Source organism: Nannobrachium achirus, assembly GCF_963921795.1.
Source record: "Nannobrachium achirus genome assembly, chromosome: 5".
Taxonomy (NCBI): Eukaryota; Metazoa; Chordata; class Actinopteri; order Myctophiformes; family Myctophidae; genus Nannobrachium; species Nannobrachium achirus.
Window position 1 is genome coordinate 56,786,559 of NC_137814.1, and position 72,089 is coordinate 56,858,647.

General features: G+C 43.3%; 2 protein-coding genes across 2 annotated transcripts; one reads left to right on the forward strand and one right to left on the reverse strand.

The window, feature by feature from the left end:
* Nucleotides 1–2,902: 2,902 nt before the first annotated feature.
* nol7 (nucleolar protein 7) lies at nucleotides 2,903–11,205 on the reverse strand. Its single transcript, XM_080725480.1, has 8 exons — nucleotides 10,982–11,205; nucleotides 10,384–10,444; nucleotides 9,782–9,837; nucleotides 9,528–9,553; nucleotides 9,055–9,175; nucleotides 8,464–8,588; nucleotides 4,967–5,044; nucleotides 2,903–4,316 (listed from the first exon to the last, which is right to left on the reverse strand). The coding sequence occupies exons 1-8, from the start codon at nucleotides 11,197–11,199 to the stop codon at nucleotides 4,243–4,245; spliced, it is 759 nt and encodes a 252-aa protein (XP_080581606.1). The 5' UTR covers nucleotides 11,200–11,205; the 3' UTR covers nucleotides 2,903–4,242.
* Nucleotides 11,206–12,294: 1,089 nt separating this feature from the next.
* Nucleotides 12,295–29,925, forward strand: epdr1 (ependymin related 1). The gene is made up of 3 exons (XM_080726975.1): nucleotides 12,295–12,617; nucleotides 16,981–17,189; nucleotides 27,272–29,925. The coding sequence occupies exons 1-3, from the start codon at nucleotides 12,382–12,384 to the stop codon at nucleotides 27,469–27,471; spliced, it is 645 nt and encodes a 214-aa protein (XP_080583101.1). The 5' UTR covers nucleotides 12,295–12,381; the 3' UTR covers nucleotides 27,472–29,925.
* Nucleotides 29,926–72,089: the final 42,164 nt, after the last annotated feature.

Genomic DNA, 72,089 nt, shown 5'->3' on the forward strand with positions numbered 1-72,089 from the left:
GCCTAAAATGTATGTTAACTAGCAGGGCCGGGTAGGGCCTCGGGCCCGGGCCTTAATTTTCAGGCCCGTTGAGAACTCCACTTGGAGGACCAAAAGTAAAAGTTCTCATTATGCAGAAAGTCCCATTTCAAGTTTTCAAATGTAATTTATAACATTTTGAAAATGGCAAATCTACAAGCTCACAATGCGTTGCATCGCCACACATTGTGAGCTTGTAGATCTGCTATTTTCAAATGTATAGGGCTGAAGTGGTTAATGTATGTTTCGTAATAATAATCAAAATCTACAAAGTAAAGCCCTTTGCACACAGGCGCGTTTAACCGCACGGATAAAACGGACAATATAATGTTTTGAAAAGAAAACAATGATTCTCTATGACCTCATGCACACCGGCTCCGAATTAGCCGTGCGACGAGTGCCTGCCGCCGTGCGTTTTTTTCTCGATCTAACCCAGTTCGATTCGTGCGTCTTGTCGCATGCGGTAAAAAACTCATCACTCCTTTTATGACTCCTTTTTGGATCCGCAGCGCCGATTCCGCACAGCCTTGCACACCAAATCCAATGCGTTTTATTCATGCCGCAAACGAAAAAAACGCAACTGTCCTGTGTGCAAAGGGCTTAACTCAGGTTTTCAAATAAAAAGCAGTGGGGTAAAAGTACAATGTTTGGATCCGAGATGTAGTGGAGTAGAAGTAAAAGAACTGGAAATGATGAAGTAAAGTACATATGCCTCAATTGTACTATTAACTGCAGTACTTAAAGGAGGACTTCACCACTTTTTAACCTATCTTCATATAATGGGTCCTCACTAATGTTCATGATAAAATGACACCATTTTTTTTCTACTCCGTCTGGGTCTCATAGGAGAGCTGTGGCGGGTCAAATCCATCCACCAGTGACATCATCAATGTGGAATCCAAGCTAATAGAAACTGTAGGCGTTCTATTCCTGAAAAGTTACAATGTTAAAGTGGAAGCTATTGTTCTCGCTATAATAAAAATCTAAATATTTGTTCAGAAATAGTTCAAGAAAAACTGTCAAACGATGATGTCACTGGTGGATGGATTTGACCCGCCCACAGCTCTCCTATGCGACCCAGACTGAGTAGAAAATAATGGTGCTATTTTATCATGAACATTATTTTATCATGAACATTAGTGAAGACCTATTATATTAAGACGGGTTGAAAATGGTGAAGTCCTATGTAAATTAGTTACTTTGCACCACTGTTTATGACAACCACCAAACCACAACGGTACCCTGTCACCAACATGCCTGCAACGTACCTGTCATTTGCGGCCTGAGAACGATTTATGAGTTCTACCTGTACACGAGTAGGTAAGGAAATACAGAAGATTCATGAAAGAAAGTAAGGACCTCACACTGGTGAGAATAAATTCCAATACGTGGCTTTGGTACAATGGAAAAACACACGGTCTCACACACACAAATACTGATATTTGACCTCCCACGTGACGTCATGTGGGTTTATCACCAGCCCCACGGGTCACTTCACACAGGGGTGATTATTTTTTTTATTGTAACGATTCAATCCAAAAGATCTTCAACAGGAATTCCTGATGCATTAAAGTCGAGCTTATTCTTACCAGTGTAATGCCTTCAAGAGCCAGCGTTTCTAAAGGTGTAAGAGATATTCTTTTGGTTAAAACAAAGTTGAAGCTGATGGTAACCTATAGTTTGTGCAGTGACTGGAGTCAGGCGGGACACCAGTTTCATCCAATCAGGAGAGAGAACACATTCAACAGTCAGGGTTCCCACGGTCATGAAATTCCTGGAAATATTTTGAAATTAGAAAAATATTTTTCCAGTACTGGAAAGGTTTTGGAATTGATCAAGGGTCCTGGAAGGTCCTGGAAAAAATAGCTATGCATTGTCTTTGGTTATTGATTTTGTTAATACCTCTGAAATGACAAACATTGGCCAAATTGTCAAATATTAGAGGCAGAAATTGTGAAAATAACACGAGGCGTTGTGAGCATGTAGATCGGCTATTTTCACAATAAAACCGTGTTATACAAAATTCCTCTACTCTTGGTGCTCGTCAGGGTGCCGGGTCCCCAGTTAAAATATGATTATTTCGGGGGTCACGGCCAGGAAAGGCTGAGAACCCGGCACTACCTGTCTTTGGGCATTGTGCATAGGAGTAAGTGACTCGTTATTGAGCTGAATTATTGTTATATAGTCCTGGAAATCGGATTAAATATTCTGGAAAAAATTTGGAAATTAATTGGTAAAGATGTGTGGGAACCCTGAACAGTGTTCCAGCGCCAATATTTTTCTGCACATATTTTACTTTCATCACTTCCAATTTCACTGTGTTCATCCTGTATGAGTTCTCTCTTCCTGATTGGATCAAATTGATACCCTGACCGGAATTTTTTCTTTCTTTTTTGGTTTACTAAAGAGCTTGAGTGACGGCTTATTACCCCCAGGGACATGGTTAATGCATGTTTTGTAATAATCAAAAAGTAACTAGTTACTGAAGTTTTCAAATGTGGAGTAAAAATACAATATTTGCCTGAATTGCCTCGGAGATGTAGTGGAGTAGAAGTGAAAGTACAGAAAATTGGACATACTCAAGAAAAAGTCAAAAGAATATATATTTCAAGATTGTTAGTCTGTTTGGGATGACCTGATTTATCAGTATCAACAAGCGCTTGATATTCAATACATTTATTTTTTCCCCCTGCATCCTGAAATGTTACAATTTTAGACAACGTTTTTGCCTGAAGATACATAGTATGTAGGCCTACTTGTATATAAAAAGACACACCTTAAGACACGTCATTTAAACAATATGCTGTATATAAAAAAACATGCCTTAAGACGAGTCATTTAAACATGTGTGGTGGCTTTACAGTAGAAAGGTTAATACACTGTTTTTTTCATAGTCACATTTTATTCCTCCACAATTCATTCCTCCACAAATACAAAGAACAAATAGATTCATAGCATTATTTATAAGTGAAGTGAAATAGTACAAATGGCCCTTTCTTGACAATGTTTTGTACGTTTTTAATTTCTTAGGATGTGTGTAATTACAACCCTAATTTGACGCTAGATTGACCAGTTTTGTGGTAAATAACAGCATGTGAATGAATATTATTGAAAAGCAGAATGGATTACAGCCAAGCTGCTTCCTCTGTGCAGTCTCTTACTAAACACCACAGCCACCCAGCTAAGACCCAAGTTTATCCCGAATTATTCTTAGTCGTAGTCGAACATTTCTCTTTTTATTTGACCAAAACAACACAACATGGGTGCACACACACGTCATAGTGTTTTAGCTCTACGGTTTGAAGTTGGTGAACTTTTTTACTCATATTTACAGTCCATGGAATATTGGATGTGGCTGACATTTTGGTCGCAGCAGTCATCAGTCCCATCTGAAGCGTGTGCCGTTTGAGCCGCACACTACTCTTTACAGATCTGATGGCGCTGCTTATGGTGGAATTGCAGACTGTGTCATGAACTGCTCTTTACAGATCTTGATAGCGCCATTGAAGATGGAACCCGTGATCATTTCAATCAGATTACGGTTCATCAAAAATATCCGTGCACGGACAAATGTGCCTGTGGCAAAGACTTGGTCTTGTCCGTGGCAAATTTGAGATTTTCCACCATAAGACCCAATTACTACTGAACGTCAGGTCTCCAGCTTTCTTCAGAATATGTATGACACTATGGCATATTACGGGAGCGCTCTCCATTCCGACATGTCGCCACTCCGACAGTGACTTCTTATTGTCAGAGTGGCAACACTTCCATAGAGGTTAAGTTTAGGGTTAGGGTAAGAGATAGCGTTAGTGTCGGAATGGAGAGATGCACTCGGCATATTATGAGTCCACCGGTAGTAGTGGTTCTCAATTAAAACACCATAACTTGAGTGTGCAAATGGAACCAAACTGACCCGTACAGGTCCATTTGGTTCCATTTGAACACCCTCCACCCTTCTCTCAAGCGGGAGAAGGGTGGCTCTTCAAGCTCACAGCTCTAGTAGATTTAAAAAAAGAAAATCAATAGGACCAGAAAGCAATTCAGGAGAGGAGGTTGAGCTTGACTAAACACACATGAGTTACAGACCAGTTATGGTCATTCATTCAAAGTATCTCTTTATGCGTTTCTGGTCATATTATTGTCCACTCAGTGTGTGTGTCTGTGGCAAACAAAATAAACGGACCAAAACGTCCACCACAAGCCAACATGGCAACGACCCCCGAATCAGCTGGATTGAAGCTTCTGTTTGTGGAGCCACCTTTTCTTGAACTTCTCTGCGTTGGCCTTGTGCTTGTAGCCTGGAAGAGTAGAGGTCATAGTGGACATTAGAAACCTTTTAAAGGTATTGTTTATTGTTAGTGTATGCCTTGGGTAACAGGTACATAAAGAGTAAAATATATTTTGTTCTGATCATTGTGGCAGCATCAATATATAAAATAAATAACGACCCCTTGTGCAATTTAGAAATAGTTGTATCAACTCTGAAAGAAAACACATGGAATCGGATTTGAACCACATTTTTAGTTGGTTTGAAATGTGATTCAAAAAGTCTGGACACTGAAGGCTGCTTTAAGGCCCATTCCCACTGGGCCAGATAACAGATAAAAATAATCTCTTTCTCCAGATAAAAAAATCTTTTTCTCCATTCAAGTGGATGGTAAGATACAGATAAAAAAAATCTGTCACAGATATTCTTTTTATCTGTTAGGAATGGGCCTTTATACTTAATTGCGCAACTGCGTCACACATTATAAATTCAGCATTACTCAATCACGCCTATGCTGTTACCCCAGTAAACAATGAGATATTTTGTATGAATACACGAATACCAAATCCAATCTCATAACTACAGGGAACAAGATCAAATGTGTCTGTTAGTGCATCCTAACTTCAGCCTAGCTAAAACATACAGATGTTTGACGCTGTGTGAGGGTGTGTGTGTTCTCACCCCAGTCCTTGTTGATGAACTCCATGGCGGTTACGTTACTCTCACCTCTCTTGATCCCAAGCGAGAGAAGCTCATTGGCTGTAATGACAGGGCGATGGAAATATGGCACAGTTTCAATATGAATGTAAATGAAAAATGCAATGGAAAACAATAACACAGAAGTGTACTGTGTTCTTTCATTATCGTCTCAGTCGGCTGGAAACCTCTTATGTCCAAACCTGTTCACTTTTCATGATTCAAATTCAAAAGCATCAAAAGTCTGCAAGCTCCTTTTGAGCTTGTAGATCTGCTACTTTTGGTGCTTTCGTGTGACGCTGTAGTATGATCGAGTAGGGGCGTTAATTTACGGGGGAGAAACAAAAAAACACAAAAAGTTAAAATGTGGTGATAAGAGGTTTCTGCCCGACAGCAACGATGTGGAACTGATCCTCTTTGTCAGTTCAGTGCAGTCAGTAAGTATGTATGATCAGCTGCTGTGTTGGTTCTGGCCCTAGATCAGTTCCATGCAGGGGTCAGCAATGATGTCCGTGACAAAGACATGGCCTCGTCCGCAGCAAATTCTGCTTTTACACACCGTTATAACGATCTTATTTTGATCATAAGACCCAATTACTGAATGTCAAGGTTACTGAAGGTCTCCAGATTTTCTTTAGAATACAGTCGTGGCTAAAAGTATTGGCACCCTTGCATTTGTTTAAAAAAACAACAACACACAATGGTCTAGATTGCACACAGTGAAGGAACATCAAGGTCTCTGGAGATGGACTTGGAGCCTTCAGATTGTCCATGTTTGGCTGCAATCTGACCTCTGAACTCCAATTCTCTCCTTTTTTATTTGGTCCATGCTCAGTGCGTGACACAAAACAGCAGAATGAGGGATTTACTCCATTTAAACTGGGTGGATTAGTGGTTACTAAAGATTTAAGTCAACTTGGACTCACCAGGTGAGTTCCAGGTGAATAGACTGCTTGAAATTCAAGTACAGCGTATTTAAGTACGTATGCAAGTTTCTGTGTAGAATGAGCTAGGATTCTGTATTTATTCTAGTTTTATGTTGTGTTCCTCTGCAAACCAAACACTGTATGTTGATGCAAAATATGTTTTAATTTGCCAAGCTTCTGGAAGATGTTTTCGTTTTTTTCTGTTTTACAAATGCAAGGGTGCTAATACTTTAGCCAAGACTGTATGTATGACACTGATTTACTATGACCCACGTATGGCACATTAGGAGTCCAACTAGTACAGCGGTTACTTAACGTTTTATTTTCAAGGACTTCCATAGCTCCTTGGTTCCATTTGTACACACTCAGAGTTACAGACAATCCTCATTCAGGGATCGCTCTTCATCTGTTTGTCAAATCATTTGGTATGTCGGTGGCAAAAAAGGAACTGACAAAAATGCCCACCACAAGCCAGCATGGCGATTCTGTGTGTGTACAGTAGGGGTGTGAAAGAATATTCAATATTCGAATATTCGTTCGAATGTTAACAATAAAAGAATATTCGAAAGTAAAAAATTGAGCTTCGAATTAATTTATATTTAATTAAAACAAATCTACCGCACTTCTCGCGAGATTCTGGGCGCATGGAACGTCAAAAGGTGGCTGGTCTCGCAAGGCAGAAGTCTCCATTCGCTGCTGCAAAAGTGGGCTGATCTACAAGTCCACAATACGTCGCTGATCCAATACGTTGTGGGCTTGTAAATTAAGGGTGCCTATTTAGCGACACCGTCATACAGCGAAGAATAAACCTCCAGCTGCTTAACTTTCCCTTCACACTGTCACTGGCCGTCACATGTCGGAGTGGAGAGATGCACTCGTCCGCCTCGCAGTGCACAGTGCACACACAGTGCTTTTAAACTTGCTCACGTTGATTCAGAATGATAAACGAGTCAAGCTGAAACGGGCGACTCATTTGGTAGTGACGGGAAGGCATACAACGAGACTTCTCCACCGAAAACACAATATAAAAAAGCATGGATTTCTTCTCTCACCGAGTCAGTCTCCCCGCACGCAGCCACGGTAACGGTAAAACTCCCTCTGTCACTCACGCTGCTCTTGTAGACTACCTAATTTGGTTCAAACCAAAACATAATCCATTGGTGTGATTATAATTGCTCGTTTCATGTCGTGGCTGTTCCAACTCAATCACAGCTGCTGTGACGCTTTGCAGCGACGATCCGATTCTGCTCTTGCTTTTACCAACGCAGGCACGTGCACACAGACATCAAACGGGGCTTGAGCCCCTGCCCTTTTAACAGAGAATTGTCCACCAAAAGGCCCTTTTAGAAATGTCAGCCCCTGCCTCTCTTAACATTCTTTGCACGTCCCTGACCAACGCGGACCTGCACACAGTAAAGCGATACAAGCGACTGTCTAGAATAAACAGCTTCAAAGTGCGAATGCTTCGAATTATTCGATATTTTCGAATATTCGAATTTATTCGAATCAACGGTGGATTTTGAAGGGAATATTCGAATGCCATTTTTGGCAAATTTTGACAGGCCTAGTGTACAGTATGGGCGCTTTTCGACCGGCAAGGAACCGGTTCGGGTTCTTTCTCCCGCCTATGGGATGAACCAAAGGTGAGCTTTTCGCTGAGAACCGAGTTGGTTTCCGAACCGTAAAAGTTGGTTCAGAACGGGAACCACAAAATCCTTGGTTCCTCTGGTTCAATCATGGTTCAATCTGGTGGAAACGCAAGCCGGTTCGCAAGGACGAACCAAGGTTCCAAGAAAGTTGAATGGCACTGGTTCTTGAACCAAGGTTCTTTTGGTGGAAAAGAGCCCACTGTGTGTTCTTACAGTTCTGTGCGGGCGTACAATATGTGAGTGTACAGAGTGTTCTTACATGTAGTTCTACTGCTCTTAGATCAGTTCAGTGTGTGTACAGTGTATTCTTACATGTAGTTCTACTGCTCTTAGATCAGTTCAGTGTGTGTACAGGCAGCGTTGATTTCGACTAAAACTATGATGAAAAATGTATGTCGACTGCATTTTTTTCACTGACGAAAACGAAATAAAAACGAAATAAAAACTAAGCTGTGATGGTTAAAACTAAGACTAAATATATTGACAATTTCGTCAACAAAATAAAAACTTAGACTAAAACGTTAGGGAGGGACTAGTGGAGAAGAGAGTAATTTTATGTTTGGTTGCTCTCAGGTGTTGCGTGCTGAAAATAGATCTACAAGGCGCGTTGTGAGCTTGTAGATCTGCTATTTTCAGCACCCAACCAAGTGTAAAATCAAGGCCTGCCAAAACGCATTTGTTGATTTAGTCACTAAAATCTTATGACATTTAGTCGACTAAAATTAGACTAAAACTAAAACTTTTCAGTTGACTAAATTATGACTAAAACTAAAATACATTTTATTCAAAAGACTAGGACTAAAACTAAATCAAAATTTGCTGTCAAAAACAACACTGGTACAGAGTGTTCTTACATGTGGTTCTACTGCTCTTAGATCAGTTCAGTGTGTGTACAGTGTATTCTTACATGTGGTTCTGCTGCTCTTGGATCCGTACATCCTGTTGTGCAGGAAGTCCATGGCGCTCTGCTGCTGGGAGGAGGACAGGGGCGGAGCCTTGGTCATGGCGGTCACCGTGTAGCTGCCCTTCACACTGGAGGGAAAACATGTCTGCAGGTCAAGCTCACGTAAAAGAACAAGATCCAATGAAAAGCCATTATCGGCCATTTTATCTTGAAGGTTCGGTCTCAAAAGATCTGCCGTTGTCACGAGAAACTTTCTGCCTAAACTTTCTGTACTAAACTAGTGCAGTATGTGCAGCCATCATTTTGGTCCCGTGTTTAGAGTTTGGAAGAGCTCGTAGAAAAACAGCATCTACAAGCTCGCATCGAGCTCGAGCTTGTAGATGTGCTACTTTTGAATTTGAACCGTGAAAGTAACAGTTTGACATAAAACGGTTTGTTTCCACTCGACAGAGACGATAGATGATTGTTTACAAACAAAGTCTCGACAGAGACAGGATAATCTATGCTGTCCGTACAGTTGCAATATTGGTGACTATCATCCTTTAATACAATCAGACATGAACGGGCTGTCATTGGAGGCTATACTGTACGTACGTGCGGCTGTACTTCTGTTTGGTTGTCTTTGTGTCCTCATCCTCTTCTTCCGCCATGTCGCCGCCCTCATCTTCATCATCCTCAGAGGAACCTCCCTCTTCACCTCTCTCCACGTCTTCAGCTGGGTGACAACAACAAACACAATGCTTTATAGAACTTCATTAACAAGATCTCTCTCTCACACACTACAGCATACATACATTATGAATAGTATAGGCATAGCGTGGCTGTCGTTGACGAAGAACAGATCTAACAAGCTTAACACGTCGCCTTACAATGCGTTGCTAGCTTGTAGATCAGTTCTTTCGCAAACACCACCCTTGTGCAATAGTCTAGCATTAATTAAAGTTTTTGTTGTTATCAATTATGAAAGGATAGACAAATGTATCACGAATAAAAATAAAAATGTGACAACAATAAGCAGGTAAATGTACAGCATTAATCAAAGTTAGGGGAAGGGTCTTCTTATTTACCTTTATCTTTTGACAGCTCCCGTTTCCTATATGAATGACAGCAGATGAGAAGGAGAAGAATTTGTATTTTAATGATGGAGCTTGAGAAAGGTCTGGTGACCGAAACGTTGCTACATTATTAATAAATTCTCTGAAACGGACAAGCGGCAGTGTGCGGGTCAGTCTGTCTTTGAGTCAGATCTCCTCCTAATGATGGAGAGAGACATAAAGATCGATAGATCCTCTAGTGAACGAGGCAGTCAGACTGAACGTACTTTGAAGGCGGCGCGCCGATCTCCTCTAGGACTTCAGCGGGGAGCAGTCTGCGTTTCTGTAGAGACCAGAAGAGAACACGTTAGGAATGGGACAATAACATTTCATATCACATTAATTGTGACCAAAGAAATTGTGATTTACAATATTATCGCGATAATCAAAACATCCCCCAACATCCATTATCCTGGGGGCGGAGCATTTGCCACCAAAAAAATAACAGATCTACAGGAACAGCGCGTTGTGAGCTTGTAGATCTGCTATTTTTTTGCAAAGAGATTTGGTAGAGAGTGGGGGAAAAAAAGACTGTATCAAGTACATTATTTCCAAGCCTGTTTTACCAATTATAAAGGGTTTAAGTGGTACCGGATATGCAGCTCGGCAAATAAAAGCTGAATTGATCCCAGTGCATGACGATTTCATAACAATAATTACAATAATCGTATCGTGGAGATTTCCTTTTTTTTTATCAGGACAAACGATAATAACGACCCATCCCTAGAACACATATGGATCAGTGCATCTCTCTCTCTCTAACACTGACACACAGTACCACACACACACACACACACCAGCACACACACACACACACACACTCCATTACCTTCTGTTCTTGAAACAACTCGTGTTTCTTCCTTCTCTTTTCTTTCAGTTGTTCTTTTTCTCTGTCAACACAAACAATGACATGTTTTTGTTTCATTCCTTGGCATCAAAAACATCACATACTGTAACATAACAATGTTCTGTTACTATGCTGCAAAACACGTTATATTACTAAGCTATATATTATGTTTATTGCATTGTGTCACCTGTTGCAGCATGCAGGGTGTCATCATTTATATAATATACTGTATGTTATTGTAGGTAATATTGTATATTGTAACATAGTGACCTGTTTGTTGGAGGCTTCCAGAGCTTGTTTCATATATATTAATGTATATTAAAGTGTAAATAACAAACAGTGACCTGTTAACAGCTTCCAGGGCTTGTCTCATGTATATTAATGTGTAAATAACAAACATAGTAAACCTGTTAACAGCTTCCAGAGCTAGTCTCATGTATATTAATGGGCAACAGTCCGCCATTCCGAAACACCGCTATTCCGAAGCAGGGTTAGGGTTAGGGTTAGGGGTAGGGTTAGGGGTAGGGTTAGGGTTAGGGTAAGGGTTAGGGTTAGGGTGTAAATAGTAAACATAGTAAACCTGTTCACAGCTTCCAGAGCTTGTCTCATGCTCTGCAGAGCCTTGGTCTTGGAGTCCTCAAACGTCACCTCGTCTGGAGCTCCGTCATCATCATCATCTTCATCGCTGGAGTCAAACATCAACATGTTGACAGCATCTGCCTTGTTTTGTTCCATTTCTGCTCTTAAAGATCCAGAAACTACACTCGTCTTCTTCTTCCCATGCTGTTTGGACGCCATGTTGGATTGAATGGTCTGATTGCGTCATCAATCCGCGCCGTGCGTGACGTCATTCCGCTTGTTGTCTATTCTGCATCTAGCTTAAGGCAATACCCATTTATTTTTATTTTTTTACATTTTTAACTCAAATATTTGCTTCTGTTCTGGGGGTCCCTGGAACAAAATATTTTGAGATATCATTTTGGGGGTCCTTGACATGACAAAGTTTGAGGACCATAACATCTCAATTAACAGAAGAAAAAAAACGTAGACCTATTGCTATATCAGTGGTTCTCAAACTTTGTACCCCAAAATGATATTTATTTGGCTGCAGGCCCCCATCTCAAAATATTTTGTTCTAGGGACCCCCCGAAGCAAAGATTTGGGTTAACAATGTTCACTCTGAATTTGGGTCTTGCCTCAAGCTAGATGCAGAATAGATTCACGCCGTCCTTCCATGGCGTCTTATTGCCTGCCCAGTGCCCTCTGGTGGTGGAGATGTGAAACACACGCACCTGTGCACAGATAACGGAACACTATAATAATAGGCCTATTATTTGGATTGGATATATGACATTAAAATAAATATTCGTATTAGGATATAGAAAATCCATATAAATATTTATTGAATGCAAGAGTGAGATACAGTACCAACACACCAGCATTTAAATGGTTTATCTTTAAACGTGTGTAGCCTATCTCTTTCATTTATTTTCAACATATTTTTCCTTGTCTTTTGTAAAACGTTTAAACCTTGTTTCGGAAACCAGGTTTATTTATTATCATGTATTAAAATGAAATATTTAATTCGAATGCAGGCAACAATGAACTAATCAAGTAAGTGGAAATTTAACTAAAGTGGAATTATGATTAGAACACCAAATATTTGCCATTTAAGATTGTATAGTCCGAATTGGAGGGGGAAGACCATAGAGTTATAATATAGGGGAAAGCCCATAGGGCCATATATATAATTGGGAACTTTGGGAAGCCTACCATCTGATTATTATGGAAGGATATTTATCATTGGACATCAGGCCAGTGACGCGACATGCGCGCGTTGCGCATTTTTACGCAAATTACGCAGCTTCTCTTTCCAAACAAAAGGGCCGTCAGTTCACTGTCTGGAACCCTGGGAACCAGGCAGCAGCGATACGCTACATTTATTTCATTTTCCAGCACGCGAATACATTATTACACATCATGCAGCTCCGGGTCGTGTCGTCGTTGCTGTGTCTGTTCTCCGCGGCGTGCGTGCTGCCCTCCCCCGGCTCCTCCGGGCCGGCAGGGCCGTGCGCGGCCCCCCTGCAGTGGGAGGGACGCTCGGTCCAGTACGACCACGGCACCGGGAGGAACACCCGCTCAGACCTCAGCTACGACGCCCAGAACCAGAGGCTGAGAGTGCTGCAGCAGCACAAGAAGCACACACCCTGCCAGAGGTAAACACATTCATAATAACTCTGCACTAATAATAATAACACAAGAAGAACAGCCACTGTGAGCCACACACCATGTCAGAGGTAAAGAATGATGATGATGATAATCTATCTATAAATGCGACAAATCTCTGTCTGTTTGTTTGTTTGTTTGTAATCCGCGTATCTCGAGAACCGTTCGTCCCACCGGCTTCAGATTCGGCACGCGCGTTCCCCGCCGCCGCGCGGAGTGCAGTGCCAGGCCTCGACCCGACCCGACTCGCGGTTTTCCGAAACCGGCGCGAAACGTTCGGAATCTCCTTATGCGGAGCTGATTGTTGACATCAGGCTGTTCCGGAGGAAATCGGCGCAAGCGCTGAGTCATTGTGACATCACTTCATAAAAGGCTCTGACATCACGTACGCCACATGAGTCAACACAAAATCTCTGTGAATGTGTATGTATGTATGTAATCCGCGTATCTCGAGAACCCTTCTTCCCACCGGCACGCGCGTTCTCCAGATATGGGCATAAAGTCTGACATCAGAGTTTTCCGCAACCGGTACTGTGTGTGCAGAGATCTTCATATATGGGCATAAGTGGACAAAGACAAACAGATGGTCAAAACGGGTCCTATGACAACAGGTATATTGGGGTTTGCATTAAAGGGTGGGGCATTCATGGGGTTTGCATTAAAGGGTGGGGCATTCATTCCCTATTTCAAATTCGGCACGTGCGTTCCCCACCGCAGCAGGTAGTGCAGTGCTCGGCCTCAACCCGACCCGACCCACGATTGTTTGAAAAAGCGACAGAAATCTCATATATGGGCATAAAATGGACGCAGATAAACAGATATCTCCATATATGGCATATATGGGCATACAATGGATGCAGAATCACAAAGATCTCCATATACGGGCATAAAAGGGACACAGACAGACAGATACAGAGATCTCCATATATGGGCATAAAATGGATGCAGATAGACAGATATCTCCATATATGGGCATATATGGGCATAAAATGGACCCAGAACTATAACTGCAGTGATCTCCATATATGGACATAAAATGGACACCGACAGACAGATACAGATATCTCCATATATGGGCAAAAATGGACACAGGCAGACAAATGGTCAAAACGGGTCCTATGAAAACAGGTATAATGGGGTTTGCATTAAAGGGCGGGGCATTCATTCCCTATTTACATTGTTCCGAGTTGGCCAGGTCGCCGACTAGACGCTGGGCCGCCCGAAGGGCGGCCCAGCTTCTAGTAATTATAATTAGATGACACTAATAATAGTCTAATAATATTATTATTATTATTATTACTAAACACACCCTGCCAATAGGCAAACACATATTAATAGGCTAATTATAACAATAGGCCTAATAATAACAACGATGATAATAGTCTAACAACAACAATACATTACTTTAAAGCTGCTGTAAGTTATGTATTTATTTATTTTGGCATTAAAATTAGTGCTAAAGCTCTATTCTGATAGCAATCCTTGATTGATTTATTGTTTGAATACTTTATTTGAAGTTTCCATAGGAAAAGCACAGTAGCCTACAGTACTATAGAGATACTAGATCTACTAATAGGATTTAAACCCAAGAAAGCACAATGGCTTGTTTACATTGTTGGGGTACTCAATTCATAGAGATTACTAGCCTATATAAAGTGTTTTTTCAGGGGTCTCTCCAGATACAGGATAGACAAAGTGGAACTGGAAATGATGATAACATCATTTATAATGAGCAGACAACATTAGAACCAGAACACAAGCTTATAAATGATCTTTGAGGGGGTTCTCTCTCCTCATTGGTTGACATTTGTAACCCACCTTGTACTAAAAAGCTGGTATTCACCTGGTAGACAGAGAGACGACTCTGTTACTGAACACACTATAGCAGTGGGTCTGGACCCATTTGTGGGGCACAGACCATTTTTTATGGGTCAAGAGTGAATGAATACCTCTTTATTATTTGTTTCCTACATTTTGTTCTTAATTATCATTTCATTTTTCATGGTATTTTGAAGAAATTCCATAAATTAGGAAAAAAACATGTTTAAGAAGGAGTGAAAATAGCAGGTCTACAAGCTCAGCACGAAGGGGCACGTTATGAGCGTGTCGGTCTGCTGTTTTCACTAGGTTTTTTTCATCAATTTCTTTTTTGGCGCTTGAGCTAAAAGGTTTTCGAACCACTGCTCTAATAGAGCTTTATGTTGAAAGAAAGAAATCAAGTAATCTGAGAGTTGCAGCTAGTGTTGTTCCATCTGTGTTTAAATGAACATTCGATATGTTCTAAATGCTGGGTCTTATTGCCCCCACTGGCTGATTCTACAAATGTCTTCTAAATCCTAACAGTTTTTTGAAAAACATATGTTTCTATATCGGTGGTGCGCAAACATTTTCATGTCAAGGACCCCCAGAATTAGGTCCCATCCTAATTTACAGTACACTTTAAGACAGAATAAGACATAATAAAGCCATAATAAGAAATAATGTGTTGGTAATTAGAACTAATATGTTTTATTAGACAGAAACAAAGACAGAATAGCAGAAAGACCGAAATACATTATCTGGTGCCGGGACCTGCTGACCGGCAGTTCGACCAGTTGTGCCTCATCGCCCGCGCTAGGACCGGCATCACTGGTAACTGCCGCGGCAGCCACCACCGCACGGACCAGCAGTTTACCGCGACGGGACCTGCCGGTCCGTGCGGCGGCCGCCGGTCCTACTGCCGGGACTGCTGGTCGAACTGCCAGTCCTATCGCCGGCGATGCAGTGCGACTGCCGTTCGAACTGCCAGTCGTGCGGCGGTACCTGCCACGGCAGTTCCACGGCAGGTGCCGGTGCCAGAGGAATGTATCCGCTCTTTCTGCTATTCTGTCTTTGTTTCTGTCTAATAAAACATATTAGTTCTAATTACCAACACATTATTTCTTATTATGGCTTTATTATGTCTTATTCTGTCTTAAAGTGTACTGTAAAATAGGACGGGATCCAGAATTATATGTATTTGACCACGGACACCCATCTCAAAATATTTTGTTCCAGAGACCCAGAGAAAGAAAGATTTAATATACAAATGTTCTCTTTAAAATATATATCTATATATCTTTCATAAATAGCAGATCTCACAAGCTCATAGCGCTATGAGCTTGTATATCTGCTAATTTTGAATAGCTAAAGTATAAAATAATGGTTAAAGTAGTTACAAGTGACACAGATGCTTTCTAAAGGTTTAAATGGGTTTAAAAGTTGCTGCCAACAACATTAGCATTTGTTGTTCAGTAGTCATGAGTCCATTACCAAAGGTTAATCCACTGTGACGGCTTGCTCTGAGCACATGATGGCTCTACTCTACTAGACACAGTATGATGACTTCATCCCTTTGTAATCGATCATTTCTGTCCCGGATAACCTGCTCACCTTAAATAAAATATAAACTCATTTGTGAGTATGAGATGTCATAACATGTATGTGTGACGGAGAGAGTCGCAGCCCCAGCCTTGAAGCCTCAAAAGTCTAGTATCTCCCCCAGATCAAAGAGATGTCTCTTTGGTCTAGTGGTTAAGATATTGGACTTTCGCGTGGGAGACCCGGGTACGAAGCCGGGTGGGGAGGTCCGGATCACCTCCGTTACATATGTATCATGATTGTTGTTTTCAGGCAGAAACCACTTATCTTAATATTTTTGTACTACAGAGGGTCACACAAAAGCGTTTCAAGTAGCAGATCCACAAGCTCAAAATGTGGGCACGAAAGCATGCATTTTGAGCTTGTAGATCTGTTCCTTTTGAGTTTGAATCCTGAAAAGTAACAGTTTTGTACACATGAGGTTTCCACCCTACACAGAGACGATATGTGCCAATATCACACGTTATTGTCACATCAAAGGTTTAAGGTAAAAAAGGGAAAACAATCCAAGTTATAAACATAGTAAGCATAAACAGTGGCAGAGGTTACACATGAGTTGCAGCAACAAGGTGAAGTTAAAATTAGTGTTGATAAGTGAGTCAGCATAATCGTGGCTCATGACTCTGATCAGTTTACATTGCAGATCATGAGACTGTCATAGCTACAAGTGATTGGCTGAATTCATAAGAATAATTAATTCATAATAATGTGGTGGGTAATTTGGAACACAGTCAAATTCTCACAGAACATTCAAAAAAAGTAAAGTCTTAACATTCATCTCCATGGGGAAAAAAAAATAAATGGTCAATCTTTATAGTGGCACTAGTAAACCACGTCCACTTGCTATGCCCTGGCTTATAGGGCTCAAGTGGAACCCCCTCACTTTGACTGGTCCCACTTTGACTGGTCTAAACATCCATCCATCCCATCTCAACTCTTGTCTTCTGGTTGCAGGTCCTTCGAGTACATCTACCTGTACCAGACTGGGGTGATGTTCCAGATCGACCAGAAGACCAAGGAGTGTTCTAAGCTGGCCCTGACGGAGGCCTGGGACCCCTTCGACATCCCAGACAACTCCACCTTCGAGGACCAGTACTTCATCGGCGGACCCGGGGACATGATCCAGGTGCAGGAGTGGTCTGACAGGAAACCAGCTCGTAAACGTAAGTGTCATCACGATCCATGGTCCAATCTTGACCACTGTAACTCCCTCCTTGTTGGCTTCCCAGCATCCTCGCTTAAAGGACAATTCCAGACTAAACTAGAAAGATGATATCATCTGTGGGACAGAAGTACTGCTTGTGTGGGACAATGTGGGATTATGCCTTAATGTCATATTCGACTATAGGCCTAATACTGCATATTGATATTTCTCATGTTATTTTAACAGGCCTAAAAACATATCTTTATTCCATTTCGCTTTTGTTTAGATCAACGATGCTGCAGCGGTTCCTTCTGAACATTAGCCTAGTTCCAGACCCTGAATCGCTAGCCACACCCCTTTAAATTTTTTGTTTTGGCGATTCAGGGGTCTAGAAGTGCTCTCATTGAAGAGTCCTCCCTCGGTTGAAAATCCGTACGGGGAATCAGCGTCGTGAATCAGTGTCTTGTGATCAGCGTGGGTGGGGGTTTCCCAGAACTCATGTGTGTTTCCAAGTACACCAGCGCCGCCGCCGTACCGTACCGTGCATCGCGTTGCGATAAAATGCGGTAAATTGCGGTAAAATGCGATCGTATCGATCTCGCTATGAAACACCAGTAGCAGGCATGTTATGTTGTGTTTGATTACTAGTTCGTAGTGCTCCTATTCTGACTGTTTCTTTGGTTAGCAAGTAGCACTAGCAAGCAACAGGCTAGCCACTAGCCAGCCACACATAACAACCATGATAACAGCACTATGTCATGTGTTGGTCGGTGAACCAATCGCTGAAGACTGCCTCTTTTTGGCAACGCCCATCCCTGCAATCGCCTTGGGGGAAAGCACTTTCAGACTGAATAATGAAGTGAAACGAAATGTCAATTCAGGCTGAGTGTCAGGCTATCTGAACATTGTCTCTCAACAAAATAAATGTGTCCATGTTCAATTAAAATAAAAGCATATCCTACCCTATAATGTATTCACGTGCCGCTAGAGCAGTGCTATGTCCAGTGTGGTGGTCCAGTCTAGCTTGCTGTGAGCTCACATTAAGAGCTTCAGGAACAATCAGCACACCTATCAACACCTGCACATTGATTTATTACTGGAGCCTGCATGCCAGTCACAATGTGGGACAGTGTTTCAATGTGTGGGACGTCTGAAAAGTCATGGTAATTTGGGATTGTCCCACACAAAGGGGGACATCTGGTCTCCCTATATTTGGCAAAACTGCCAATCAAAGTGACTGTACTGGCCAATCACAGCACGTCTTTTCCCGGGACTTGGCAAAACACAAAACAGCATGGATGTGTTTGTAATGACAACTAGTAACAGATTGATAAAAAAAAACAAGAAAATACAAAACTTTTGAGTGCAGCAAATAGTGTAAAAGCAATCGACTTATAGACGGGTTTCTTGTTTACAAACATTGAGACTAAATGCACAGGTGACTGTATCATGTAATCAGTCCGTCCAATCCCCAAACCTGTTGTTTTGGGGAGCGCTGGTTAAGCCTGGTTTCATTGGCTAATTTTGGTACCGAATCAAACGTGACGTGGACCAGAAACCCGTCTATGGGCTCCACTCTATGCTGTGAGGCCTGCTGGGTTCTGCTGGGGAAACTGGGCGACAGGGGCATTTCTGCCTAATAGACCCAGGGCTGTATTAACCATTGGGCCGGTGGGGCCGTTGCCAGGGGCCCTTGGCTCTCAGGGGCCCTAAGGGGAACTGGCCCGCGTAGTCATTGACAATTTACAAAAATTAAATGTAAATTTTAATCAAAAATCAAATGTGTGGGCCCCTCCTCTGTTGTCTACAGGTGCTTTATTGGTCCACAGATGATCATCATGGCTTAAAATCCAAGCTGGGTAGTGCGCGTCGGAAGGGAGGAGGGGTTCTGGTGGGGGGTAGGGGGGCCCTAAAAAATTATTGGCCAGGGGCCCTCGCGGGGGTTAATCCGTCCATGAATAGACCCCATGGACAGTAATTTGGGATCAATATACTGTAAGTAGGAAAATGAGCCTAGATTTTATTTAGTCTGGAGTTGTCCTCTCTTAAAAGAGTCAACCGACACCCTGCAAAACGCTCCACAGCACATCCCAGACTCTTCTCTCTCCTGGCTCACAAACTGTGGAACAAACTCTATTGCAGTCAGAAGTGCAGACTCATGAGTCACTCCCAATCTTCTGCCATAGTCTGAAGACTCATCTCTTCAGACTCCACCTCTTTTTTTCTTTCAGGAGGGGTAGTTCCAGACTCTATATAACACTCATCAGTGCGCCCTGTATATGGTGGGTTTTCTGTCATTTACTCGAAATGCACTCCTCTTGGGTTATCGCGCCTCCTAGCGTGCGATACAGAGCTACACATATGCTCCCGAATGACACAGTCGGAGGGTATGCCAGTCAAACGCCCCGCCCCACCCGTGGGCATAAGGCGCGAGACTGGCATGTGTACTTCCTCTTCCGTTCCTCTGCACGCATGAGATACGGACGTCTACACATGTTACTCTACGACAATTAATTAATTCTTCAAGTTACTCAGTATAAGACCAGTTCGAATTCAACTTTAGCCTTAGCGGTGAGTAGGACCATCACCCACGGGTTTCGTTCAACTTGGTCTGTTCTTCTCTGTTTTGTTCTTCGCTGTTTGCTGCTAACGATAACAAGCGGCTAGCCTAGGTTAGCTTAGCTTACCTTCGTCATGTCTAGCGAGGGTCTGTTTTCACCACCCCTCCCTCGACGCTGCGGGGATCCGGAGTGCAGCCGCTTTATCGCCGCTGAGGACCCGCATTCCATCTGCCTGGGCTGTCTGGAGCTACAACACGCTTGGCAAGGTTTCTACTTCCCAAACAGCTGCGTGTTCTGCGCGACGATGGACGCGGCCGTTCTTCACCAGCGTCTGCTGGTGGTCATGAACATGGACGCTGCAAGGCCCAAACAAAGCCACGTCGCTCGGGGAGCTCAGATGGAACACGGCGCTCAGATCCCCGCCACGCCAGGACAAAGAAGCGGGCCTGTTTCCAGCACCGCAGCAAGGTTTGTCCAGGCGGCTCCTAGTGTTTGCGAACCTATCCGCAGTAGCTTCTCTCCGATGTACACTATTTCTACCACAGCGCACAGTGGTGGAACCGGCATGTTCGGCTCTACCCCGCGCTTCTCCTTCACGCCCGGTCCTGGTTTGACCAGCACCGGGCCTCTCCAGGCCTCCGCCGCCCTGCAGGCTAGCCTCCAGGGACCACTCCAGGCGGGGCCATTGTCTCCGGTCGCCGCCGAGGCGGCCACCAGTGGGACTCCTCACCCCACCAACCCGTTCCTGATGACTCCAGCGGTCACCGCCCCCCCCTCTTTCCCCCCTCTCTTAACGTCCCAACAGAACGTGCCACGTAAAGTGCCTCGTGGCTCGGACGAGTTTGGCACCTCCGAGGAGGAGGAAGATGCCATGGAAGGAGAAGAGGAGGAAGATGAAGAGGAGGAGGAGGAGGACGGTTTGGTTCAAGAGGAGACAAGTGAGGACATTGTGATGCTAAGCCCCCGTCATGGCGGCACCCCTCGCACCTCACCCCAAGCCCCCCCCATCGCCCCTGCCAAGAAGGCAGCGGTGGATAAGGAGAAGGTGGGCGCCACAGCAGAATCCACCCCACAAGAACTGGACCTGCTGGCAGTGGTTGAGCTGGCGGTGGCCAAGATGGGCCTCACTATGCCAGTGGAGCCTCGCCCTGCGAGCTCAACGGAGATCAAGTTTGCGGGCAAGAGAGAGGTACAGACACCAGTCCCTCGCTCTCAGAAGCTACCCGCTACCCCGGGGCTCAAAGAAGCTCTCCATTCCACATGGAAAGAACACAGAGAGCCCGGGAAGATGGCTCTGTCAACCTCACTGGCGGATGAGGACAAGTTTGGCGTGGGCGGCCTTCCCCCTGTGGATGTCGCCACTAATCAGTTCTTCTGTGCCCAGTTTAAACCCACGGAATGCCCCTTCACTCAGGAGCCTGTGCCCAAGTTCAAGAACAAGGACGAGAACAAGGTCTCCAACATGGTAAAAAATGTTTATAAAGCTGCAGGGCTCTCTGTGAAAAGTTTAAACGTGGTGGGGCTGATGAATGGAGCCATGGCAGAGATGCTGCTCCAAAACAAGGACCGCCTCCCTCCTGAAGCCTATGCTGAATGGGATGCCATGCTACAGCTGGCAATAGTGAGCAACGTCCATGCCATCCAATGGGCTGGCAGAGGGATGGACGTCGCTGTCAGCATGGAGAGGTTCAGGTGGCTGCAGAAAGTCCCCTTCCAAGGCGACGAACCAAAGGCCAGCGAGAGGCGAGAGGAGCTGAGGGGCCTGGACACAGCCCCCAACAGTCTCTTCGAGGGAGCGTTACCCTTCCTCCGTGTCATCACCGACACCAATAAAGCCCAAAAAGAAGTGGTGGATGCTGTTTTGGGTAAACCTGATAAAGGGAAAGAACAGTCAGGTTACTCAGGACGCTCTTCCCGTAATAGGGAGAGATATCAGGGACCCCCCCGACAGGGCGGGAAACCCCATCGTTCTCCTAGAGCTCCGTCTTCCTCCTCGGGCACGAGCAGAAACAGAAGTCAGAGCAACCAGGGCTCCCAGCACCAGGAGATGCGCCCACCAGCTCGCCCTTCATACAGTGCAGCAGTGAGGGGGCGTGGGAGAGGGTCGAGAAAATGACACTTTGAGAAAGAGGGCCTTCTCACCCTCGGCGCACGGAGACAGGGTCATGGACGGCTCTCCAGCGCGCAAGCACAGTGCACTTTTGATCCTGCCACCCAGGGTGGAGGAATCCAATGTAAATGTGAATTTTGTTACTGTGCCAAATGTTTTCTCCCCAGTAAAGAATGTGTCTGCGAAACAAGGTCTCTTCTTTCACAATGCACACACAATGGAGAATCCCCAGTGGGGACATCCATATATAAAATATGCATGCCCAGTACCACAATCACAAACACAAACAGCCTTCAAGGAAACCCCCTTAAGGGGCATTTCCAATATAAAAGGTTTAATTGTTCCACAGCCTCAATCCTCCCTTCCGACACGAGAGGGCGCCAAAGCGCCAGTCAAGGTAAGAAGGTGGCAGAGAGGTCTTTCTTGTTTAGCTGTCCCAGCCAGAGCTGCGACAGCAGTATTAAACAGGGTTTTAGACAGGACGTGTTTACAAGAATGCGTTCCTTTTTACACTCCTCCTCTGCCTCCTGTCCCACCGTGCAACAAAGTGTTGTCGCCGGTGATAAAGGCATTAAACGTAAGGCCCTCGCGTCACAGCAAGACGGTGTCACGCTCAGTAGTAAGTCACGTGACTCAGTCTCGAGTCCCTTTGACTTCCGCGTTACCGGTGACGTCAGAGTCGTGTCCGGGGATGCACATACCGTGCATTCCTATCAATCACATTCCGTTAGGTCTGACGTCAGCTCCCATTCAGAATCCTTTGTCAAGGCATTTAACTCAATGGAAAGCATGCAAGCCGTGTCCCTGGGTGCTTCGCACCGTGAGGCAGGGATACAGGCTACAATTCTCAACCCAGCCTCCCTTGTCAGACAGAGTGATATTCACGCATGCAAAGGGGCAGGCCGCTTTGATTCTGAGGGAGGAGATTCACTCTTTATTGGGGAAAGGAGCGATCAGGGAAATTTCCACAGATCAGCTCGGTCTGGGGTTTTATTCTCATTATTTCGTTGTGCCAAAGAAAGGGGGGGGGCTGAGGCCCATTCTGGACCTAAAAGCCCTCAACAATTTTCTGGTAAAGTACAGTTTCAAAATGTTGACGAACGTAGCGCTATTGCGCTCGATCAGAATCAACGATTATTGGACGTCCCTCGATTTGAAGGACGCGTACCAGCATGTGGGAATTTACCCCCCACACAGAAAATTCCTGAGGTTCGGTTTCGAGGGGAAAGTGTACGAATACACTGTTCTCCCGTTCGGCCTCTCTCTGTCTCCCCGCGTGTTTGTCAAAGTGACACAAGCGGCTATAGCTCCCCTGCGGCAGCAGGGAATCCGACTTGCGACGTACCTGGACGATTGGTTAATAAGCGCAAGTTCAAGAGAGGAGGTGACACGTCTCACCAATGTGGTGATGTCGCAGTTAACCTCTCTGGGGTTCAACATAAACTTCAAAAAGAGTATGTTAACACCAGCTCAGCAGACCACCTTTTTGGGGATCTCGCTGGACTCAATAAATATGACGGCTCGACTCTCACAGGAGCGATTAGTCAAGATCGTGGCCTGCGCGAAATCTTTTCGCGTGGGCAGAGTGGTCACGTACAAGCGCTGCATGATTATGTCAGGGCTGATGGCCTCAACTATCCATCTACTCAGGCTGGGCAGGCTGTATATGAGGCCTTTTCAAAAGTGGATGTTGGCACTCAAAATCCACTCGACACAAGGTCGCCGCAAGGTCAAGGTGTCCCCAGGGTGTGTGTACACACTGAGACCGTGGGTGGACGTGACTCTTCTGTCCCAGGGGGTCAGTATGGGCGTGGTGGTGTCACGGAAAGTGATCACAACGGACGCCAGCCTCAGTGGTTGGGGCGCAACGCACGAGGGCCGTTCGGTGAGGGGAGTTTGGGACTCCGCTCTACAGAAGCGGCACATCAATTTCCTGGAATTAAAGGCAGTGTTTCTGGCGTTGAAACATTTTTTGCCTTTTGTGGAAGGGTGTCACGTGTTGATCAGGACGGACAACACGACGACCATGTGCTATATCAACAAGCAGGGGGGCCTCTCCTCCCCGGCTCTCAATCAGCTGGCGCGGGATCTGACGCTGTGGTGGGAACCACGTTTGGCGTCGTTCAAGGCGTCGCACATTCCGGGGCTTCTGAACAGCGGAGCAGATCTGCTGTCCAGGGGGGAGCCCCTTTATGCAAATTGGTCCCTCCACCCGGGAGTGGTGAGACAGATTTGGAGCAGGTTCGGTCAGCCTCAAGTCGACTTGTTCGCGTCAGCAGAGAACGCGAAGTGTACACTTTTCTTCTCTGCGACGGGGCCAGCCCCACTGGGGCTGGATGCTCTGGCTCACGACTGGCCGAGGGAACTGCTGTACGCGTTTCCTCCGTTGGAACTGATCCCCCAGACTTTGGAGAGGGTCAGGCGGTTCGGCCTCAAACTATTGTTGGTGGCTCCGGGGTGGGGCGTGTGGAGGTCGGAGATATCTCCCCTCCTTTACGGCAACCCGTGGCCTCTGCCGCCAATCAGAGATCTGCTACGGCAGGCAGGGCAGGAGATCTTCCATCCCGACCCGGCGAAGCTAGACCTTCAGGTTTGGCCCGTGAAGGGGAGTCTTTGAGCGCTTTGGGTCTGACACCAGGGGCGGTTCAGACTATTCAAAGTGCTAGGGCTTCGTCCACGCGGTCGGCTTATGATAAGAGGTGGAGGATCTTTGAAGACTGGTGTGCGGAGCGTACGTCACCGGTGGTGGCGTTTGAGGCTCCGGTCCAGCTTGTTGTGAATTTCCTTCAGGAAAAGTTAGAAAGTGGTCTTGCCTTTTCTACCATTAAAGGTTACTTGGCGGCGCTGTCAGCGTGCCATGTGGGCTTTGAGGGTAAGACGGTGGGTAGGCACCGTCTGGTGGCTCGGTTTTTAGCGGGTGTGCACCAGCTTAAACCGGTTACTAGGTCCCTTTTCCCATCGTGGGATTTGGGTGTGGTGTTGGACGGGCTGTGCCGTCCACCGTTTGAGCCTCTGGAGGCGGCGAGCTTAAAGCTTTTGAGTTTTAAGACTAGTCTTTTGTTGGCTTTGTCTACAGCCAAAAGAGTCAGTGATCTACATGCGTTATCGGTGGACCCGGTGTGCATGAGATTCTGTGAGGATGGCAAGAAGGTTCTGCTAAAACCCCATTTGGCGTTTGTCCCAAAGAACCGTGTGATTATACATGAGCCAACCGAGTTGGTGGCTTTTCATCCTCCTCCGTTTTCTTCGGAGGAGGATAGGCGTCTACATTGTCTTTGTCCGGTAAGATCCTTGAGGATTTACTGTGAGAAGACGAGGGCTATTAGAGCGTCAAACCAACTGTTTGTCACTTTTAAAAGTGGTCCTAGACGGAAAGCGGTGGCTAAAGCTTCACTTTCAAGGTGGATTGTGCAGGCCATAAAGATGGCCTACACTTGTGCTAAAGTCCCGGTTCCTGAGGGCCTAAGGGCTCATGACACTAGGGGAATGTCGACCTCCTGGGCTCTAGCCAGGGGTGTCTCGATCCAAGAGATCTGTTCGGCGGCTAACTGGTCGACTCCGTCGACTTTTGTGGTTTTTTACCATTTGGACGTGGCTCCATCTTCATTGGCGCATTCGGTCCTGGGTGTTGCCGCCTCCTCTAGTTAAAGACTTTTTCCCCCTTTTTTATAGCTGAGACCAAGTCCCTTTGCTCTCGGTAAAAGGGGGAGACCCTGTTTCCTTATAAAACGGCTGCTAGTGGGCCTATTAGTGAATAGGCGGGCTCCAGCCTGTCAGGGTTTTATGAGGCGGACCTGGTCGGCCTATTAGTTCATGAGGCGGATTTCGGTCTGTCAGGGTCTTTCTACTTTCTTCCGCTCTCGAGTCCGGTGGGCTCGGGGCTCCGTGGGGGAGGGGCCACGCCGGGGGTGTGGTCTCCTGTCAGGCGGAGCGGGCGGATTTTGAGGGTGTGCGCTTCCGGGGGTTTATGTGACCCAAGAGGAGTGCATTTCGAGTAAATGACAGAAAACGAAAGGTTTCGTACGAAACCATGGTTTTCTTAGTTTAGGAGAAATGCACTCCTCAAACGCCCCTTCGCGCGCATGTTGCGTGCAGAGGAACGGTGTTGTTAAGAGGAAGTACACATGCCAGTCTCGCGCCTTATGCCCACGGGTGGGGCGGGGCGTTTGACTGGCATACCCTCCGACTGTGTCATTCGGGAGCATATGTGTAGCTCTGTATCGCACGCTAGGAGGCGCGATAACCCAAGAGGAGTGCATTTCTCCTAAACTAAGAAAACCATGGTTTCGTACGAAACCTTTCGTTGGTGTTCCTTGTCAGGGAAGTGCAATTATCATTGGCATCTCTTCATTTATAAAGCCCTGGTTGGAAAACTTCCACCATACATCTCTTCCATGCTACGTGGAAACCTAGTCACATTCAAACTCACTCCAGCGACTGGCTGGTCCTTCAGGTCCCCTTTGCTAAATCGGGAACTAACTGGGAAAGACTGCTTTTAGCATTAAGTGCACCTGATTCCTGGAATTCCTACCATCTGTTGGTCATTTTAGGAGTACTTAATAACCGTGCATTACCTGTTTTTAACTTGTTTTAACTGATTGTTGTCAACATTGTTTTTTCTCTCTGTTTATGGTTTATGTGTGTAATCTCTGCATCATTGTAAATGAGGGTCTCCCTCAACTGATCTCTCCCGAGAATTTAACCCATTTAGAACGGGTACACATTATTGTGTATCATTATTTTATGCTTTAACTATTGAAAAATAGCAGATATACAAGCTCATCTGCTATTTTTGAAAAATCGTGAAAATTAGAATTTTGACCCGATTCTATTTGTCTTTTGAATCCTTCTAAGATTTTTTGAAAAACCTATGTTTCTATGTCAGCAATTTGGCTATCCATCGTCAAAGAAAAGGTCCTTTTCACTTAACTGGAGCTCAGTTAGTCTGTTCTTGAGAGACTACTGTGTCAGTGGTTCTCAAACCTTTTCATGTGAAGGACCCCAAAATAATATGTATTTGGCCACAGACCTGCATCTCAAAATATTTAGTTCCAGGGACCACCCAGAAGCAAAATTTTAGTTACAAACGTTCGCTTTGAAAATACATATATTCAGAGATTTGCACACATTTTCACGACTTTTTCAAAAATAGCAGATCTACAAGCTCGCAGCACGGCACTCGGTGCCACACTGTGAGCTTGTATATCTGCTGTTTTTCAATAGCTAAAGCAGTCAATAATTCTAGGCCTATAAATGGGTTAAATAAATGTTGAATAAATGAATGAATGAGATTGTGGAATAGTTGTCTGGCTGCGTGAGACTAGGCAGATTCATTGTTTACCTGGTATCCTAGTTTCTTTGAGACACTTATCTTTTCCACCGCCACCATCAAACGGTGTCTCTCTCTCTCTGTGTGTCTCCACGGAGCAGACGAGACGTGGGTGGGGGTCTACACGCTGCAGGACTGCTACCCCGTGCAGGAGACCTACGTCAGGAACACCAGCGTCACCACCTCCACCCGCTTCTTCGACATCCAGCTGGGGATCAGCGACCCGGACGTCTTCACCCCGCCCTCCACCTGCCAGACGGCGCGCCTCAACAGCATGCCCCAGACCCCCACCCACTGCTGAGACCCCTGTCCTGAGACCACCACCACACACTGCGGAGACCCACCAATCTGTCCTCTGATGTTAAACTGCTTAAAGGGAACTCTTAGGCCGGATTTACACTGGCAGCTAAATCCAGCCTGAATCGGATCTGTGCCACATCCAGATTGGTTCATTTGGTGATGTGACACAGATCTGATTCAGGCTGGGTTTGACTGCCAGTGTAAATGGGGCCTTTATGCGCTGCTTCTCAATGTCTGGGACCTTGTCCTTAACATAAAACTTACATATTTGAAAAATGGTCTTACGTTATAGAAAGTATATGTGATCATTACATGCTGCAACATTCAACAAGGTCTAATAATTCTACAATTACTACAATTGCTATACAAAACCTGTATGTCCAGTCATTTGGGTGCATAAACAAGAAGTTGAAGGATGAAATTAAGTCTGATAATGATGTACCATGCATGTTCACATCATGGACACTTTCTTTTACTTAAGACCATTTTTCTAAAATGTATTTTATAACATTTTGGACAAAATAGTCAATTTCACATCGAGGTGCCCAGATGTCCCTAGTGCCCACTTGACCAGTATCCCGTTGAGGGGGTTCCAGGGCTCCCACACCCCCAACTAAATGATTGAGAGTCGGTACCAACAAATGTGATTCCATTTGTACACTCTCCAAGTTAAATTAACGCTGAGGATTTTACTCTGTAGATTAGGGTCCCGGGGATAAAATATTGTATCAAATGGGAGGGTCCGTGTGGCCTCTAATGCTTTTTAATCTGGGGGTCCTTGAAATTGAGAATCACTGACATATAGTGCAGAGGGGTCTGGTCTTATGAATGGACACTGGTTCATTCATTCATATTCTTATATATATGTACTGTAAAACATAATACAAACAGTCCTTATTACAGCACACACTTTTCTCATAGTACTGTAGTTCTTTGTTCACTTCTTTGCTCCGCTGTCTCAGGTTGAAGCTGGGTGTTTGTGTGATTAGTGAAATAAGATGCTTTCGTGTGTGGATGAAAACCACCTCTGTGTTGATGTTCTGCCTTTCGGGTTTTCCACTAATACGGCCTAGTAGTTTGTCAATCGCTTGGACGCACTGTTTCTGAATGTGTCCCTCAGGCAACGTAAAAGCATCCTAGTATACAGCTTTGTCTCACAAAATTTGAATATCGTGTGAAAAAGCATTGGAAGCAGCAGATGCCATAGCATCCTAAATCATTACTGACTGCGGAAACTTCAAGCAACTCTTCAGAAGGTTGACATTTCTCAACATGTTTTGAGTGGTCTCGTGTAATAATGAAATATTTTTAGATTGTTTTATTTTATTTTATTTTATTTATTTTTTCAAAAATCTGAATTAAAACAAAAAAGTTTTTGAATATTTCACTGCATGTGCAATGTATCTAAAATAGGCCTATATGAAAGTTATTCTTTTTACAGAATTACATAAAATAATCACAATTTTCCACAACATTCATTTTTTTTTTATAGACAAAGCTGTATTTGCCTGTACTAATAGGGATGCTTGGCTGTTTGTTTCAAGGGATACTTTGCCAATTTTGAGCCTTAATTTATTTGTTTTGTTTTGTCCATCATATACCGGTATTCTGTGGCAAATAAGTACCCTACGGTATGTATAGTATTCCTTCTGTCTATTTTAAAGGCTCTCAAAAATGCAGAAAAGATCCGTGCGACAACGTCTAAATCCAAATTCCTGCATGGCTCCTCACCTTCTGTACATTCTGTCCTCTAGCGCAGGCGGTGGTTCTCAAACTTCTTCGGGTCAAGGACCCCCAAATTGATATCCTATTTGGCCGGGGACCCCCATCTTAAAAGGCTATGTGCCAGTGACCACCGAAGACAAGGTTTAGCCTGTTAAGCTTGCACTGAGAGCTTGTATATCTGCTAGTTTTCAAGTGGTTAAATGATTGTGATGCTGTATTAACTACTTCTGCTGGGGACCCCTGCTTGAGAACCACTCTAGCGTGGCCCAGTTTGCGCCCCAAATTTGCTTTGAGCGAGGAGCGAGATCTGTCAAGGAGACATGATCTTTACTGATCTGGAGAAGAACTATATTTCCATTGTTTTCTTTGACATCAAAAGGCTACCTTGCATGTACACTATATTTAAAACAATCATTAGTCCAGCGGTCAGTTCATGGCTAGTGTAATGTAATGCAACCGTTTTTTATTTTTTTTGTTTTAATACACGTTTCATACATTTTGCTTATAATGCCTATAACATGCTCAAAATAGGGACACCAGGTTGAAAGTCGTTAAAACACAATTCAGTGCAGTTGGAGATGTCACTTTGAGGTCAACACATCTCAATGTCCGACCCTCGCCACAAGGGGGCACTATAACCTTTCTAATGCTCAACTAGCATAATATGAATCATTCATCAGCTTTTAACATATTTTTATGAGCCTTAAATACACTGACGTGATTACCTTACTTTGCACTAATTATAGGCTAGGCCTCTATACTTGTGTGCCAGCTACTGAAATACATTGTGTGTGTGTGTGTGTGTGTGTGTGTGTGTGTGTGTGTGTGTGTGTGTTTTCCTGGTCAATAAAGCAGAATAATAATAAAATACCAAGTGTACCAATGTGTATGATGTGTTTCACTGTAATGTTTAACCTATTTTGTTCTGGAATTACATATAATTTCTTCTGATTTCGTATCATTTGATTAAATGGGCCTATAGGCCTATATATCCAAGATATTCTAGGTTTGATTGTTTGATTGATTGATTGAAGAATGTATTAGAAGTTTGCAAGGTACAGTTTCATGACAGTACAGTTCACTGGTACAAGGTCAACTAAAAGGACTAGAAAGCCTATGGCTTATTTAAATTGAGATTCTTTTTAACTCAATATGACATTGACACAGACAGATAGATGGAATGACAAACAGATTGAACACAGTAGCCTAATAAGCCTATGCAGAAGATACCACGGCCACGCACGCACGCACGCACGCACGCACGCACACACACACACACACACACACACACACACACACACACACACACACACACACGTTTACAGGAGGCTATCGTAGAACTAGTGGTTCTCAAAGTGGGGTCCACCGTCCATGCAGGGACTGAAGACTGAAGTTGAAGAGTGAAGACTAACTGGATAACACAGCTTTGTCTACCACTGATAATTCAACTAGCAGCAGGTCACAGGTGTGTCTTATTAGCCCTCATTAGCCAAACCAAATGCCCTCTGCGCATGTCTCCTCCTGGCAAGGCAGCCTACTTTGCTCTTTCAAACAGAGTTTGTCGGAGTGTTGGTCAGTAAGATAATTTGTCAACTTTAAATCATTGCTTTTTACTGCACTGGGCAAAATGTCGAGTAGATTCAGATCGCAGTTGGTAACACCGTGCCTCCAGTGTGGAGTGTCCGACTGGACTGAACGTGAACTGTTCAGGGTCTTCAAAACAAGAGAGAAGATGATGGTGTCCAAAAGCTCTTCATCATCTTTGTCAGAGGAGGAAGGGCTCAGGTTGATGGAAGCCATGCTGAAGCCTCACGTTACGTTGCAGAGAACACAGGGTAAGTGAAGTATGTTTTGTTCCCTTTCACCCTTTCTTTTAATCTGCAATTAAATGTTTGATTAGGAAAGATAATGAAAAAATGAGCATAGGCGATTTTAGGCTCTGTCAGGGGAGGGTTAACTTGCTACACTATGAAAATAAGTCAAATTGAATATTTTATACCGGTGGTTCTTAAGCTTTTTCATGTCAAGGACCCCCAAATTGACACATTAGCCCACAGACCCCCACAAGAGAAGAGTTTTACTGCCACATCAGTTGTTCTCAACCATTTTAATATCAAGGACCCCCAGTTTGATATGCATTAGCCCACGGACCCCCATGTGATAACATTTTGGTCTCTCAGACACAAATCTACACTGTCTGTCATCAGTGTTAATTAGCCAGTAGCTATGCCCCTCCCCTAAAAGCATTTGTCCAATGCTAGCTTAGCAACCGGCAGCTTGCCAAGGCTGTTGCCAAGGCAAACCTTGGCAAGCAGGAAGTTATTCTAAGCTAGCATTGGACAAAAACCTTTTGGGAGGGGCATAGCTACTGGCTAATTTAACTCTTGAGAGTGTACAAATGCTACCAAATGGACCTGCAAGGGTCCATTTGGTTTCATGTGTACACTCAGTTATTATTAATCACTCAGTTAATATTAATCAATCATTTGTCTGGGGACCCCCTGCAGCCCTCTCAAGGACCCCTAGGTACAGGAAGGCTACAGGCCATGTAGCAGTTGTATACTGTATCTGTGAATAGCAGACTACAGAACAACACATTGTCAACATACAACACTATAAAATCTACTGTTTAATACCAGTATGGATACAGAGCAAATACATGATCCTATAAACACGTAAACTATAAATAAAAGTGTTACTCCATCTTTAAAGTAGTCTACTGTACATAAGCCAATAAAACAATTAAACTAGCAGGGAGTTGCAAAGTTAAGCAAAACAATAAAAATGTAACATTCCATTAAGTATCACAGGTTGCTTAAGCTTTCATGTTATATTCTTCATTCATATATACAGTACATGTCGGGTCGATAGACGAGTTGTCTCAGGTTGCCTCTGTAAATAACTTTATATCCACAGCACCCCTGAATTCTTAGTTACTTTACAGCACCTTACATTTATGTCATATTACGGTAGCTAAAAATGAAAATCTTTCCCCCTCAAGATGTCACGAGGAAAACTTTATCCATTTTCCATTAGGACAGATTGAGAATAACTTTAACCAGTTGAATCCCAGCATCCAGGCGGGACCATTCACCAAAAATAGAAGATTGTGACGCGTTATAAGCTAGTAGATCGTCCGTTTTTGTTGAGATTTGGTTTAGATTGAAAAAGAACGCACCTCAGTGCAACTCAGGTCCATTTTACTAAGTATCGAGGGTTAAAGTGAAGCGATATTGATAAATTCCAAGTTATCCCTATAGGTATAGAACCCAATACTCATTCATTTAAAGGGGTATTTCAATTACTTCTGGGGCCATTTTAATGGCTTCTTCAGCTTTTTGAGACAGCTTTAAGAGACTCCTATACTGTAAACCAACTTCAAGATCCATTTTAGCCTTGTTAGGTTATTTTTTCATTAATTGAAGAAGTATATGTGAAATTTTGTCAGGTGATTTTATAATATTAAAATGAATACGGGAGCTTGTGACTAACTACATTGGATCTATTTGAATACAGGCTATTTTCTTTTTTTTTTGTTTTTTTTGTTTTTCATTTTCTAAAAAGTAATAGTTTTGGATAGACAAGGTTTCCACCCACCAGTGATGACATGCTGTATTAAAGAGATATTTCACTTTCAAACAAGAGTAAAAGAATTATTAAAAATAAATGACAAAAGCAATTGCCAAAACACTGCTCCCTCGCTTATCCAGAGGGCACTATGAGTCAGCAGAACCAAGGACGGGTGTTTTTGGTGAATCTATCATGGTTAAAATGTTAAAGTTACAATTTGTTTGTTTAGGAAGATGGCGTGTCTGATAAAATTAAGTCTTCAAATATCTAAATACTCAATCAAGCAACTTAAAAACTGTCCAGGCCAGGGTGCTCCCAAAAGCCTAGATATGACCAATTTTTTTTGGAAAGTGAATCCCTTAACTAGTTAAAATGGTGCATTCGACAGACTCGAGGCTTGAGAGCATTATCACTTTGTAACACAATGTTATTTCTCTAATCATTTTGTGGTTTCTTTATTTCCCCTCATTCTCCATCCCAGATTTCGTTCCTTCCCAACTGCCAGTCAAGCAACATGTTTGTGAGCAGTGTGGGAAAACATTCAGCAAGAGAAGTCATCTCAAAAGTCACCAGAGGATTCATACAGGAGAGCAGCCCTACGACTGTGACCAGTGTGGGAGAAAGTTCAGCCAAAGCAATCATCTCAAACGGCACCAGAGAATGCATACAGGAGAGAAACCCTACTACTGTGACCAGTGTGGGACAAAGTACAGCAATAGAGATTATCTCAAAAGTCACCAGAGGATTCATACACGAGAGCAGCCCTACCACTGTGACCAGTGTGGGCGAAAGTTCGGCCAAAAACACAATCTCAAACAACACCAAAGAATTCATACAGGGGAGAAGCCCTACCCCTGTGACCAGTGTGGGAAAGAGTATCGCCATAGAATTGATCTCACCCGTCACCAGAGACTTCATACAGGAGAGAAACCCTACCATTGTGACAAGTGCGACAAATGGTTCAGCACTGACTCAGGCCTCAGATGTCACGAGAGGATTCATTCAGAAAACTACCACTTTTGTGACCAGTGTACGAAATGGTTCAAACATCACAGTTCCTTAAAGAGACACATCCAAGCAATTCACGCTTGAATGAAGCGTTTTAAGAAGGGGTTTAAACCAATGTGATGCTTTTACGCAGGAAAAGGAACTTTTTGTTTTATGATGGCTAGCCAGATGCTAGACACCGGAGGGAAGCTATTTTTTGTGTGCGTCAATGGCTCATAATTTATTTATTTTTTATTAGAAAATGTTTCGTTCTTTTGTTGTCAGAATATGGGCCAAAACATTAGTAATCGGTGCAGGATCACACAGAACTGTGCCTGTTCCCCCTGCAAATAGCTGATCTACAAGCTCACCAAAGCTCTTTTTAGCTTTGATTTTCTTTTTCTTATTTTTCTATGATTACTCACTTAAAGATGGGGCACCATGATTATATTCCCCCCTAAAACATGATGCTCAGGTATTATGATTATAAGAGGAGGAAGACTTTTTTTCCAGAAAGTGTTAAAACGTTCTGTAGGTGACAGCCTTCCTCCAATCAGGATAGAGTGGGGGAGGACCTTACGCACACCAAGGCTCTAGTACTATCAGAACATGGACCCATTTGTTATTATTTGAATTAAATTAAATCGCTTGCCCTACCTTATATTTTGTTAGTTATTTCGTTGTATATTTTATCATTTATCTGTTTACAAAGCCTAATACCCAAATTGAGAGGTAACTTTTATTTGCATGTTCCAGTGTTCAAGCAAAAAAAAAAAAGGTTCTTCATATAATTGGTCCTCACTAATGAACATTATTATACTATTATTATACTATTGTACTGCTGTGTCTCAGAGGAGGGCTGTGGACCATTCAGAAACACATACCAGTGACCTCAGCAATGAGGAATCCAAGCTAATAGAAACAATTCTCAAAAAAATTGAAATCTTTTTAAAGGGGAAACGATAAGGTACTAAAGGTAGGCAGGTTTCTGTCCAGTGTCCACATTTTTTACATATTCTCTGTATTAAGGAGTCATTTTGATTGAAGACTTTATTATAAGTTTGCACAGGAAAAGGTACCGTCTCATGACAGTAAAGTTCATTGGTACAATACAAACACTTCTTATTACAGCACGCACTTTTCTCTACAGTGGTTGTTCTTTGCTCTGCTCTCTCAGGTTGAAGCTGGGTGTTTGTGTGATTAGTGAAATAAGATGCTTTGTGTGTGTGGATGAATGAAACTACCTCTGTGTTGATGTTCTATGTCTTTCAGGTTTTCCACTAACTACAGCCTCGTAGTTGTCAAGCATTTGGTTTCTAAATGTGTCCCTCAGGAAATGTAAAACCATCCTACTATATTTGCCTGTCTAGGGATGCTTGGCTGTTTGCTTAATGGGATACTTTGCCAATTTTGAGCCTTAATTGATTCCCATTGTTCTGTGAGATCATATGTTGTGTGGCAATAAATACCCTACAGTATGTATATTCTTTTCTGTCTATATAAAGGCTCTGAAAAACTGCAGAAAGGTTGTAGGAAGATGTCTAAATCCAAATAACAAAACTTTCATTTCTGACTCCTCACCTATACTGTAGTGTGTCTGTCCTCTGTCCCCATGTACCCGTATGTGGGTCACGGACCAATTTCTATGGGCCACGACTCTTCCTACATTCAATAACATATATAGGCAATATATAGGCATACATTTCAAAATATGTGTTTACATTTTTTATATATTCTTGTATACATGTGTACATTTTAAAATGCAAATAAATCTAAGAATTCCATAAATAAAAAAATAAAATAAGTGAGACTAGCCAATCTACAAGCTCACAACGTGGCGCGAAGTGACTGGTTGTGCGCTTGTAGATCTGCTATTTTCACTAGTTTGGGTCCCGGGCAAACGTCTAATTTGGGTCTGGACCTGAAAGGTTTGGGAAGCACGCTGCTCTAGCGTGAGCCAGGAATCTGAGCAGACAGCAAGGAGCCAGATCTGGCCAGGAGATATGAAGTGGAAAATAAACATCTCTTTGTTTCCTCTCTCCTCGCCTTAGTTCCTCCATGCATCCTCCTCGGTGGGAGGGACGAGGACGCAAGGAAAGTAGCATTTAATTTAGAGACAATAGAGAAACGAAGCCATGTCGTCATTTGTGCGTAATGTCGCCCTCTAGGGGGTTCATGCTGGTATTGTTTTGTATTCAAATCGCCATTGGGGGATCTGCGTTAGCCGCATATAAGGACTGTGTTAAAAAAATAAACACACCATGTGCGCGTTTCTGTCAGCGGGGGGGTTCTGCATAGTTTATGATATTCATTCATATCTGATATAGCCTGTTGTAACTCGTTTCTAGCGTTTATTGTGTTACTCTTTGGGTAAATCTGTACATTTCCACCTTAGTCGATGCTTCATATCCATTTGGGTCAATCCGAGAGCATGGTGTGTTTATATTTTTAACACCGTTCTTATATGCGGTGATCGCAAATTTCCCAATCGTGATTTGAATACAAAACAATACCAGCATGAACCCCGTAGAGGGCGACATTTCACACCATTTCACGGAAGTGACATCACACTTCGCTACTGAATTAATCTGCTGCCAAAGTTATCATGTGACGTTTTCGTGTGTACATTTTTGTACACTAACATTAACTCACCGTTATGTTAATCGCGATTAATTATTTTTATCGCAATTAATCGCATATTTATATATTATAGCCATTTTGCCTTTGGACACTGTTTCTCAACATTATTATCTCAACTATTCTTTGGGGAGGTCTCCAGATGATTAGATTAATGTGCAATATTGTTTTCTCACTCAACAGTGAACAAACCAACATACATATACAGGGTATCTGCACATTTATAAAGTGACAATTTATTATTTTATTAATATTTTTAATTCTCTACTAAAACTAACTAAAATGGTCAAACATTGGCTACAATATTGGCTATTTTGGCTACAAGGTCCATCCCTGTTGATATAAAATATACTTAAAGCATTAAGGTGGACACAACTGTAATCAGATTAAGTATATTTAGCAGATCCTTATACCCATCAGCTGCAGTCTGTTTAATGCAATACAATTATGATTTATTTATTTGCGTTTTTAATTGATTTTGAATAAAAGATTAACATACTATCGCATAAAGCCAGCATATTTTTCCACTCCCAAGTTAATAGGGCCCTCTAAGTTACATTGTGAACTGATAAAAGCTCATGACTTATTTGCGATTAATCGCGCGATTTACTAGCCAAATCATGCGATTAATTGCAATTAAAATATTTAATCGTTGAACAGCACTAATTATAACAACTAGGCCTACTACGTGTGGGACATTTGGTTCTCAAGTATAGCAATACACACACACATGCACGCGCGCACACACACACACACACACACACACACACACACACACACACACACACACACTCACTCACTCACTCACTCACTCACTCACTCACACACTCACTCACACACTCACACACACACACTCACACACACACACACACACACACACACACACACACACACACACACACACAGTGTGGGAGGGAAGGGGTCAACCTGATCTGTTAACAATCCACATTCTTCAGAATGACCTTGTAGCCCACTGGTTCTCAAAGTGTGTCCAGGGACCCTCATGGTTCGTCATTAATTCGGCTCCGAATGACGCCATATCATAGTTTAGAGTCTAAACTTTAGACAGTGCTGAACCAAAATAAATTAGGCTCTAAAAAGTGGAGTAGGAATCACCTCTTACAGGGTCTGCAACTCTGAGAGTGAAACAAATGCATGGGACGTGTGTCAGAGAGGTCAGAGTTCATAGGGTGGGTGCATATGTGGCACTACAGCAGATACTATAAGAGAGAGAGGAAGTAGCAGGAATAGGACTGAATAAACACAAAGGAATCTCCTGGCAGAGAGGTGAGATAATGTTCACATTGAACACATTGTTTATTTACTCAGTTATTTTATTTATCTTTTGTTTTATTTATAATTTTTTAGTCCAGACCACATAGACCATATAGTTGAAGGTTTGCACTTGTAGCTCTGCTAGTCTGGACCTGTCTGTTGGTGACTCAAGTGGGTTACCTGCGGGGGCGTTTAGATTTTAGGAATGGAATGACGTCACATTTTTTACTACTCACTCTCAGTCTCTGCTGCTCTGCATTGTTCAGCAGCGGTTGTTTTGTTTTGTTCTGAAAAGTTGAAGTTCTGGGCTGGCCTTCTGGGTGTTCGCTTGGTTAATTTCTCTCTCTCTCTCTCTCCCTCTCCACACACGCACGCAGCTCTCTCCCCTGCTACCAGTGTGCGCAATGCAGCCTGTGACTTGCTGAGCCAACGTTTGCAATCTCGCTCAATGCAAACGAACCAGCTCTGCAGCAATGACGAGAGACAAGTACAGGTTATTTTTGCTGGGCTTGTGCTGCAGTATGTGCGTTGTTACAGCCATCCAGCGGACCGAGATGTTCCCCTATGGGTCGCTGAGTGGTGACCTGACCCTGGCTGAAGGAGACGACGAGACCGCCAAGGTTCTGGCGCTGCCCAAACCCCTGTACTTCTTCAGCTCCCAGTTCAGTGAGCTATATGTGAGTATCTGAAATGATTCAATAATGATAAATATGTGAGTATCTGAAATGATAAATATGTGAGTATCTGAAATTATCATTCAATAATGAGACATATGTGAGTATCTGACATGATACAATAATGATCTATGTGAGTAGGCTATATGAAATGATTTAATAATGAATAATATGTGAGTATATGAAACTAGTTAGACGCCTCGGGCGATATGCGGCGAGGTCGCACCAGTTCTTGACCACCTGGCCAGTGATATACGTATATCGGACCATTTGCCCATATATGGAGATTCCTGCATGATAGTCAACAATGTACATAAAACGGACAAGGACGTAATTAATTTGTGATCTGGGAATGCCCATAATGAGCATGTTCTGACATCACATTGTTGACTATAATGGGCATAAAAGGGACATCAAGCCAGAGCGTGAGATGTCAGAGCAGCAAACCCATTCTGTTAAGAATGGTTCCCCTGAACAGTGACATAAGAGCATGATGTCAGAGCTACAAACCCTGTCCATCTTAAATAAAATGTGTTCTCAATGCAGAAATGTTTCACTATGCAACGTTAATACATTGTCTGAAGACCTCACACAATAACTCTCTCTCTCTCTCTCTCTCTCTCTCTCTCTCTCTCACACTATCTGCGTCTGTCTCCAGGTGGCCACCAATGGCATTATCTCAGCCCAGGACCTCCCCATGGAAAAGCAGTATGTGGACGACGGCTTCCCCACAGACTTCCCTGTGTTCGCCCCATTCTTGGCAGACATCGACACCAGCGGTGGGAAAGGACAGATCTACTACAGGCTGACCGAGACGGCCAGTATCCTCAGCAGGGTGGCCCAGGTAACCATGACAGTCTGAAGGCTGTATACAACAAAACATCCGAGGCGTAGTTCACCTAAAAGATGACTTTTGTTCTATCAATTACCCATCCCATGAAGCCTTGAATTCATGGAGATTCCTTTGAGCCAATAATTGGATGACCAGCAGGAGACTCAAATTCACTCAATTGACCAGACACCCCGTCATCCCATTATTGTCTCCTCCCATTATTGGCCCACAAAGTTTGTAATTGATAGAAAATGGAAAGTGTTTGTGTATTATAACAAGACAATTACAGCCCTAGTACATCAGCCCCTAAACAAAATGTCATGCGTGATGATGTACGACGTTAACTATACTTAACTCATTCACTGCGACAACCCGAGAATCCAGAGAAAAAACTGTTGTTTCAGGCCACCAGGCCCAAGACACCAGATCATTTAATATGCTTTAATTGATATAAAAGTCAGATCGACGCTTTTTGGTTGCTAAGTGCCCTAAAAAAGTGTGTCTGGTCCCATTTGACGGATGGGCATTTACGTTTCCGGTTGGAAATGGACCGTTTGCTGACTGTGTAAAAACTGCTAAAGATAACTCGGCAATGGATGCATCGTTTTGCAAGCAGATTGTTTTGTTGGAAAGCTGTGAATCATGCACCTGCGTGGTGCATGAACCGTGCACGATGGACACGCACGCTCCCACGTTAAAAGGTAAGAAAAGTATGGCAGTCTGATCCGAAAGAAAATCTTCCTTTTAAAATGTTTATCCCAAGATTTTGTAACTCATTTTTCAGCCAGTACCAATTGCCTAAGCTGTAATCCTGGGCTCCGCTCTCCCTCTGCCAACCTGGGAAGGGCCCTGAACTGAGCTCACGCTTCCTTCAGTGCATAAAGAGTGACCGCATCTTATCACCTGACAGGGGGAGCTTCCCCGGTTGGACGTAAAGGAACACACTATTCCAACCAGTTCCTTTCCCCTCCATCAGGGGCATTATAGAGACCAGGAGTTTGACGATTTTGATTTATAACAGATTGTCAGAATTATTGACAGGTGCCTGTGTCAATCAACTTCAACTACTTCAGCTACTCCCCGCTCCCCGCTGGTTCACATGTCTCCCCGCTTCCCCCGCCTCCTCGTTAGTCCTCCCCGCACAGCAGAGCCAGTGTATTTTGCAGGCCTACCACCGGTTCAGCCAATCACAAGCCGAGGCAGACATTACATCTCCTATGAACACAAAATTGTTTCCGTAGCTGCTGCCTCGTCAGTCTATTGGAGTGATGCTGTGACACTGAGCACCGATCGTCAACCCACCCATCTTTACATATTAATGTCTTCAATGAGTTATGGCCCGCCTACTTTTTGACCGTCAAATCACATTCGTCCCAGTGCCATGTCCCTCCTTCCTGGACGTCTCACTAGGAACTGTGTCACCACAAGGAAGTGGAGCAAGTGGAGAACTTTGGTTGCAGTCCATCTTTAAAGCTACATGTCACCTTATGATATCACTCAGAGTCTCCGACTTTATCCTGCAATCCTTTTTGATTCAGCGAGCAAGCTACAGTTCTACCGTATGTTGAAACATTTCAAATGAATGCTAAAATGTTTGCTCTAGGGAGCTACAAAGTTCACTGGGCCAAGCAAGGTCACAATGAAAAGATAATGGGAATAGAACTGAATTAACCAAATGGAACTGGCTGTGTGTGTGTGTGTGTGTGTGTGTGTGTGTGTGTGTGTGTGTGTGTGTGTGTGTGTGTGTGTGTGTGTGTGTGTGTGTGTGTGTGTGTGTGTGTGTGTGTGTGTGTTCATTCACTTGTTCATATAATTGCTCTTCCTGCCTTCACATACTCATTCGCTCACTAATTCTCATCATTCGGCTGTTCAGGAAGTACATAGAGGATTCCTAGACGCAAAGTTCACGCCCACGCACGCCGTTGTGGCCACATGGGAGAACGTTGGGGCGTACAAAAAGCCGGCTAACCAGGTAAGAGACACAGAGGGACCAGTGGATGGCTTGATAGTGCACTACTACAGTATGAGCTTGTAGATCTGCTAGTTTTGAAAAATGTGAAGAAAGACTATTTGTGAGAATTTGCCCTGAAAATCCACTGCACTGGAAATCCAAAAGCACTTTATTTTACACCTCTCCCACTTAGCGGAGAGTGTGGTGTGGCAGAGGAGGTTTCCCTGAACGTGCGCTTTCTCCGTTACCACCAAACCTAACGGCGCTACATAATGTTGTTAGTTATAGCGCCATTACACCCAACACTGGCTACAGTACATCTCTCTTTCATTTGATTTGCATTAGGCCTACAATGTCGTTTTGGGTATGCTAATTGGTCGGGCAGAGCCACTGGTAAAAATATAGAAAATCTGCGATTTCAGTGGCCGCTTTCAAGATGTTTTGGCCATTATCTAAAATTGCGCTGCGGGCCGGAGTTTGAGTATCACTCTTAATTTGTGTCGTTGTTTAGTTTTCATGGAAATATCGTCGCTGTCTGGCAGATAGAACACTATCATATGAGTATGAAGTAGGGTATTCCTTTATGAAAAAATAAAATAAAAACATAAATACAGAGATACAAGGCTTCTGCCCCACAGTGAATATATGTTTTATTCCTAGGATGATCTTTTATTAATCAACTCCCCTCTGTCTCCAGGTGAATACGTTCCAGGCAGTAATAGCCTATGATGAGACGGACTCCTACGCTCTCTTCCTATACCCTGAACATGGCCTGAACTTCTTTGGGACGCGACCTAAGGTAAACTATTTGCTCAAGGCATTTGCTGTGGGTTATCCTCTATGACTTTATATTGTTGTTGCAGGCATAGTGCTGTGCTAATATATGGTTTAAAAAATATATATGTTACCCCTGGAGAGGCTTAAATATGAAATGCAGGACAAGGCAGAGGTGTTTCTCGAAGTATGGTCCCCCTTCTTAGGTGGCATTCACACAGGCATGTTTTATTGCGATTAAAATGAATCCTGTAACGTATTGTTAGAAAATACACAACATTTGGGCATGTGTGAAGACGCATCGATATTCTTTAAGAAACAAATGCAAATCCACAAAAAACCTGTGGTTTCGATTCGCTACAGCATACGCTTCACTGTTGGTGTGAATGCATCCATCTCAAATACAGGCAATGAAACATTGTGGTAGATTATAGAGCCATGTCATGTGCGGGTTAAATCCATAGTTATATAACAGACGTTTTTCCTCCTCCCATAGGGGTGGTGATACTCGGGCGAGAGTTCTTTGCGCCCCCTTTCTCTTTTTTCTGTTTTTGAAGCTTTTTACCACTTGATAATTTTATTATTGTCTGTATCTATGATTACTTGTATGTCTTTTGTCTTGTTTGAAGGTCCAAGTCTGTTAGTCTTGTTTGTCTGAAAGAAAACTGAAAATAGAAAATAACCAAAAATATATATATAGCTGCAAGCAGCGATAAAGTGGCCAAGCCAGAAAAAAGTAGGAAAGGAAAAAAGCAGGAAAAGCATGAAAAAGAAATCAAAGAAAATTAGAAGCAGTGTTCTTCCAAGAACAGGTCTCTGGCAGGTCAGGTAGTTGTTTCTGGCCTCCTGGTGGCGCTATATTAGGCCAAAGTGAAAAGGGTGCCATGCGTTCTTCTGGGCCTTTCACGGCAGTCGGACGCTGCATGTGGGATTTGAGGCATTTTGTTCCAAAAATTTGTTTTGCAAAAGTTGACCCGCTGGTGGCGCTATAACAGGCCAATGTGAGAAGGGTGGCATCTGTTCCTTGGCCTAGTGAGAATGTGCGTGCAAAACTTCACACACATAGCAGGCTGCATTCATGATTTGAGGCATTTTGTTCAAAAAGGAGCAATCCTGCAAACTTTGGAATCCAATGTTAGCCAATTTAAATTAGATAGAATACATAAAACATAAAATACTGTGATTTGGTTCTCACATCAGTGAATTGACCATTAACTATTCACCTGGACAGTTTATGATGCATGAACATGATACATGATATCATTGTAATCCTTGGCCATCAAAACATAGGTGTAGACATCACGTAGTTTCTATTATCATGCTTGGTTCATGAGTTATGATGCAAAATACATTATTTGGTAATGGCGGATATTAACACATTGCCTGCCAAGGGTTAAAAAAAATCTATCTGAAGGGGAACACACACTGGACGTGGAGGCGGCACGGAAGCGGCACGTCAAAACATACGGGCCCGTTATTTTCAATGAACTAACCCACACCGGCGCCGTCAGACGCGCGCAGCCGCGGGTCTGCCGCCTCGCCTGCCGCGCCGATACGCCGCTGTTCTATTTTTCCAGCGTTGCCGCGCGGTGAACATGTTCTCCCATGGTTCTCCCCACCGGGGGAAATGGATGTGTTGTGTGGCAGCGCGCCGCATCCAGTTGGGGTTACCCCACGGCACTTCACGTGTGTCGATACCGCGGCGCGACGCTGCGCAACCGCCAGCGTCCAGTGTGTGCTCCCCAAAAAATAAAAATATAAAAAATAAAAAAATAAACATTTTTTGAAAAAGAAATAAGCTCTCAGAAGATGTCCATTGCCCCCTTGCAGTTGGCAGAAAAAATATAATCAACCCCAAGAAAAATCCATTTTTAGATTAACACACCATGTGGATGGCGGCCATTTTGGCGGCCATCTTGAAGAAGGTGTGCAGAAAGCTGATTACATGAATTATTTTTTTATATTTTTTTATCAGCATCACAGGCTGCCCAGAGAGCAGTGAACACATTGCTGTCTCATATATTAGTGAACAGTGCCCCCCAGTGGCCAAAAATGGTACGTATATATACGTTTTTGGCAGGCAACAGCTGGGTACCCAAAAAACGTATAAAAAACGTTTTTGGCAGCAAATGAGTTAAAATAGCCATCAAGGAGGGGCATTGTGGGGATGGCTCCATATGAGACAATGTTCAGGGACCCAAACTGTACAAGTCTACCAAATTTCATGGGCTGCGTCCGAAATCCACCCTATTCCCTAATGTAGTGTACTAAAAGGGACCTCCACCATTTTGAACTAGTGTCTGAATGTATAGTGAGCATTTTTGTACTCTAATATAGTGCACTGAAGTATCCCACAATGCATCTGGATTGGTAGGGTGCATTCGATGGTCACTATTCAAGCCCTACCGCCCCACAATGCACTGCGATCCGGCCGCTGCCTCGAGCTTTGAGCATGCACTATGCACGCACACACGCACACTGCAGGCATTTATTCTCTGGGCAGGAGGCAATGAACGCAGCTAGCGGGCCCGTAGCCACCTGTTGCTGAGCAAACGCAACAGAGCCGCCCGTAGCAGAACCACAGGCTAAATAAAACAACTCGTATAAATGTCCACAGCCTTGTCAACAGAGAACAAATTATGAAAAAAGCTTTTTTGTTTATGAAGAGTATATACGAGAATAGACGCTGGAGGCTTTGTTTTTCGATCTCTCTTTTCTTCCCAACCTTCCACAGCTGATAATGATAATCATGATAATAATATTTTGTTTAAATTTGCTAAATAACCTGTTTTATCACAAACATGGGTGTATGTCTTCATGTGAGACAAATGAATGTGGCACAAACATATTAATAGTATTCATCATTCATTCATCCCTGAATTAATAAAAAATAAAAATAAAAAACACATTCTATTGAATTATGATAAATAAAAACATAATTATATTGGCCTATTTCTCATAATAACACTGCAACATGTTGGTATATGTTATTTACAATCCACAAGCATTGGGGAGTTGATCTACAAGCTCACAACGCGTCGCTTCGTGAGGTGTTGAGAGCGTAGATCGGCTATTATTTATTGCTCCTAAAGCTAGGGTTCTGAGCGTTTTAACAGTGCGACAGCGATGACGCAACCAGATGGCGACGGAGTAGTGTCCGAAATGCGCTGATGAGTTCACTAATATAGTACACTACATCTGGATCCCTCATTTAGGGTTAGGGAGTAGGGAACGAGTTCCGCATTTCGGACACAGCCATGATTTTATACTTATGCTGATATCAACCGCAGGTGGGATTTGATCCACCAACCATCTGCATGAAAGGCATTTGCTCTAACCACTACAGCCATAGGTATTGTGTCAGTCATGTCTCTTAAAAAAAGGAAGAAAAAGGGGAAATGTTCTATGTAGGCTGAGTGCCTTTGATTAAACAATGATTTAATCGCCAAGTGCCACAGTATTGTTTTTTTTATATTTTGGAGGGTTGGGGTAAAAGTATTTCTGAAATTTTCAATTGATTCTTTCTTTCACTCTTTCAAATTACAACCATGTTCATCAGTGCAATCAATTGCACAACGGCCGGTAGAGAAGGGCTTGTTTTAAACATTAACATGATCTGGAGTTAGATTAGGACATATGCACTTTTGTGAATTTCACAACACTGGCTTCTATAGGGAAACCCGACTTCTCTTCAGTCGTGGCAGCCCCTGCATACAGTAAGCTACAGTTTAATATAAAACCTTATCAGACGTGTCAACATCAAAGGGTTCGACATGTGCACACACCGTGGGCAACTGGGCATCCAGAGTGTTAACATCAACTCAACCCCAGGTGGGGTTAACCTTCCACATATTAGGCATAGGCATTAACCACTAAATTATTGCTGCCTTTTATTAAACAATGATTTAATTGCAGATAATAGAGCGCCACAATATTTTAATTATTTTTCCATATTTTGGAGGCTCGGAGTAAAAGTAATCAGAGTAAATGTAAGCAAGTGTTTCTGGAATTTTATTGCAATCTTATTTTCTTTCACACAGAACAGAAAAGGCACAACTGCGGTCATCAGTGCTTTTGTAACGGCCTGTAGAGATGGGCTCGTTTTAAACGGATATATAGGCTTGAACCGGGGACCTCTGGAATGACAGCTCGCCTTACCAAGTGAGCTATCAATTCCCCAGCCCTGCATAGTGAGAAAAGATCACACAAAGATGAAGTTCCTTCCTTTATGTAACGATGCCAGCTCTTTAGAATATTAATTTTCTCTGGACGCTTCATAGGCATATTAGATAAAGGTAGGCCTACTTAGATTGCGTGTAGAATGTTTCATGCAAATTGCTCAAAAATCCCAGGATAAAAACAGGTTTAATCGTTTTACAAACTGCTCAAAATGATATAGCGCCCCCCTTTGGCCAATTGTGGTAAGATTGGTTTTAGTGATATTTGGACTAGCCTCGGAAACCCAGGCTTATTTTGGCGATCGGAAGAAAAATAAGCCTGGGCAAACCCCCCTATAACTGTGCTGGCTCATGACATTTTAATTGTATAAAATAAATGTAACCGTTCAGATAACTTATTTTACATCAGTATTGTTCATGTGAACTGATTTGTTTCATGAACATGTGACTTTGCATGTATGATTTAGAGGCAGAAGAATAATTAGCATAAAACTGCAATATTCATTGAATTATAAAAAATAATGTTTCAATTAAAAAGTAAAAAACTGTTTTTCATATAATTCAAAATGGTGTGAAATCTAAAGGTCAGAGTGTCAAAGCTGTTTGGCATGAGGAGAGGCATAAGTGTATACAGGTTTCAGTGCTGTGCAAGTTAACTAAATTAAACGCGATTAATTCACTGTTATGTTAATCGCGATTAATTATTTTAATCGCAATTAATCGCATATTTATATATTATAGCCATTTGGCCTTTGGACACTGTTTCTCAACATTATTATCTCAACTATTATTTGGGGATGTCCGAAATGATTAGCTTAATGTGCAATATTGTTTTCTCACTAAACAGTGAACAAACCAACATACATATAAAGGGTATCTGCACATTTATAAAGTGACAATTTAATTAGGTTATTAATATCTCTAATTGTCTCACAAGTAATTAACTAAAATGGTCAAACATTGGCTACAATATTGGCTATTTTGGCTACAAGGTCCATCCCTGTTGATATAAAATATAATTAAAGCATAAAGGTGGACACAACAGTAATCAGATTAAGTACATTTTGCAGATCCTTATACCCATCAGCTGCAGTCTGTTTAATGCAATACCATTATGATTTATTGGGGTTTTTAATTTATTTTGAATAAAAGATTAACATACTTTCGCATAAAGCCAGCATATCTTTCCACTCCCAAGTTAATAGGGCCACGAAAAACTTGAAAGATAAGCCTCTAAGTTACATTGTGAACTGATAAAAGCTGATGACTTATTTGCGTTTTATCGTGCGATTAACTAGCTAAATCATGCGATTAATCGCGATTAAAATATTTAATCGTTGAACAGCACTAATATATATATATATATATGTATATGTGTGTGTGTGTATGTGTGTGTGTGTGTGTGTGTGTGTGTGTGTGTGTGTGTGTGTGTGTGTTACAGTTAGTTTGAGAAACCAGTTAGATTGGGAAAGGAGCGCTTGTTTTAGTTCACCTGGATGTGGAAGAAACCCATGCATTCGTCCCACGCTGGTGAATGCTAACCTGGTGAATGCTACTATGCCTAAACCTAACCCTAACCTCAGTTCCCTGAAGGTGGCACCGCCTGCTCCACCTTGTGCCCATGTATGTGTGTATATATATATATACGTATGTGTGTGTGTATATATATATATATATATATATATATATATATATATATATATATATATATATTAGGGCTGTCAAATGATAAAAAATTGTAATCATGATTAATCACGAATCGAACTATGTCCAAAATATGCCATTTCTGTCTGTATATTGTTGTGGAAATTGAAAGATAAAGGCGGAATAAGGCTGATACATTTATACAGTATGTACTGTACGTATGTATGTATGTATGATAAGCGACCGTCCGGTCGCAGTGTGATTTTAGGTCCAAAAATGCGGCAGGATGCGTTGCAGGGCAGGCTGCAGTGAATGGGCCGGTTATGCTGCGCATGCGTTAATTACGTTAAATATTTTAGCGCAATTAATCCCAAAAATGTATGGGTCAGTGACGTGACGCCCCAAAAAATGTGTTTTTAAAAAAACTTTAAATTGCAGGCATAAAAGTTATTTACTTTTGTTCTACTCACTCTCAACCTTATGGAAATACATTTTGTTTTTAGATATTTTATTGGAATCAGACTTTATTCAGCAGTTTGTTGTACTTGTGCCTAAAATCGTCATATGGTGTGACATGAAAATAATTGTTCATAAAATGAAAATGGAGTACATCTTTCTTAAGTTACTCACTTTATCAAAGTCCTTTATCATAACTAACCAGTGATCCACTATAGTTTTTTGAAAATTAATTATATCTGTATATTTTTTTCATAATCGACACTCTGTGTGAGGCCCATGTTCATGATCTTACAACATATTTTAAATGTATTCTGTCAAAACTTTCTCTAAAATTACACAAATATTTGTGACTCTTCCTGATAATATTCTCTATGTAATCCATAAACATTTTTTTGGTTTAATCATTAATAAAGGTATGATTTCTCACTATTTGGAATGTCACACCAAATGATTTAGTGTCACACCGTATGATCATATCTTCATGTGTCAAAGCAAACTGTGTTTTAACCTACCTATTAGTGAGTACTGAACTTTACTGATTGATTAAACAATTACCCAGGATAACATGGCCTTAATATTTCTGAACAGGATATTATTGTAGGGCTTTAACATGGGATAAGAAAGAATTGTAGTAGTAGATGGATGATGAGGATGTGCACAGGAATGCTACGCACACCTAAGTCTTCTGCCGGCCCAGGGCAGAAGGATCCTAAAGGGACAATAAGGCGCATAGCCACACTTGGAGCCAAGGCATTGAAGGCAACATTTTATTAACACCAATTAGTGGAAACAGAACTCAGCATTCAGGTAAATTGCTTTTTTCCGAAGTCTCCTGAACTTGAACACAGCATTTTTTTGTGTTGAACAAATGTAATTAGGAATCATGACATTACACCACATCTCCACTAGCTAAAGAGTGCTGGGTTGCGCAACTCCGAAAATAGCTGATCTACAAGCTCTCGCAGCACAACGTGTTGAGAGCTTGTAGATCAGCTATTTTCGCTAGTTTTGTCTCGGGTCCTACCTTAACACTGTCCACTGTCCAGTCCAGTGAGTGAAAGTACAAAAGTATTAGATCAGATTAGATTATACATTTAGACTGTATTGTACATCAGCCAGTCGTATTTGGTGAGGGTAGCAAACCGGCTGCCTTGTTGCGGTTCTGCTATGCCACAGACAACCTCCTGCTCTTCGTAGAAAATGCAGTCTCGCCCCTTTGGCTCCTCTCTCCTTGCTGGGTCATTGTTTAGTTTCTCCCTGTACTTTCTCGTTCTCTCAGCACTTGTCATTTTCCAGCTGACAAAAGAAAATGGAATGTATAGTTTAAGACAAAGAGAAAATATTGTTTAGATTGAAACAATATGTTAAGGTTTCTGTGAAGGGGTTTCTGCTCTGTCTGATGAATTTGAAGTATCACTGAATGAAGCTAAATTACATTTTATGTAAAAATGTTTAAAACAAATGTTTAAATGTACAAAAGAAACATGGAACTTTGTTATTTGTTGTTATATCTGTAGTTAAATACAGTATAAATCATATGGTGTGACAGTCAAGTCATATGGTGTGACAAGCAGACATGTCACACCATATGATTAAGTGTCACACCATATTACTGCTTTCTCCATTTAGGTTTACCTTGAGGCTACTATGTACACATTAGCATGCTAACAGCATGCTAGCTATAACAAAGCAGCCTAGATCTACATGGAAATATGACCAAAACTTCAAATAACTTAAGCTTTTTTTAAAGAAAAGGTGTCACACCAAAAGACATCCAGAATGGTGAGTTTGTCAACGTTTCAACAAGATGGCATTTCATGAAAATGTTAAAATCATAACTCACCTCAGACACCTGTCTTGCAGTTGTGCTGGGAGTGCTGAATAGCCTTACAGAAGAAGGACCTCTCTAGCCATTAGGTGTCCAAATAATTGCCTGTTTAATTTTTCCAAACTAGTGTCACACCAAATGATTTTGGGTTGGGGGACAAAATGTTTTTGATCAGAAATGACTGAAAACATTATGCTTTGACTTTTGAAAAGATATAGGCTCAAAATAGACATTTTTTTTAGCCTAAATTCATTTTCAAATGATTTTTAGCAATTCTTTTTCTTAGTTTTATTCAAGTTCCCACTTTGAGAAACAAGGTCAGGACAGTCACACCATATGAGTTTTGCCATGTTTGGTTGAAGATTCTGAAGAAATGAGGAATGAAATGTTTTAATCTTGAGTAAGTTCACATAAAGCTTAAGGTCCTGCACAATATTCAGAAGGTTTTTGACAAATATATTTTTTATTTATACATGTTTGACACCGAGGACAGCAAAAACGTTACGTCACGTCACCCACCCATATATATAGTTTTTCAGTATTTATTTACCATCCAGTTGGTTGACATTATTTGATCAAGACGAAGACGTTCTTCATGTCCTCTTGTCCAGGAGTCATATAATGTGGAGATTGAGCTGCCCGCTAGAGTTGGCTTCAGCAGAGGGGAAGTCACGTTCCTGCTCTTTTCCCGAACAGAAGGACCTCACTACAGCGTGACCACCGACCAACAAAGTGTCGAAAACCTCTACCAGTAAGTTGAGTTATAGTAGTAAGAAAAAAATTAAAAAACTTCTAGGGATTATAGTAGTAACTACTAGCTGTATTAACACCCCATCATTAAGTTTTAACTCCAATCTCTCTCTCTCTCTCTCTCTCTCTCTCTCTCTCTCTCTCTCTCTCTCTCTGTCTCTCTCTCTCTCTCAGGGTTGGGAACACAGGAGTTCCAGGTGTTTGGCTGTTCTACATTGGTAACCGTTATTCTTTTGACAACATCATCCCAGCATCCGCGGGCAGCCTCCTGTCTCTGTCCACACCTCCCTCCGTGACACACGGTGTGTGTGTGTCTGTCTGTGTGCGTGTGCGTGTGCGTGTGCGTGTGTGTGTGTGTGCGTGCGTGCGTGCGTGCGTGCGTGCGTGCGTGCATGCGTTGCTGTGGGTGGCTATAATTCCCTGTAGAATGAGGGAATGCTCAGCTCTGGTCCCCTAACAGCTGTCTGCCAAAAGCAGGAAGAGAGAATGTACTACTGCATTCGTTGGCAGTACTAAAGTTTATTCTTTACTAGTGTTAGTGTTAGTTTTTTTTTTTCTATAGAGGAGAGTTAATTGTATTTTGGTAAAGCAGTGTTAACAGTGACAACTTTGGTTCAGTTGTGGTTGGGTGATGATGTATTGGACTGGGAGCTTGTAATTTCTACTGCAGGAGTGCTGTAAATGCTTTCTGCAAGGTTCCTAAACAGTCTTTTAACTCATTTGCTGCCAAGCCCGAAAATCCCGGAAATTTCCCGTTGTACCTCCCGTTTTTGACCCCAAAAAATGTAGTAGGCATGATAGCAATCGCGAAATCGCATGTTTAACCCCCATAGCAACCCCATCTTTCAAGCATGGCAGCCATCTTTGTTTACATTTTAGGAAAACATAATGGCTGTTATCTCATGAATGCCTGAACGGATTTCCATTCGGATTTTTTTGTTTGAAAGCTGTGAGCAATGTGGACACACGTGGTGCATGATCTAGGCATGGGTGTGCATGATCCGTGCACTATGAATTACATGGAAGTCTATGGAGACGTATAGCAGGTGGGAGTATGAAGGTATTGTTAAATGGCAGCAGATGAGTTAATGATGCTGTACTCCCTTTTAGACCGAGACATGAATTTAAGCCCCTCTGGGATGATCTTGAAGGAAGCTGGTGAGGCTTTGGCTGTGAGCCTGCATAAAAGGGATTCTATTAGTGTGGTTGCCCTAACAGGGCCTCATCTGGGAATCAGATGTAGAGGTCAGCTCCATATATGGAGATCTAGGTGATGATCCAGTCGTCTCCATGTATGGATGGATATCCAGGTTTTAATCTTTGATAAGGTGTTATCACAACAATGTAATATCACAATGTCAACAATGTGACAACAGCTATAGACATTGAGGCGTTACTTACTCACTGACTCAGATACAAACAAGATGTGCTGGTTTTCATAGTTACTGTGACCTACGGTCGCAATGATGATAATGATACTGTAACTAATACTGTTCCTACTGTGTGGGCTTGTATGGAACACCATACATACCGGTCTCGAGCCAATGGGTTGTTGTTATTTATACCAGGTCGCATTTGTTGGTAATGATGCCACCTAGAACGCTGCTCCTCATTGGCCAAGGGCCCCTGCCTTTGTACTGTCGGACATTTTCTTGGGGAGAATAAACTTGACCTATAAAGATTTGGTACAGTATAACAGAGGGGTTGTAAATTATAGCATAACATCTAACTATTAAAGGAACAATGTCACTCACTCAGTCACACTGTAACACTCTTAGTGTGGGGCCTTAAAGTGATAGTGGCCATCTTGGATCACATGACTTCCTGGGGTAGCAGCCTGCACAAGGGTTGGTGTTTTCCTCTGGTGTTTCAGTCCGAGTGTATCAAAGGGTGCGTTCGGAAATGCGCACCGGACTGCGCGGGCGTTTATCGTGGGCTTGCCCAGGCCTTACGGCCTGGGCATAAATATAACGATTGCATTCACCACGGCTTCGTAACTCGCGTGGCGCTCCGCCGGCCGCGCGGCCCTGGCCCGCTCTTCGCGGGCACTCGCGCCTGCGGCGCTTGGGCGGGAAGAGCAGGACCAAGGTCCGCTGGCCTTCCCGCCGCTTGCAATGTCGTGGACAATAAAACGAGCGCACCCTTTGATACACTCTGACTGAATCACCAGTAGAAAACACTCTCTCGCCTGCACAAGCCTGCATTACAAACCATTGTGAACAATGGAGCGATGGTCCCAAAATATAACTTCTATTCAACCAATTTATTTTTACCAAATTGAGAAATGGGCAGATGACAACATCAACATCCCCAACACTGGGTGAAAAGATAGATTATCGGGCCAGTATACTACATTCTATGACAGTATATTCAGTAAATAAACCGGCATAATCAGAGGTAATCAGCCAGATATTCAGGAGTATTCAGTTCGGTATATAGCCGTTTTGTACCACTACTTAAGTATGCGTGAACCCCTGCTGTGGCTGCTGTCAGAAATCACACCTCTCTAGTCCCAGGATTTCTCACTGGTGGGAGGGATTTTTTCCCCCTCCCTGTACCTGCATTTTCACTGAGCATGTGCACTGAGCCAGCTGTGATTGGCTGTGATCTGTGACCTCTCCACACTGGGGGGGGGGGGGGGGGGGTTTATGGGGGGGGGGGGGGTATTCGTGGACCCCCCCTTCCACATTGGGGGGGGGGGGGGGGGTTAATGGGGGGGGGGGGTATTCGTGGACCCCCCTTCCACATTGGGTCCATTATATATTATATATATTGTATATTATTGTATATTTATATTCTAGTTAATCATTATTCAGTATTCTAATTTTTAAAAAAAATAGCAGATCTACAAGCTCAAAGTGATATTCTAGTTAATCATTATTCAGTATTCCAATTAAAAATAAATAGCAAAATAGCAGATCTACAAGCTCAAAATGTGTTGCACTGTGTCACATAGAATTAATTTATGAACGAATAGGCATCAGTCAGGTAAATTGTTTTTATTGAGAGAAACACAACAGAAAAGCATAACGTTACAAAATATTTAAATGGTGCATACATGGTGTCAGTTTTCAATTACAATTGTGGGGATCCTTGACATGAAAACGCATGTATATCAAAAAACTAAATAATAACAGCAAACCACATCTAAAAATAATAATAATCTAAAAAGGTGTAAATAGTAAATAGTAGTAAGACGTAAAAGATAAAGGAGTGCAAAAGGCAAAAGAGCAACAGGAAAAGAAAAGAGCATCCTCAGATGTACATGTGCAAACAGTTTGACATATTCTATACGCCAACAGCATATTTTTTCCAGTAGTTGCTACTGTACTGTAGGCTACTGTACTTAACTTTTGTAAACATCTTCACAGTGTGTTCTATGTGCAACAGATTAATATTCAACTTCACAGTATGCAGCATTCAGAAAACATTTGTAGAAGAAACAACAAATTGTAAAAAAAAAAAAAAAAAAAAAAAAAGGGGAACTGACAACAGTTCTCCTCCCACAAAGGGGACAATAATTACAAAAATGAGCAGTTCTGTGCAGTGTATTGCTGGCTGATGCGACCACACAGCTCTTTCTTCATCTGTCTCCAGATATGCAATCCTGGTGGTCAGCAACTGTAAAACATAGAATAGCAATTAATTGTATGTATTTAATTACCATTATTACATTGATACAACATGTAAAACATAATAACAACAGCAAAAAACAGACAGTTCCAAACTTACCCTGGTCTTTCTCTGTCGGTGATTCATTGACATAGTCAATTTCTTTTTGCGGAGAGCATTTTCTGGCTGGTCCAGTCGATGGCTCCTTTTCAAAGACTCAAAATGGGTCCTGCAGGCAGCTTAAAATACAAGGAAAATGCAATTAGGATTTATTTCGTTGTTTATCTACAAACACAATCTATTTAAAGTTCAAAGGTGTTATCACCCAATTCAAATATCCTATGTACCTAGCTAATGTGTCTTTTTACTACAATATGTGATACAGCAAAGAACAACATAGAACAAGTTGTTACCTTTCTTGTGGGGATAGTTTGTGTTTGTTGTTTTCCGAGTTGTGCAAACGTCTTACAGATTCCTTTAACAAAGAGAATGATTCACAAAGTTAGTTAAGCATAAAGGCCTCCTCGCATTTGGTGGACACATACAGGTCATATGGAGAACAGACAGACACTGTTAATGAGAACCATGTTAGTTGACTGGCCCAGTAAAGTCACCCCACCCCCACCTAGCAGTGGCCATTTACATTTACAGTGACAAAGGGGACGGTCACTATCTGCTAACTGTCTAAAAGAGCTTAAGTGAGTTAAACAATTTGTTAAATTAGAATTATTACAGGAACACAAAGGTCTTACAAACAGTTCCTTTTAACTTACTCTCAATGGGCCTCATTCACCAATAAGTTCTTAACTTTCTTCTTAACTTGGTGCAGAGACACAATAAAAAATTGACCCACATGCAATGCAATGTTTAAGTGGTTAAAACCCATAAAAGTTGTTAAAAAGGCCAGTCCGTGGTTTGAAAGAAATGGTCACTAGATAAATACAGACAATATGATGTTGAGAACAACAAGCAATACAACCTAATTTAATCTAATCTAATCAACAATGTTTGTCCCCCTTAAACAAAACAAACTCCTTTTTTAGTTAGCTGCTATGCTTTGAGAAATGGTTACATGTCTCTACTATTACCTGTCTCTAACATATAATAGACTACTTACATAGAATTATATTTGTTGCAACTTACCAAACAGTTTGAAAATGATCCATTAATTTAGGTAACACTTCTCCTCTCTGTCTTCTTCAGCAAGCAGTTAGGCTACTACTGTCTGCCCGAGAGCCAGACTGCAAGGCAGTTTGAATTCAAAAGGTTGAAGCAAGAAACCTGATTGGTCACATTTTCACACTGATAAGGAACGTGATTGGTTAAGACAGAATAAAGGAACTGCCTGGTCTGAGCTACTGTACTTGGTGTTGGTCATGGTGTTGTCTGAACCCAGATCAGAAACAGCTTCTGTTTTATGTACAGTAGACTTTGAAATAAATAGCCGATCTACAAGCTCACAATGCGTCATGATGCAACACATTGTGAGCTTGTAGATCGGCTATTTTCAGCAAAGAGGTGTGTTGTAGAGGAGAAAAAGAACAAACTAAGTACAGAGTATAAGGTCAAATTTATTAAGTATTGAGTATTGGTTCAAGTGGTTAAATAACGCAACAGGGACGCTTCGAAGGCATTTATAGGCGCGAAGAACGTTGAAGACCCCTGACTTAGACCAAATGAGGTTCCAGTCAATTTGCATGCCATTCCTGTACTATACAATACTGTACAATACTATACTGTATCTCTTATGATGTTCAAAAATAAAGACGTATTGTATCATACAACTGTTTCTAATTAGTCATCATTGAATGTCATTATAGTACATGAGATTGCAAGTTTCTACTTTTTACAACATTGTAATTACTTGAAAATGTGAGTTAAGGGCAAATTAAGCCCTTTATACAAGGCAAACTAAAATGTGTCTTTTTGGGAGGGGGGCTGTTTGACCTCCTCCCCTTTCTTTAAACAAATAGTCAATTTGTAGGTCAAAGGAATGAACCAGACCCCCTGGTGTGCCTTTGTCTAGCTGGGGGCAGTATATCACTGATTATCACTGAATACAGAGGAATATGCCAGAATATCCCTAAAAAGGTATATACCCAATAATGTCGGTATATGCCCAGTATATCTGTAAATAAACTGTCATATACTCTACCAGTATATGTCAGATAATCTCTCTTTTCACCCAGTGCAAAATTATTAAATAGAAGGGTATTATCCACAATATTCATGGTAGTTAGGTTGCAGTGTTACTCTGTAAACTCTGTAAAAGCCTTGCTACAGTATGCAGACTAGTGCTTGCTCTGCCTTCATATTGTTAATACTAGAAAAGAAAATTTCTAAGAAATTTTAAGTGTGCCTGCAGCTCGCTAAGTCTGTGCAACCTTGTTTAGCGGTTGGTGTTAGCATTAGCGTTACATTTTTTAACATTAGCATTTTTTGCATAAGCTTTAACATTATGGTTCTTCATATGACACCACCACCCACATGTCTGTACGACAAACGGATCACGAGATAAAGGGTCACTTGGAATGGTGTGCTATTAACTTTCTTTCCAATCCGCGTTACCATGGCGAATTTTTTTTGAGAAAAAAAAATTGAGAAAAAAAAACATTTTGAGAAAAAAATACTTTTTGAGAAAACATTTTTTTTGAGAAAAAAAAATTAAGAACAAAAAAAATTGAGAAAAAAAAAATTGAGAAAAAAAATTTTTTGAGAAAAAAAAATTGGAGAAAAAACAAATTTAAGAAAAAAAAATTTTGAGAAAAAAAAATTTGAGAAAAAAAAATGTTTGAGAAAAAAAAAATTGAGAAAAAAAAATTGAGAAAAAAAAATTGGAGAAAAAAAAATTGAGAAAAAAAAATTTGAGAAAAAAAAATTTGAGAAAAAAAAAATTTGAGAAAAAAAAATTTTTTGAGAAAAAAAAAAATTTGAGAAAAAAAAATGTATGACACCAGCCGCGAGTCTGTACGACAAACGGTTCATGAGTTATAGAGGCACTTCCTGTTTGGCAAAGGGCACTTCCTGTTATAGAGGGGGCGGGGCTTAATCAATTACAGCTCATCCCTATTGGCTGGAAAAAGACCAAAGTTGTGTGTGCATTTTAAAGTTTAAATCACGTTGCTAGGCAAAAGTATGGCAGAGTTATGTGGCGCCAAAGTTTCTGTTTTTTTTTTCGGAGTCCCCCATTCAAAGTCAATGGGGGTTTTTGAGCGTAGTTTTTTGCGAATTACGTTGCCATGGTTACGCGGATCGGAAAGAAAAGTAATAGCACACCATTCCCGGCCGAGCCGCACATTTTGATGTATATATTGCGGGGGTGGCGTAAATCGTGCGGCAGTTATTACGTGCCGAAGTTTCCCCCATTCTAAGTCAATGGGTTTTTTTGGCGTCGTTTTTTGCGAATTACGTCGCAATGGTAACGCGGATCGGAAAGAAAAGTAATAGCACCCCATTCCCGGCCGAGCCGCACGTTTTGATGTATATATTGCGGCAGTGGCGTAAATCGTGCGGCACTTATTACGTGCCGAAATTTTGTGAAGTGATTATTATTATTATTATTATATAAGTATGGCGGATTACAATAAGTGTTTTGCCATTGCTTTGCATGGCAGGCACAAACCTTTTCTTGAAAAACGGATGCTAAAATAAAAACGTTTCGAAAATATTTTATAAAAAAATAAGCTTCATACATGTGTTTCTATTCAAAAATAACCACAAAAAGCGTAAAATAATGATAAAATAATCATTTTGGCCGTTATCGGACCGACACTTTTTTTTACATTCTAGTCCTTTAGACTAGTAGCATCCTCTTTTCAAGAAAAAGCTCCTTTAATATGATAGATAGTGGAGCAAGCACTGCACAGATAGCAAGTCTTTGTACACAGTAAGGTTGCAGCCTAACTACCATGAATATTGTGGATAATACCCTTCTATTTAATCATTTTGGGGATGATGATGTTGTCATCTGCCCATTTATCAATTTTGTAAAAATAAATTGGTTGAACAGAACTCATATTTTGGGACCATCGCTCCATTGTTCACAATGGTTTGTAATGCAGGCTTGTGCAGGCTGCTACCCCAGGAAGTCATGTGATCTAAGATGGCCGCGGTGTGAATATGGTCTATTGAGCGCGGAGAAAGGCTCACAACACATCTTTGATGTGGTGCAGATGCACACCTGAAAGCATTCTCACTGATTAATGGCCACTTTTAGAGCGGAGAGACACTGAGGAGGATGCCGTGTGTGTAAATGAAAAAGATATCTCGCGAAAAGTACTCAAGTATTAGTAGTGCCGATCGCGAGATATCTCGCGAAAAGTAATATATTACTGTAACGGCGAGTACAATACCGAGTAGAATGGAGGAACCTCCGGAGACGAAATCCGTCGCTGATTTGTCATCATCACGGCTCCACGAGCACAAAATAGTCATCCCATAACATTGAGGTGGACGGGGGATCTCATCTTTAATGTCCATTATCTCAAAACTACACTTTAGAAGCGAAGATGGAGGCAGATGCTCGCTTATATAACACATGTATAAATACTCCGATGCAATCCAGCATGGCACCACATAACAACGATCGGTTCCGGCGCAGGATGCGATGACGTCAGACCGGAAGTAATCAGCGCGTGGACTTCTGGCCTTCAAAATAAGATAACGGGAGTGAATGGGAGCCTGAAGGTGGCATCGTGGACTTTATAATCTGTTAAAGTCAGAGGCTTTAAATGGGTTAACTTAATATCTAGTCATGCAGTCAGACTATATATTAATGGCGAGGTGAAACTCTGAAACAAGCCACCTGGAAGATGTAGGTTGGAACTTCATTTAGGCTATATGGAGAATATTTCTGGATTTGTGTGTTTCTTCCCTTTTTAATTAATTGTATTATGTAATCATGATGGAGCGCACTCTTGTATCGGCCAGAGCAGTTCTGTGCGCACCGAGAGTTGATCTACACACACTAGGCCTACACACTTGTTCAAAAACGTTATAGCGTTCATGTTTTCCAAATGTGAGAGGAATTCCTCTCTTCTACCTTCTAATTTACTACGGCTAAAATAAACTGTGCGTCCGAGCGAGCGCACTCCCTTAGTTTGTTGTGAGCTCATTCAGACGACAATAATTGTAAAGGATTTCTACCCGATGGCCCGAGAATATCAAGCAAGTTTGATATTGTCGGAGGCCCTCCCGCATAAAAAGCCCATTAACATAATCCAGTCGTGTCGGGGTACCGTTCAAACCCAAGACCGAGTCCGGGGCCGACCGAACGATTTTCCCGGGGGGTCATCCCGAAATCTGATCGGGATGAATCGGCCCCGGGATCTGCCCAGTGTGATTGGGCCTTAACTGAGGTCCATATACTGTATAATATCATGATGAGTTCTACCCCTACACAGTAAAATCCTCAGTGTTAGAGACGGAACCAAAAGGACCCAACCCTTGTCATGTGAAGTAGTTTTATGACATTCTCTGTCTCTGTCTGTCTATCTCTCTCTGTCTCTGTCTGTCTATCTCTCTCTGTCTCTCTGTCTCTCTTTCTCTCTGTAGACCAGGATGAGTGCTCTGCGGAGGACCACAACTGCAACCCCAATGCAGACTGTGTCAACACGCCTGGGTCCTATCGCTGTACCTGTAAAGAGGGCTTCAATGGAGATGGTTTCTCCTGCTCAAGTACGAGACATGCACGACAAGCTGCCTATACACATCCTGTCTATAGTCTACTCTAGACACACAGTAATTAATTGAAAAGTCAAGTTGTACCTGTTTTATTTTCCTTTTGTACCAACATCTCACTTTAGGGCTTTACAGACTGAGGCTTTACCATTACCGCTAAAAGTGCTGATCCAATTATTCATCTTGTGATATTCTGATTCCCTCCTCAGACATTGATGAATGTGAGATTGGGGCTCATAACTGTGACATGCACGCTGCCTGTGTCAACACTCCTGGAAGCTTTAAGTGTCGCTGCAGAGATGGCTGGGTGGGAGATGGCATCAAGTGTGTGGGTAAGTACAGCACATCTCCACATTACAGCTGATATTGCTGTTACTGTAACTGAGGTCCATATACTGTATAATATCGTGATGAGTTCTACCCCTACACAGTAAAATCCTCAGTGTTAGAGACAGAACCAAAAGGACCCAACACTTGTCATGTGAAGTAGTTTTATGACATTCTCTGTCTCTGTCTGTCTATCTCTCTCTGTCTCTGTCTCTGTCTGTCTATCTCTCTCTGTCTCTCTTTCTCTCTGTAGACCAGGATGAGTGCTCTGCGGAGGACCACAACAGCAACCCCAATGCAGACTGTGTCAACACGCCTGGGTCCTATCGCTGTACCTGTAAAGAGGGCTTCAATGGAGATGGTTTCTCCTGCTCAAGTACGAGACATGCACGACAAGCTGCCTATACACATCCTGTCTATAGTCTACTCTAGACACACAGTAATTAATTGAAAAGTCAAGTTGTACCTGTTTTATTTTCCTTTTGTACCAACATCTCACTTTAGGGCTTTACAGACTGAGGCTTTACCATTACTGCTAAAAGTGCTGATCCAATTATTCATCTTGTGATATTCTGATTCCCTCCTCAGACATTGATGAATGTGAGATTGGGGCTCATAACTGTGACATGCACGCTGCCTGTGTCAACACTCCTGGAAGCTTTAAGTGTCGCTGCAGAGATGGCTGGGTGGGAGATGGCATCAAGTGTGTGGGTAAGTACAGCACATCTCCACATTACAGCTGATATTGCTGTTACTGTAACTGAGGTCCATATACTGTATAATATCGTGATGAGTTCTACCCCTACACAGTAAAATCCCCAGTGTTAGAGACAGAACCAAAGGGACCCAACACTTGTGACTCGCCTTCTCGCGAGACATATGGGCCGGCTGGGAGCCCCATGGGAGCCCAGCCGGCCTGGAAGTCTCGCGAGAAGGCGAGAATCTTGCCTGTGCTGAGGAAACAAAACTCCACTGGCCTGTTGTTGCAACCGTAGGTCGTTGTTAACTATGAAAACCGGCACATCTTGTCCGCATATCCGCGTATCTGTATAGGTCTCTATCTCTGTAGGTCACGCCTGACACTGGGGTTCCCCTTATAACACAGGTCTATGAGTTTGTCGCTCTGACATCACGCTCTGTCTTCACTGTGATGGCACACTGACAGAATCCCTTTTATGCCCATATATGGAGTTCCCTGATGTCATCAATATTAAGCCCATATCTAACAGGACTTCTTATGAGAATGTCCATATATGGACGCCACATCGGCCACATACTGTACGACACTAACAGAATCCATATATGGCCAAGACAGCCCATATCTTTGTGGCTGGTTCTACAGACAGGGATCTCCATGTATGGGCATAAAAGGGTATAATGTCAGATGTCATAGACATCATAGGGCTTTCACATAACAAATAACTGAGTAAGCATGTTTGGGCTCACAGCATATCTCCATATAAAGTACATGGATCTCCATATATGGGTACCAGGCGTCTCCATATGGGTAACTGCTCCGATATATCACTGTTCAGATGGCTTTTTGCTAGTAGTTTTTTCTTAGATTACTATTTTTATGCATTTGATGTAGGCCTATTGATGTTGATGTATTTCCTTACTTATTGTAAATCGCTCTGGATTAAGAGCATCTGCTAAATGCCTAAATTATAATTGTAAACACTGTTGTACTGATGGACAAGTTCCGTGTACTGTTACACTCAAAATATTTAATTCGATTTTTCCCCCCTTAAGCTCCCCAGGTTCAACCAACAGTCCATACAACAGGTAAACCAACATGAACAAACAACTACTCATCATTGTAAGCTAAAAAGGTTTTTCTTAAATCAGTAGTAATGTTACCTTTTTATTGCATATTCTATTGTCTCTGTACAGAGTCTGAATATGTCAGATTGGTGGGAGGAACCAGTCACTGTGCTGGTACACTGGAAGTGAAACACCAGGGTGTTTGGAGACCTGCGGCTGATTTAATGTCTAACTGGAACCTGGAATCATCATCTGTAGTGTGTAAACAGCTCAACTGTGGATCTGCTGTTGACACAAAACCGACTCATGTTCCTTCACGTCAACCTGTATGGTTGATTACATCTTCCTGTGTTGGATCGACATGGAGGGAATGTGCAATGCAGCCTGGTCATTCTTTTGAGAGACTGGAGGTGACCTGTTCAGGTAACAAACAATGACTTCAACAATGCACCGGCTTCGAATGCTATCAACGCACTGAATGGGAATTCATTAAATGGTGCAGTAGCTGAGATACTAGGGCATTTAAGCCAGGACGGTTCAGGAGGGCTCCACAAGGCAGAAGTACAGTAGCCGTCCTTGCTTAAAATCCCTATTGACCTACCGACGGCGAGTCGGCGACGGGCGCAGTAGCTTCATTGTCATTGTCATGACACAGCGACTCACTCGGTTTAGCTCGCTCAGCTCTTTCCACCATGTTTTAGTTTGACAATGAATTCTTATTTATCTGTGTATGTAAACATTTTAGTGTGTGTGCGTGTGCGTGTGCGTGTGTGTGTGTGTGTGTGTGTGTGTGTGTGTGTGTGTGTGTGTGTGTGTGTGTGTAAGGCCTGTGCAACAGGGCAAGTCAAGTGAAGCTGGTGTTCCAGCATACATAACATCAGAAGCAGGTGCATCGTTCAATAGCCAATCAAATTCATGTGTTCCTTTGATTGTTTACCCAAATTGAGGGCGTACGGTAATGACGGCCACTAGGAGATTTTATCGCCTAGAGTAGCCGGCTTTGGCCCGCTGTTAAAACGTAGGGTCAGGACCAAGCAACTCACACGTGTATCTGTTTTGCTCATTCCACGCTTTCACCATCCGTGCATGTTAGGAGTTGTTGTGAGGCATTCTGTTGTAAGAGTCTTTGTCTGTTTTAGCATAAGGTAAAGCTGGTAAGGTTGCACACTGCTGCATTCGTTGCGTTTTGGAAATCCAAAAAACAGTTTTTCAGGCCAAGAAGAGAGAGAGGACAGAGAGAGAAAGCCAATGGCGAAAATCTGAGAAAATCAACCCTGGTCCGAAAATAAATACGAAACAGGCAGCAGTGTGCAAACGTGAGAAACGGAGAGAAACGGCTACCCTATATAACAAGTTAAATATTAAATGATTGTTATTGTCCGTCCGACCACAATGTGATCTCATTATGTGTCTCCATCTTGTCCAGCCCTGTTCTCCCAGTGTGGCAGACCTGATCCTCCTGATACAGAATTGATTGTCGGAGGCAGGCAGTCTCTCCCAGGGCATCATCCATGGCAGGTGTCCCTGCGGCGCAGAACCAAAGGCTCTAAGTGGTTCAATCACGCATGTGGAGGCGTCCTCATTGCCTCCTGTTGGGTCCTCACTGCTGGTCACTGCATGTAAGCTGCTATAAATTACTATTTCTATAATGAGGGCCAGGCAACCTTAGGTACGGGTGCTTAGGGAGGGTGCTTAGGGAGTCTGGGAGATAGGTCTAATCCTGACGTGAAAGAAAATACATTTTGACAGCTGCTGAAAGTTTGGGTCCCATTCACTATACACTATACTACAGTATAAAGGAAATAAATACCCTCATGCTTCAAGTAGCATGTGAGGGGTCAAACTAGGGTTTTTTTATGATTCTGAATCCATTGCAATCATTGATCTTGCATGAAAAACATTCCTTTGGCTAAAATTGGCCCCCATGAAACTGTGAAAAGTGATGACTGTGAAAAGTGATGACAAAACCATAGTTTCGTGGGGCGACGTTCATTGGAGCAACCTGTAAAAAAGTCCAGGCGGAAGTGCAGAAGTGTGGAAGGCACGCTGCTACCAAATATTTTTAATATACCAGGATAGGGCAACCTGATTGGAGCCAATTAAGTGCCTCCTAATTGGGCACTGGCATCTGACAAATTTATATTAAAGATCTATCTGTTAAATAAAAACCAAAGCTTCGTAACTGGATCAGAGAAATGAGAGAATTAGCTATCATCAGAAAGGCAATTCCCAAAAAATGGCTTCCACTTATAAACAACAGTATAACGTATATACAATATATAAGCTGCTGTTAAAAGAACAAATAAAATAACTACATCATATATGCAGGCATATTGGGAAGCTGTACTAGTTGACCAAGCAAACATCATGTGGAGTAACGTATGGTGGCTACAAACTATAAAACTATCTCAAGATAGAAAATTGGCAGAGTTCAATTTCAAAATATTACATGGAATTCTCCCAAATATGTCAAACTTGTATAAATGGAAGCTTGTTCCTAATCCTCTATGTGCTGTTTGTGTCACGGTTTGCAGAAGACTGCAAATGCAGAAGCCACGAGCAAAATAGTTTCCAAACGAGGATTTATTAAAGAAGTGCAGCTTACAATCAAAACGTAGCAAACGTATGTAAGCAATAAAACAGGAAATCCAAAAATGTGAAACTAAACAAAGTTCAAAAGCTTAAACCATAAGTCCAAACAACAGAATGCTTTTCAGTAGCAAAAGGCAATAATCAGGAAGTCCATAAAGCCAACTCTTCATAAGCATAAAGCAATACTAGGGAAGTCCATGAATGACAAAACTTACAGTGGTGCAAATGTCCAAGGCTGAAGCAAGGTGACATCAAACAATGTACTGGCAGTGTATGTGTGGAATGAGTCCAGTCTTATAGTGAGTAGGTGATTGAGAGGAGTGGTTGCAGGTGTGGAAGGGGCATGGCACTTCTGGGGATGATGAGGGAGTGAAGACAGGTGAGTGAGAATTCTGGATGGCAAGCCAACACCCCCACAGAGGCACAGCATGCCCACACCAAGACACAGTATGGACACACAGCGCCACAGTGTGGCCACACAGTGCCACAGACCATGACAGTACCCCCCCCTAAAGGGACGGCTTCCAGACGTCCCACCATGCTGAACAGGAACACCGAGCAGGGCGGGTGGAGGGGGTCTGGAGGAGGGAGACCAAGGCAGGGGACTGGAGACAAAAATCCTGAACGATTGGCCTGGTGGGTGTGATGAGGAAAAACCAGAGGCATCGAGACAGCAGCTGTACTTTCGGGAGGGCGGCCTGGATGCTGGAACAGGGCCGAGCCAGTGATGTCAGGAGGGCGGCCTGGATGCTGGAACAGGGCCGAGCCAGTGATGTCAGGAGGGCGGCCTGGATGCTGGAACAGGGCCGAGCCAGTGATGTCAGGAGGGCGGCCTGGATGCTGGAACGGGGCCGAGCCAGTGATGTCAGGAGGGCGGCCTGGATGCTGGAACAGGGCCGAGCCAGTGATGTCAGGAGGGCGGCCTGGATGCTGGGACAGGGCCGAGCCAGTGATGTCAGGAGGGCGGCCTGGATGCTGGGACAGGCCGAGCCAGAGATGTCAGGCGGACGGCCTGGATGCTGGGTCGTGGCGGCAGCCGTAGAGGTGTTGTCCAGCGGTCGGCCAGGATGCAGAGACGAACTGGCAGCCGCAGAGTTGTCATCCAGCGGACGGCTGGGATGCGGAGACAAGTCCACTGCAGCAGATACGTCGTCAGGCAGAAGGCTGGGATGCAGAGTCGAAGCGGGCAGGGTTTCATCCGGCAGACTGCAAGGATGCTTAGACGGGGCGTCATCCGGCAGACTGCAAGGATGCTGAGACAAGGCAGGCAAGGTTTCATCCGGCAGACTGCAAGGATGCTTAGACGGGGCGTCATCCGGCAGACTGCAAGGATGCTTAGACGGGGCGTCATCCGGCAGACTGCAAGGATGCTGAGGAGAGACAGACGAGGTTGAGGTGCTGGCGACATCCGGGGAGGACACCAGGGCGGGGAGGACACCAGGCTCTGGACGAGACGCCAGGGATGCTGCAGGCTCTGGACGATACGCCGCCAGGGATGCTGCAGGCTCTGGACGATACGCCGCCAGGGATGCTGCAGGCTCTGGACGAGACGACGCCAGGGATGCTGCAGGCTCTGGACGAGACGACGCCAGGGATGCTGCAGGCTCTGGACGAGACGACGCCAGGGATGCTGCAGACACTGGACGAGACGACGCCAGGTGTGCTGCAGACACTGGATGAGACGACGCCAGGGATGCTGCAGACACTGGATGAGACAACACCAGGGATGCTGCAGACACTGGAGGCGACGCCGCTGTAGACAGGGCCGCAGAGGATGCTGAAGACTCTGGAGACAGGACCCCAGAAGACGGAGAACGATCCTCCGATGCTCCTGTCAGCAGCAGGAAGCAGCTGAAGAAAAGGCCACGGACCAGGGCTTCCCTGACCTCGGGCTGACACAGGTCCCAAGTGGAGCTGACTGGCATGGGCTCTCGTAAGTCATCGGCCAACAGGGCTGCTGAGGGTGCAGAGGGCGCAGGCAGGTCATCTAGGAAGATGGCTGGCAAGGGCTCTGGCAGGTCAGCCGCAGATACAGCCGATGAGTATGCAGAGGGCGCAGGCAGACTGGGCTCCAGGACGGGCTGTGGCTCCGAGGTGTTGGGCAGGACGGGCTCTGGGACGCTGGGCCGGACGGGTTCTGGTAGCAGAGGTTTCTGGATGCTGGGCAGCGGCGAGATGGGCTGAGACGAGCTGTAGCTGGGCTGCGGCGAGCTGGAGCTGGAGCTGGGCTGCGGCGAGCTGGAGCTGGGCTGCGGCGAGCTGGAGCTGGGCTGCGGCGAGCTGGAGCTGGAGCTGGGCTGCAGCGAGCTGGAGCTGGACCTGGAGCTGGGCTGCGGTGAGTGCCGGTTGTGGCGAGAGCCAATACGGTGATGCCCCCTCGCCCGGTTCCCCCAAATAATTGCCAAGCGAGACCCAACCCAAAGATCTTGGGCTAAGGTAGTCTCCGCATGGACTAGCTTTGGGAACACAAGGTCAACAGGGGCAGGCTCTGGATCGCTGGGCAGGACGGGTTCTAGCAGCAGAGGTTTCTGTGTGCTGGGCAGTGATGGGCGTAGACGGCGTTGTGAGCCATGGCGAGCACGCCCCCTTGCCCGGTTCCCCTTGGAAATGGCCAAGTGAGACCGAACCCCTAGATCTGGGGCTTTCGTAGTCTCAACATGGACCGGTACAGGGAACACAGGGTCAACAGGGGTGTATTCAGGACAGACTGACTGGGGGCCTACAAACTCAAGCTTGACTGACCGGGGTGAGGGTTCAAGGGCTGGCGGGTAATGGACAGGCTTGAGAGCTGGCTGGTGATCAACAGGCTGGTGAACTGGTGAAACAGGAAAAAAGGCACCCCGACTTTCCCACCGAAAAAATGCAAAGTACTGGGCAAATTCACGATCAGTCTTCCAATAATTTGCCAGTTGCTCTAAGAACTGCAGATCTTCATAAAAGACATCCTCAGATACACCAAAGTCTCTACATGAAAACGGCTGACAGGGCTGGAGAGTATGCCCCCTCGCCTGGTTCCCCTCGAAAATGGTCAAGCTAGACCCAACCCCTGGCTCAGGGGCTAAAGTAGTATCAACATAGACCGGCTCAAGGAACACAGGGTCAACAGGGGCAGGTTCTAGAGAGACAGGCTCAAAACCAACATGCTGAGTTTTCTGATGGATAGCATTGGGGCTAGCAGGTTGCAGGCTAATCCCTCCAAGCCCAACTAACTGCAGAGTTGGCTGGGAAATATCACAAACAGAACTGGAATGCATAAAGTCTCTGAGCCTTTCGTTTACAAAAGACAGGTGGGGAACAAAATGACTGACCCATGGCCTATCCTTAAACCACAGCTCCTGGGTAGTAATCTCCTCTTGGAGTTCAAAACGCTGGTTAGGGTGAGAGGCTATGAGACGAGCCACCACTCTTTCAAAAACATCTACCTTACGGTGAAAAAAGGTTAGCTCTGCTGGGTTCATTTTGGCCAGTACATTCTGTCACGGTTTGCAGAAGACTGAACCCAAATGCAGAAGCCACGAGCAAAATAGTTTCCAAACGAGGATTTATTAAAGAAGTGCAGCTTACAATCAAAACGTAGCAAACGTATGTAAGCAATAAAACAGGAAATCCAAAAATGTGAAACTAAACAAAGTTCAAAAGCTTAAACCATAAGTCCAAACAACAGAATGCTTTTCAGTAGCAAAAGGCAATAATCAGGAAGTCCATAAAGCCAACTCTTCATAAGCATAAAGCAATACTAGGGAAGTCCATGAATGACAAAACTTACAGTGGTGCAAATGTCCAAGGCTGAAGCAAGGTGACATCAAACAATGTACTGGCAGTGTATGTGTGGAATGAGTCCAGTCTTATAGTGAGTAGGTGATTGAGAGGAGTGGTTGCAGGTGTGGAAGGGGCATGGCACTTTGGGGATGATGAGGGAGTGAAGACAGGCGAGTGAGAATTCTGGATGGCAAGCCGACACCCCCACAGAGGCACAGCATGCCCACACCAAGACACAGTATGGACACACAGCGCCACAGTGTGGCCACACAGTGCCACAGACCATGACAGTTTGTTTGGTAAAAGAAGATACAGAACACATGTTTGTTTCATGTCAGTGTCTGGGTAACTTTTGGAACCATGTTTCTGCTCTTATGTATCAGCTTAATGTCACATTTAGAGTAGAATTGTCAAACATTATTTTGGGTCTCAGTAGTACAACTGCCTAGAGACAGATATTGTATCAATTCGATTTTAACAATAGCTAAACTGTCCATCTTTAAAATGTGGATAAGGTACAAGGATGATCACCAAAGGTTCTCTACAGCAGATAGGGTCTCTGTCTTTCATTCTGAATTGAAGGCAAGAATTAAAATGGATCCCTTGGTGGATGAGGCAAGAGGTAATGAAGCCTGGGCAGATTTATTGTGGTTGTTGGATTAAACCCACATTTTCTTTTGGTTTTTTAATCCTTTATCCTGCTTCCTCCTTTGTACAGTAGCCTATGTATATTTCCCATCTCCCTGTATATATCCTTGTATATTATCTGAAAAAAACAAACAAACAAAAAAAAAAAAAAAACATTGAGACTGAATGCACAGGTGACTGTTTCATGTAATCAATTCCCAACAGATCCCCAAACCTGTTGTTTTGGGGAGTGCTGGTTTCAGTTCATTCAACCTCTTGTGTGTTGGCTAATGAGGTCAGTGCGCCTAGCGAGACATGTATATTTCATTGCGCAATGGTATTGTGCGTCGAGAGTATAGCTGATATACAAGCTCCCATCGGTTCGCCGATGTGACAGCTGTGAGCAGGGCTGGATTAACCATTGGGCCGGTGGGGCCGTTGCCAGGGGCCCTTGGCTCTCAGGGGCCCTTGGGGGAACTGGCCCGCGTGGTCATTGACAATTTACAAAGATATATTTTAATCAAAAATCAAATGTGTGGGCCCCTCCTCTGTTGTCTACAGGTGCTTTCTTGGTTCACAGATGATCATCATGGCTTAAAATCCAAGCTGGATAGTGTGCTTCGGGAGGGAGGAGGGGTTATGGTAGGGGGTGGGGGGCCCTAAAAAATTAGCGGCCAGGGGCCCTCGCGGGGGTTAATCCGTCCATGGCTGTGAGTTTGCAGGTCACAGTCGCGGGACGTAGCATAAATTAGGCTTGATGGGCTGCAGCTGGGCGTGCAATAGCAGCTCTAGTGCCGTTGTTGTATGAGGAGCGCTCCATCAGTTCTGATGACGGCGAATGGAGGTGGGGTTTGAAGGCCAACTGTTTTGAATCACTATTATTGTTTAAAAACAAAAGAAAGCAAGGATTCCATATTCCAAGAGTGAGAAATCACAGTAAAAATAGTAAGCACTCTTCCTCCACACTGGGTGAAAAACATAATATGAATGTTCCATGTAATGCATTTTTGTGCAGTGACCACTTTACTTATTGCATCCTATGAGCGGTGGGGTTCATTTGGTGCCGACCTGCACGCGCATACTGGTTCTCATCAGTGTGACGTGGACCATTAAGGCATCTATAGCCAGCTTGTCCAGGGAAATTATATTTTCCAGGTTATTGCACACAAAATGCCCAAAACAGGCAATTACCGGCCTAATGTAGCCACTGCTATCTGTGAATCTATCTGAATAGAAAGAAGATTAACATTATTGTTATTATAATTTTCTAATTCAGAGATGCAAGTGGTCTTAATGAATGACTTGTTGTTTCTACAGTGACAGTTCGAAGGAGATGCAGGTGGTCGTGGGGGCATTGGACAATAAGTTCCCTGAAAAGTATGCCCAGGTCATCCCTGTGGTAGACTACATCATTCACCCGGATTACAGGGAATCAAGGTTCCCTGATGATAATAGTATATCATCTATTAATAATGACCTTGGTGAGGACATGAATTTACATACATCACTGACACAACATGATTAACTGTCAAACCAGTTAGCATTCTGAATGTATTGACATAATGGGTGCGTAGCGTTGTTCTGACACGCATTAGCCTACTCAGACGTTTTGCTTTCGCCCGACTCCCCATTACTAACCCTAACCTAACCCTGACCGCATGGGCACGCGTAGCCACGTAGTCTGAATAATGGGTCTGACGTATTGCTCCCTGACATAACTATGAAGAAAATATGCAACATTGTTCAATATTGGCTTGTTGTAATGTAATTATTACATTTCATACAGTAAATGACATGTGTGCTTATCAGAGATGCTAATAATGTACCATTCTGTGTGTCAGCTTTACTTAAACTGAATGTCACCAAGGGTCCTCTGTGTGCTGTGGAAAGTCGCTATGTTAAAACTGCCTGTCTGCCAAACCAGCTCTTCCCTGATGGCCTGGAGTGTGTGATTTCTGGATGGGGCCGCATTGGTATGTATCTATATCTAACTACTATTAGCACTGATCTGAATCAACCAGACACCGCAGGCAGTTTAGAGAAGGTTCACAGTTCACAGTTCTCTAAACGTTGCCTTCATGAACAGTTTATGTGCCGTTATGTGCACTTGGACGCATCTCTTACGGTCTATTCTTCTATGTGCCATTAACTCTTTTACTGCTTTGAACGAGCGTGCCGTTTATTCAATTAGCGCAGGGCCATGAACGAGCGCTTGTTTGTTCGTTCTTTTACCTGTCTGAGCAGATGGGGAGTTGTTGCGGGTCTCTGCAGCAGCGGCAGATCTGGCTGCGGGATCGCTTTTCTGGTCGTGTTCTATGCCTTGATCTAAACAACACGAGGTACAAACTTCAGTCTCGCTCATTGCAATGGCTGCTCCCAACAGTGTGTTTTCTTTTCACGACTCGCTGAGAGATTCGCCTGTCTTTTACAAAAAATTTAAAGGGATAAGAAACCCCGCCTCTTTATTTGTTTTATGGGATTTCAGAACATGAAAAGAAATCTGAAATGTAGGCGTTGTTATCTGCTGTTCTGGGGGGAGGGGGCGGAGTAATGCGTGCACCTCAAATAGTTTTAGAACTATCAGAGAGACAGAGCGAAGCGGTCGCAGTGGGCACTTGTTGCTGTTTCCATTTCGGAAACAAATTTTAAAACCAGCCATTGGAGGTGTAAAAAGTATGAATATTCGGCAACTCCATGTTCTACAACCAGTTAAAATGGGCAAGTATTTTACAAACAAGCTCTCTGAGCTTTTATCCATGGACAAACTTTCTCCAGCTCAGCCTCTGGACTGTTTACCACGGAACCGAAGAAGGGACGCTAGGCTAGCGCTGATAGCTATTTTCTGTGTAGTGTGTGTGTGTGTGTGTGTGTGTGTGTGTGTGTGTGTGTGTGTGTGTGTGTGTGTGTGTGTGTGTGTGTCGTGACAGTGCGCGCACACCCACAACGTCCACACACGAAAAATAGCAGATCTACAA

Bases quoted from the DNA above. Each gene is read 5' to 3' on its own strand.
- nol7 (XM_080725480.1), bottom strand. From the start codon at position 11,199: ATGGCGTCCAAACAGCATGGGAAGAAGAAGACGAGTGTAGTTTCTGGA. The intron at 9,838-10,383 runs GTAATGGAGTGT...TGGTCTCTACAG, and splicing joins AGTTGTTTCAAGAACAGAAG to AAACGCAGACTGCTCCCCGC. The intron at 9,554-9,781 runs GTACGTTCAGTC...TCATTCATATAG, and splicing joins ATCGGCGCGCCGCCTTCAAA to GAAACGGGAGCTGTCAAAAG.
- epdr1 (XM_080726975.1), top strand. From the start codon at position 12,382: ATGCAGCTCCGGGTCGTGTCGTCGTTGCTGTGTCTGTTCTCCGCGGCG. The intron at 12,618-16,980 runs GTAAACACATTC...TTCTGGTTGCAG, and splicing joins AAGCACACACCCTGCCAGAG to GTCCTTCGAGTACATCTACC. The intron at 17,190-27,271 runs GTAAGTGTCATC...TCCACGGAGCAG, and splicing joins CAGGAAACCAGCTCGTAAAC to ACGAGACGTGGGTGGGGGTC.